The sequence below is a fragment of the Meles meles genome, chromosome X, assembly GCF_922984935.1.
Source record: "Meles meles chromosome X, mMelMel3.1 paternal haplotype, whole genome shotgun sequence".
Classification (NCBI taxonomy): Eukaryota; Metazoa; Chordata; class Mammalia; order Carnivora; family Mustelidae; genus Meles; species Meles meles.
The window spans coordinates 102,531,004-102,588,403 of record NC_060087.1 but is presented as its reverse complement, the minus strand read 5'-3'; the positions used below and the strand labels follow the sequence as shown (position 1 = coordinate 102,588,403).

The 57,400-nt window shown below is 45.8% G+C and overlaps 1 protein-coding gene across 2 annotated transcripts; it reads right to left on the bottom strand.

Annotated features, from left to right (window-relative positions):
* Positions 1–29,152: 29,152 nt before the first annotated feature.
* ATP1B4 (ATPase Na+/K+ transporting family member beta 4) lies at positions 29,153–45,576 on the bottom strand. Of its 2 annotated transcripts, none has more exons than XM_045995856.1 (8): positions 45,514–45,576; positions 41,253–41,532; positions 36,847–36,975; positions 36,479–36,583; positions 33,440–33,636; positions 32,522–32,578; positions 30,065–30,160; positions 29,153–29,314 (listed from the first exon to the last, which is right to left on the bottom strand). In XM_045995856.1, the coding sequence occupies exons 1-8, from the start codon at positions 45,574–45,576 to the stop codon at positions 29,153–29,155; spliced, it is 1,089 nt and encodes a 362-aa protein (XP_045851812.1). The 2 variants fall into 2 exon arrangements, with proteins under 2 accessions (XP_045851812.1, XP_045851814.1); XM_045995858.1 differs by having other exon boundaries at positions 41,265–41,532.
* Between the last annotated feature and the right edge of the window lie 11,824 nt (positions 45,577–57,400).

Here is a 57,400-nt window from a genome sequence, read left to right as displayed (position 1 = left end):
GCTGAGAACCACCAGATAAAAATATCCTATAACATTCCCGAGTCACATCTGTGCCCCATCCTCCCCAAATTCTGGGGAGCTATCAGCACACATAGGAGTATCACAAAACCAGCCCCTAGAAAACCTAGAAAGCCCAGAAAACCTAGCTTTAGGTTGATGTCCCTGATGGTCCTCTCCCTCCCCAGTGCTGCCCTCTAGTAAGCAAGTCCTCTCAGTTACCAGGACTGAGGAGAGAGAGAAAGCTGGTGGGGTAGGGTCAGTTCTCTGCCCCATCCCTGTCCCTACATCAAGCAGGCGGCCAGGTTCCACACCACCCCCCTTTGCCTCAGGGAACATTTGCCTTATTAACAGGCTGTCTAAACCTGGATGTTTTCCAGAATCCTGAGCCCCTTCATGGGATTATGCATAGGAGGGAGTGGACTGTGCATTGCAGGGCAGAAATACAGGAGGGAAATTTCTGCTGGGACCTCTGGGCGACAGGGCCTCAGGTAAATGGCTTCTCGGTGCATATAGGGAGGCTGGACACCAGGCATTCAGGCTCCCGGCCTAGACAGAAGCCCCCTCCCCACCTCACCTCTTGTGCCCCACGGGCCCAAGAGCAGCGGAGATGCCCACCTTCAAGGGACCATGTGGACTCGGACAGTGAGGGGAATAGGGGCATTCGTGATAGATTGAAGGTCCCGTAGAAGCTCCCCCCTCCCCCAGCCTTGGGTAACTCACTGGAAGAGGAGAGGCCATCTAACAGTGAATAAGATCGAAATTTCCTTCGCTTCAGTGGGACGGTAGAAGATGTGGGTTTAAACTGCCGCCCCAGAGCAAACCTGCCCCGAGATGCACACCACACAGAAGACCCAGCAGGCAAGTGCACACTCTTTATTACCAGAACCAGGAAGCCTCTGACAGAGGCTGAGCTTGGTGAGCTGGGACATCATGGGGGAATCTCAAGAACACCTTTCGTTCAGACTGGAGACCATCTAACTTCCCACCCCCTGGGCTCTACCCGCCTCGGGGGAGCAGAGAGCCTGCAGGGAACACACCAAATGGAAGAGAAGGGGCCTGGGGCATTCCCAAAAGTGCTTGCCCCAGTCCCAGTTCTTTTTTAATCCAATCAGTCTTCCAAGAGGAGCACCATTCACAGCAGGATGTCCGCCCTTGGAATCCATTTTGTTCTTCATCCATCTTGACTGGAAAGGAGCTCGGGAAGATGGTGGTCCAAAGCTGAGGGATCGAGTGTGTAGCCAACACTCTCTTTCAAGAGAGCCCAGTGGTCTTTCTCAGACAACCAGGAAACTAGCAGTCCTTTTCAAGGGAGGAAATCAGCAGGAGTCTCAGAAAAGTCCCGCCTATCCTTTGGTGAGGCTGCTTGGCCTGTTTGTCTCTGTGGGGACTGATGTGCTAAGCAGTTGAGTCATTCAAGTCCTTCCAATAAAGTGCCTTTGACATTCCCTCCAGAATCACAGAAATGGATCTTGGTGTCATTTCAGTTGGGTTTACCCAAAAGCCATATTGCATGCTAGGCAAAAAAAAAAACAACAAAAAACCAAACAAAAAAACAACCCCGGTGTACACTGTATCCCAAATAAGGCTCTTCTGTCATCTAACCAGACTCATCCAATTGAACTATAATGTATGCACCAGAGAATAAAATATCACTGTAGCTCCTAACACTTACGGGGCAATCAGTAACCATTCGTTCAATGAATTAATAAGCAAAATTCAACAAGCTTGCTATAACCTCTAACATTTAATACTACCTTCCCATCCACCCTTTGAAATCTGCTGCCAATCCCTTTTCCGTAAGAGAAGGGTCAAATTCTAACAAAATCTGTCTGCTTCCCCCGTTTCAAGATGTGTGCCAGAATGTCTCCTTTTCCCTGATTTCTTCACACTTCTACTAGCTCCAGTCAGTTGAGGTCTCACTGAGGTGAAGCCCGCTGAGAGCCAGAGGGTATTTTGGGAGGATTCATTCACACACTGGGAGCTGGAGATTCTTCGGCTTCACACAAAGTTCCTGGAGCTTAGAGACACAAAGAACAGGCCCTCGGCTATGAATTTTGTAAAAATAAATCAAGAAACAAATAGGAACACTGCTGCAATTTACAGCCCAGTAATCGCATTCTGCAGGAGAAGTGGTGTTCCTAGAATGTAACGGGCATGTGTTCTAAAAGCATGATTATTCTTAGCCAAAGACCTGCTACTGTGGGAGAGAGGAAGTTAATGAGAACACAGAAACGAGAAAAAGAATGTTTCGTCATGTCAGCCTTGCCAGGGGGTCAACCAATTGGTAGCCGCCATCCAGAGTCCACCACCTGTGAACTCAAACACAGTCAGAAAAATTTTCCCTTAAACGACTCATTAACTATTCACTAAAGTCTCATCTTTCTTTAAAGCAATATGCAGTAAACACAGACACAAATACATGTATAATACGCAACTAGGGAAAGAGAGCCACCTGTGGAAACAGCTATATCAGTGTGCTAAAAAAGGTTATTGCTGGATGGTAGGATACTGAAAATTTGGGGCATTTTAAATTTTTCTATAAATATGTAAATAGAAGAGATGTAAACAGAAGATGTACATAGAAGAGTGAGTTTTTGATCAGAAAGGGGCCTGCCAAAATTGTTTTCTCTTTGGAGTCTGTCCCCATTATTTTCTGCACGCCAGGGTTTGGGGAGGGGCTAGTTTGGGGTCAAAGTTAGTATCTAGATTTTCTTGCATTTATAACGAGCCAAGTGTCCAGAAAAATGAATGATGCTCTATACCACAGGCAGCCCCAATCCCTCCTCCCCAAGTCCAAGGCAGGTTTCTCCTTTTGCTGGCATTCAGAGCCTTTCTTACCATTTGGTTGCCTGGGCATCTGTCCCTGTGGCTGTTGCTTCATCGGGTCTCCCTGACTCCAGCTGCGCCCTGTGGGGTTTACGCCAAAGTGGAGCCTGGAAGGACCTTCCTCTTGGCTTTGGCGACTCTGGTCCCACCACATGGCTATCTCCTCCAGAGGCCTGAAAGGAGGCCACGTGCCAGGTGGGTAGATGGCCGCAGCAGGCATCTGTTGTGTGAACGCTGCTCCTGCTGCTGCTTCTGCGACTACTCTGGGTTGGAGAGATGGTGGGTAGGGGAACGCCACCTGGAATGGCATGGGGAATGGTATTGGCAGAGAGGGTTGAACAACCTGGGCCCAGGGACTCGGCGGCGGCAGCGGCGGCGGTCCTGGCGCATAAAGCACACCTGTTGTCGCGGAGGCCACACGGGCCTCCTCTCTCTGGGTCTCCGCATCCCGCTCACGCTGCGACCGGGTGGCGGCCAGCACCTCGTTCCGCTCCTCTGCATTCAGGGGCCACACCTCCGTCACCAGCCGCTGCACTCGAGACCCGACCTGCTGGGGCTGCCTCTGGGCCTGGAGCAGCTGGCCACGCAGCGCCTCGCGCTCATCCAGCACATGCTGCAGGTCGTGCTGCACGCGGCGCAACTGCGACACCACCTGCTCGCGCTCCTGGCGTAGCCGCTGCAGCTGGGAGGCCAGAGCCCAAGTGGTGGTCTCGCGCTCCTCCAGCTGCTCCTGCAGCCGCCGGACGCGGTGCGCCTGCTGCTCCTGCTGCCTCGCGGCCGCGCGCACACTCAAGGCCAGCGCGCTCCATGAGTAGGCCCGCTTGATGGCGCGCGGCACCTGAGGGTCCGCCACGATGGACAGCAGCTCGTCTTCTACCTCGTTCCAGGGCCTCGAGCAGAAGGTCAGGTAGAAGTCGGGACCGCCGCCGTTGCTGAGCACCTCCTCGTTGATGAACACCACCACCTCGTTGTGGCGGAACCCGCTCCTGGGGTCCCCGAAATCTACGGCCATGGCCGCTGCGGCCTAGTCGGCGGACCCGGCCGCGCCCGCTGCTGGGAAACAACGGCGGCCTACAGGTCCACCCCGCACTCCCACCCCCACCCGCCTCGGTCCTTCTTCAGTCCTTGCCTGGTCCTGGCCTTCCCTTCCTCTGGCTTCGTCTCTCACCCACTCGTCCTCCCGAGGAAGCGTAAAGTCGGCCCACCACACCACCCTCTGTAGGGGCGACGGACTAGCGCGTCAGAGATATGGGCTCTGAGTCACTACCGCAAGGCCTGTTGGGAACCGCCCCTCTCGGGAGAGAGCCCCCTGCTTGTCTGGCAGGAGGGCTGCGGCACTCGGCTCTGCCCCTTTCCTTGGCAAGCGCCTCCTACAGGGCGCCTCGGGAGGGCGACTGTGCTGGAAATTGCCGCGGGCCCAGAGGATGCCTGTCGTTCCCAAGAGCTTGGACAGCACCCAGAGGCTCACGGAATGAATTTCTGGCCTGGGGGTCAGGTGAGTGCGTACAGGGGGTGGGGGGGTGGGGTGCTTTTTGGTTCAGCGCCCTCTCCCGTAACTCTCAGGTTCGATCTCAAACTTTCTATAGTCCCAAGCTGTCCGTCCTCTTCCCTCTTCGTTCTAAGCAGGTGACCTTGGAGTTCCTGTCCTTGAGAAAACCAAGTGACTGAGCCGTGAAGTCCCTCAGCTCGCCTTGCTAAACCTTATCTTCCTGCCTCAGACCCTACTCCCTCCTGTTCCTCAGCCGCTTCAATACATCTCATCCCCGCCCCCCCCCCCATATTTCCCAGCATCTCCTGGGCTACTGAATCTTTTTCTCCCATAAAGTCAACCTGTTCAAGTTCCCTCTATGCTTAGAATAATTGCCTCCATCTACCCCATGTCCTTCCCTTTCTGTCTTAGAGAAATTGACTATGTCCCATTAGACATAGTCTACTGGCTGTCCGCTACATCATGCTCCTTTTACCATTCAGTCTGCTGCATATTGGTTACCTCCCAAAACCTCTGTGAAAATTCTCTGTTAAGGTCACCAGCAGTCCCTACCTCAACACAAAAACAAGTGGATGCTTTGAAAATTAGTTAAAAAAAAAAAAAAGATCTTATTTATTTGCAAGAGAGACCACCTGCGCATGCGCGATCGGAGCAGGGGGCGGGGCGGAGGGAGTGGGAGAAGCAGACTCCCCGCTCAGCGGGCAGCGGGAGACGGGGTCCCATCCCAGTACCCTGGGATCATGACCTGAGCTGAAGACAGACGCCTAACCAACAAATTCTACTGATGTTCCTCTCAGCTCTGTCGCTTATCTTTCGTCGAACTGCCTGTTCTTCAGCCCACAGCCCCAGAGTTGGTGTTTTCCCAGTTTTGGCTTCAGACCCCTCCTCTTTGGTTGTGTTTATCCACTCCAGTAACTTTAAACACTACTTCAAATCACAGCTCTGTACTTCCAATTTAGACTTTTCTCTTCATCATCAGATCCATATATTTTTCTTCCTTTGACAGATGTTTGTTAAACACATAGTAAGCTCATTGAACAAAAGGTGGAAAATATGAAAATTTCCCGGCCCTCCTGTTATTTATATCCCACTGGTGGAATAATAAATGAAAAAAGTAAATAAATAAGCAAAATAATTGTAAATTGTGGCATGTGCTATCAAGTTAATATATAAGTTGATGAGAGAGATAGAGACTCTACAGGGGTTTGAAATTGTCCCTTGTGAATAAGGAGTTTAGGGAGGGTCTCTGTGAGAAGGGGACATTTGAACTGAGCCCAGAATTCCAGTGGCAGAAGTCTTGGTGCAGAAAATTTTCAAATCTTTAGGGAGTAGAAAAGATCCAAGTGGGCAGGAGCCTGCTAAGTTAGGGAGGGAGTGGAATAAGATGATGTTAGAAACATAAACAAAAGGGCCATCTTGCAATGGCCTTGGAAGCAATATTAAGAAGATTGAATTTTATTCTAAGTATGAAGGAACAACGTCGTAGTATTTCCTGTGGTAGCGTTGTCAGGTTTTAAAAGTTTCACTCTGGATGTTATAGAATAGACATTGTATGAAATTACATAAACAGGGACAACAGTTTGGAAGTTATTGCAGTGGATTAAGCAAGAAATGATCATGATTTGGCTTAGTCTAAAGTGTTAGTGGATATGGACACAGGGAGAGAGAATGTATTTTGAAAGTAAAATTGGGTGCCTGGGTGTTTCAGTCAGTTGGGCGTGGGCCTTCAGGTCAGGTCCTGATCCCAGGGTCCTGGGATCGAGCCCCGCATCAGGCTCCCTGCTCAGCGGGAAGCCCGCTTCTCCCTCTACCTCTGCCACTCCCCCTGTTTGGATTCTCTTTCTCTCTGTCAAATAAATAAATAAAATCTCTATTTAAAAAAAGTAAAATTGACAAGTATTTTTAGACTGTATGAGGGTTGTAAAGATTGGGAAAAAGAAAGGAGGTAAGGATGACCCCTAGTTTTTAGGCTTGAGCAAGTGGGTGGATGATAGTACCACTTCTAAGATGGAGAAGAACAGGGGAAGAAAGGAAAAAACAGGAGTACTTTTTCAGAGATGTGGTTTGTGATGTCTCTTTGTGATGTCCAGTGAACTACTGGTAGTTCATTGTGACTAGGGTAGAGATTTCAAGCAGACCTTCTGGGATATACAGGTCTGAAGCAGAGGGGAGAAATTGGATTGATATATAAATTTTTGGGGAAAAAACAATGAGTTGATGGTATTTAACAACAATGGATTTGAATGAGATCCCCTAGGAAAAGAGATGAGTAGAAAACAGAGGACTGAGTCCTGGAGCAGTCCAACTTATAGAAGAATTGTTTGAGTGTAGTCAGTTATTAAAAGCACAAAACATGATTCCAGGCTAATTCTTTTTTTAAAAAAGATTTTATTTATTTATTTGACAGACAAAGATCACAAGTAGGCAGAGAGGCAGGCAGAGACAGAGGAGGAAGCAGGCTCTCTGTTGAGCAGAGAGTCCAGTGTGGGGCTGGATCCCAGGACCCTGGGATCATGACCTGAGTTGAAGGCAGAGGCTTTAACGCACTGAGCCACCCAGGTACCCCTCCATGCTATCTTATTTAGCCTTTAAAATCAGATGATTATGACATATGGCATTTCAACCATAGAGAAATATGAAAAGCTCCCTAGATCATTTTGGATAGCCATTATACTATAGTATCCAGCGAGAAATTATATTACCTCAAAAAGAATGCTACTGACCCATTTCATTTATAAGTATAGCTGCAAAGAGATTGTACCAACGTTTCTATGCTACTTTTGGTTAATATCCAAAAACAATTCCCTGTTTTGAGATTCTTGCATTATATATGAAGGAGTATGATGACTCTTAAAGGTATATTATGATAAAGATGTATATTCCACATCATAGAAAAAGATGGATAGCTTCCCAGTTCTTTTGTGAAGTCAATGAAATGTAACCGTCAATCAGAAAAAAAATAGCGTAGAAAATAATATAGTATAAAACATACTGGCCCATCTGTAAAAATTCTACATTAAATATCTGAAAAAGGACTATATCAGCATTCCGGTGGCAGATATTGCTGGTTAATAACCAACAGCAAGCCATCCTCTCTTACCTGCCAGCACAGCCTCTGCGTTGCTTAGACAGTGATGTGTTTAGATATGGGCAGTGTCTCATGATTGGTCTCAGCCATCTTGTTTCCCTTTGTCATTGATTGGTTTAGGGGTGGGTATGTTCCACTGTGCTGGTCAGGGGGACACAGAAAATTTCCTGGTGGTTCCAGTGAGAGATACTCCTTTGTGATAAAGGAGCAATAAAATGAAAACCTTACCACAAGTCCTCATCCTCGAGATGCTGGTGTGAGGACGTGTTGTTGTCAGACCTTGAGACCATGAAGAGATACATGGCAGACATATGTTGTGAATATCATGCAGAAACAAGGTGAATTCCCACCCAGAATCTGACAGTCAGAAAGAGGGTATGAACATGTTTACTACTTGCCTAATGGGACTCTTTGGAGAGAGCAGCCAGGCCTCCACAAATGGCTTAAGACAGTAAGGAAAGGAGACTGGTTTGGGATTTTAATGGTGGTTAGAGTTAGGGCTGGGCTGACAGTTCCTGCATGGGGCAGGGGCTTGAAACCTGCATGGGTGTGGTTTGAAAACTCTGTGGGCACCAAAGGAAAACTTAGGCCTTCTTATTAAACTCGCCCACATGTGGAACTCAGGGAGAGAGTGCAGGTTGAGGCTTAAAAGCTGTCAGCAGTAAAACATCAAAAAATGGAGTCAGGTAGTTCATTATAATTCACCCTAGATATTTGAGTGATGACAAAAATGTACCATGCTTCATTTAATCGAATTGGAACTTGTTTAAATAAGCCATTATGGCACTCTATGAGGCCTGAAGCCTGTAGCCTGTAAGGAAAGTGAAAGTTTCACAGAATATCTTGTTCAGGAGCCCACTATTTTATTTCTGAGAAACAAAATGAGTGCCTTGGTCACTATCAGTGATGTTTGAAACTCCAAAGGGAATAAAGAGTGTCTTGGTAAGGCCTTCTATCGTGGTTTCAGTATACGTACAGGCATATGTGACCCTGATTTTATGTGGGGTGTCTGTGAGGCCAGAGTTCTTTATCCCAAGGGCGAAAAACCCCAGGCAAAGAATTATTATTCCTGTCATTGGCTGGACAGAGCCAGACTACTGGCAACCGTTTACAAGTCCGTAAAATGGTGCAGATGGGGCTGATTCTTGGCCAGGAAAACTAGTTTTGAGATGCAGGCTTGAAATTTGGGCACCTGTGTTGACTCTTCTGTCTTATCCTTCATTAGGAATGTCCTGGTTAAGGGATGAAAACAGTAGCCCTCCAGTGAACTTCTGCCACATGTAATGGACATTATCATCTTTAAAATATGTAAACTCCCGCTGTTCACTCAGCTGATCCCAAGGGGCTCCCCAAGTAGCCAAGGGGTCTAGTAGAGGGGTGGCTTCTTCTAGTACCATGCCATCTGGCAAAGAACTGAGGACAGGGGAGGCCACCCCTCCTGCAGATGGGATATGCCAGGGGACCTAGGTTTGGTCCTCTTTTTTTTAAGTTTTTGTTTTTTTTTTTTTTGACAGACGGAGATCACAAGTAGGCAGAGAAGCAGGCAGAGAGAGAGGAGGAAGCAGGTTCCCTGCTGAGCAGGGAGCCCGATGCGGGGCTCGATCCCAGGACCCTGCGATCATGACCTGAGCTGAAGGCAGAGACTTAACCCACTGAGCCACTCAGGTGCCCTCTTTTTTTTTTTTTAAGATTTTATTTATTTGAGAGAGAGAGAAAGAGAGAATACAGAAGGAGAGTGAGAAGGAGAAGCACACTCCCCACTGAGCAGGATCCAATGTGGGGCTTGACCCCAGGACCCTGAGATCATGACCTGAGCCAAAAGCAGACGTATAACCGACTGAGCCACCCAGGCACCCTCTACGTTTGGTTCTATCCTGTAGCAAAGGAGGCCTTTGTGGTCACGGCAAACTCATGGGTGCTTCTCCCATGACCCAGTGCATAGTGAGTGGCTGGATATGGAGGATCATGTGCTCAGGGCCTGGGGGAAAGCCCAGACTGCGGCCAGCAATTGCCTCTCCTATAGTATACAGCACAGAGCTGCAGAGGACAGTAACTTATGGCCAGTATGGGTGGCCCAGAGACTTCAGGGAGCATACGAGAAGGTTGCTAAAGCTTCTACCATGAAAGAAGTCTGGTGGAGGGGCATTAATGAGAGTGGCTGTTGTAATGCAATTTTGACAGAATCTAGAGCCTCTTGTTGGAAGGGGTTCCGTTCAAGGTGGACTGATTTACAAATAACTGCAGAAATGGGCTTGAAGGAAAATTTGTAAATGAGGAATATGTTGCCTGCAGAACCCAAGAGGCCTAAAAGTTGTTGGGCTTTTTTTTTTTTTAAGATTTTATTAATTTTTATGTTTGCATGTGGGTCCATGCAAGAGAGTGAGAGAGAGGAGTGTGTGTGCTCATGCACTTGAATGCAGTAGGGAAGAGGGGAAGAGGAAGCTGCAGACTCCCCGCTTAACAGGGATTCCCCTCGCGGGACTCAATCCCAGGACCCTGGGATCATGACCTGAGCCGAAGGCAGACGCTTAACCAACTGAGCCTCCCAGGCGCCCAGGTTTGTTTTATTTTTTTTTTTTTTAATTTTTATTTATTTATTTGACAGAGAGAGAGAGATCACAAGTAGGCAGAGAGGCAGGCAGAGAGAGAGGGAGAAACAGGCTCCCCACTGAGCAGAGAGCCCGATGCGGGGCTCGATCCCAGGACCCTGAGATCATGACCTGAGCCGAAGGCAGAGGCTTAAACCACTGAGCCACCCAGGCGCCCCCCAGGTTTGTTTTAATATTGTGGGAGTTGAAAGAGTTGGTAGGTGTTTCTGGACAGTGTTAGGAATGGAGGGGCCCTTGGTTTACCAAATACTTTTCAGGAATTTACAGAGATGGCAGGGCCTTGCACTGTGTGTGAGGCGATGGCCCATCCACTTTGCCGAGCTCCCTTGTGGGTATTCGTATGCCCTGAATAAGTGTTCCGAATGAACGTCCCCTGGGAGGGTGTCATGAATGTAATGCTATACGTGTGCCCCTGGAAAAATCTGGATGTTGTTAAGATCCTGTCTGCAAAGATTGTGTGTGATGGCCAGGCTGTTGTGGTACTCCATAGATAACCAGGTAAAGGTGTATCGTGTCCGTTAGCAGGTAAAGGAAACTACCAGTAGAATAGACACTAAACAGAACATATGAGCCAGGGGCGCCTGGGTGGCTCAGTGGGTTAAAGCCTCTGCCTTTGGCTCCGGTCATGATCGCAGGGTCCTGGGATCGAGCCCTGCATCAGGCTCTCTGCTCAGCGGGAGCCTGCTTCCTCCTCTCTCTCTCTGCCTGCCTCTCTGCCTACTTGTGATCTCTCTCTGTCAAATAAATAAATAAAATCTTTTTAAAAAAAAAAACATATGAGCCAAATCTATTATGGAAAAATATTTACCAGTTGCTGATCAGATAGGAATTTCAATAATTCTGAGTATGGGAGCCTTAATGAATGGGACCACAGCACCAAGGCTGCAATAATCTTCTGGGAGGTAGCATTTGTTCTTTCCAAGTTTAAGGACAGGTCAAATTGAATTGTTAAATGGAGGAGGAGTGGTTAACAATCACTCTTTCTCGAAATATTTCTCTAAATATATAATTATATAATATATATAATATAATGGGTTTCTGTCACTGAAGGCCTTATTTATGTTTACATTGGACCTTGGTAGCTTTTTTTAACAGGTATGTGGAGGGGAGAAGGTGCATGTGGTCTCATTTTTTAAAGCCAATTTCTAAGTGCCAAAGATTTGATTTTAATTTAGTATTCATTGAGTTAGAGCGTCTGTGTCCTTATTATGGGATATTTTAGGGCAGTGGGTGCTACCATCACAGGGAATTTAGCCAAAGCTATTGTCCTGATAATCAAGATGAGGCATAACTGCCCTCTATTTTATGTTATAGTAACTTCCTATGGTTATAGGGCTTGTGTTCAAATTTAGAAGGATCCTCAGGTATCACTATAATTTGAGCCCAAGTATTGATTAAGGCCATCAAGGTTTGCCAGTTGATGCATTTCAGCAGATATTAAAGTTAATTCAGAAGCTATGTTGTAGAGGTGCAAAAGCAAATCAGCACACTTTTATCTTTCTGTTTTATAAATTCTTTTAGTAAACTTTGGATCTTCAGTTGGGTCAAACTGTGGACCTCTGTTTCATTGTTTTGTTTCCTCCCCTGTATCTGATTCCTCCTTCCCTCTCTCCCTTCCTTCCTTCCTGGTTTCCTTCCTTCAGTCCTTCCTTCCTTTTCAATTATATTTCCCAGAACTCTTTTTTTTTTACTTAAAAATTTTTTAAGCAACTAATGAATTGTTGAACACTACATCAAAAACTAATGATGTACTATACGCTGGCTAATTGAACATAATGATAAAAAGAATAAAATAAAAAATTTTAAAAATTATTTAAAGTTCAATTTAATTAACATATAGTGTATTATTAGTTTCAGGGGTAGAGTTTAGTGATTCATCAGTTGCATACAATGCCCAGTGCTCATTACTTCAGGTGCCCTCCTTGATGTCCATCACCCAGTTACCTCATTCCCCTACCCACCTCCCTCAAGCAACCCTCAGTTTGTTTCCTACAGTTAAGAGTCTTTCTGGTTTGTCTCCTTCTCTGATTTTGCCTTATTTTATTTTTCCTTCCCTACCCCTATGATTCTCTGTTTTGTTTCTTAAATTCCACATATGAGTGGAATCATATATTTGTCTTTCTCTAACTGACTTATTTCGCTTAGCATAATATCCCTCTAGTTCCATCTGCATCATTGCAAATGGCAAGATTTCACCCTTTTTGATGGCTGAGTAATACTCCTTGTAGATATACACCACTTCTTCTTTATCCATTCGTCTGTCAATAGACATATGGGCTCTTTCCATATTTTGACTGTTGTGGACGTTGCTGCTATAAACATTGGGGGAACTCGCTTTCCTTTATGTTTCCGGTTAGGGTGGGACACAAGCGAGTTTATTTTAGGAGATTTGGAGGACAAAATGAAGTGGTGGCCACTTCATAGCTTAAACACACTGCGGCTTTTTTTTTGTGGATTCACCTTATTGACACAAGGTGGGAGCTGGGTTTGGAACTGTTCCACTTTTTGCTGGGTCCTCCTTTGGCTCCTCTGACTCCTGGGCCAGGTTGTGTGAATTTAGTTCTGTGATGAAGTGTCTTGGCCTCTACAGAGTACCCATTCTGTCAAGGTCAGAGGAAATAGGAACTGACAAAGGTTTCAGCCTATCCTTGGGGGTGCCAGCTCATGCTTGTGGGTCCCACTTTGGGTTTGTTTTCTGCTGCTTTACATTATGTCCAGCTTGCTGTCCTGATTCCCTACACTGCGGGCCTCAAGTTTCAGCATCAGACGTAAAGATAACAGCTTTATAGAGACTCCTTAACCAATTCCTACAATTGTGTAAGAGAAAATCTCTGTAGCAAATCCCTTATAAATTACATGCATATACCTACAAGCACACACACAGACACACACACAGTTCTACTACTTTGAAGCCTGATTGACACACTTTGAAGTAAAATTTAACAAAAAAAGGAGGTAGATTTCCACTACTGGCCAAGATGATATGATAGGGATATAATAGAGAATAATTTATTCTCCCACCAGAAAAAAAAACTTAAAAATGGACAAAAAATATGAAATAACGGTTTTAAGTTTAAAGTAATTGGCCATTAAGGAATTAAAGACAATGACTCCTGATAAATGAGGTAAACCCCATACTTGTGTAGCATACGGTCTGCAGTGGGTTTCCAGGCCATGGTGTAAGGAGAGGGAACCCAGATGGAACCTGAAAAACTGAGGAGATGGAGTGGAGAGTCTGGGGAGACTATGGCAACTAGAGTTTGGAAGACAGAGTACTAGATAGGAGAGATGTATATAGAGAGGACTCCACGGACCTACAGAAGGTCCCCCCCAGTACTAATGTGCACACACATTTGAGGAAACTACCCAAGGCTAAGGAATTAACCACACAAAAAGATTGGAACACAGAGCTAGAAATAGTACCTGATCCCTTAGTCAGACTGGTAAAGCTTCATAATTCATGGACATTGGCTAGACTCTTGAGGTTCTTTTTTTTTTTTAAGATTTTATTTATGTATTTGTCAGAGAAAAAGCAAAAGCAGGGGGAGCAGCAGGCAGAAGCAGAAACAGGCTCCTCGCTGAGCAAGGAGCCCAATGCAGGACTCAGTTCCAGGACCCTGAGATCGTGACCTGAGCTTAACCGACTGAGTCACCCAGGCATCCTGAGTATTGAGGTCTTGTCTTAGTAGTGGAGGGTATTTAGACTCAGACTGAACACTGCTCTCAATCCACCTAAAGTATCATAAAAGCCAGATCCTAAAGGATCCAACTGTTTCCATGTAATTTAACTATGTCTGAGAAAAATGCCCAGTAATATTTGTGAGTTACAAAAACAACAAATACCCAATAAGTTAAAATTTATAATCTTGGGCATCCAGCAAAAAATTACTAGGTATGAAAGAAGGAGGAAGGGGCACCTGGGTGGCTCAGTGGGTTAAGCCGCTGCCTTCGGCTCAGGTCATGATCTCAGGGTCCTGGGATCGAGTCCCGCATCGGGCTCTCTGCTCAGCGGGGAGCCTGCTCCCCCCCCCGCCTGCCTCTCCATCTACTTGTGATCTCTCTCTGTCAAATAAATAAATAAAATCTTAAAAAAAAAAGAAAGAAGGAGGAAAACACAAATCATAGTGAAATGAAAAAAAAAAATCAAGCAATTGAAAGCAACCCCAAGGTAACACAGATGTTGGAATTAGAAGACAAGGACATTAAAACAGTTATAACTATATTCTGTATGTTCAAAAAGTTTAGTAAAAACATGGATGATATAAAAGACAAAAATCAGATCTCGAGATGAGAACTGTACAATTTGAAATAAAAATATACTGGATGGGATTGACAACAAATTAGACATTGCAAAAGAAAAAAAATAGTAAACTTGAATATGTAGTGATAGAAACCATCCCAAATGACACACTCAAGAAAAGGCATCCAAATAAATGAATAAAGGAAATTCTGTCACATACCACAATATGGATGAATATTGAGGACATTCTGCTAAGTGAAATAAACCAGCCACAAAAAGAAAAATACTATATGATTTCACTTATATGAAGTATCTAAATTCACAGAAACAGAAAGTAGAATGATTATTGCCAGGGACTGGGGGAGCGAGAAAAGGAAGAGTTGTTTAATGGGTATAAAGTTTCAGATTTGCAAGATGAAAAAATTCTGGAGATCCATTTCACAACAATATAAATATATATACTGAACATTACTGAACTATGCACTTAAAAATGGTTAGTATGGGGTTTTTTTCAAAGATTATTTATTTATTGGGCAGAGAGAGAGTGAGAGCACAAGCAGGCAGAGTGGCAGGCAGAGGGAGAGGGAGAAGCAGGCTTCCTGCTGAGCAGATAGCCAGATGCGGGGCTCAATCCCAGGACCCTGGGATCGTGACCTGAGCTGAAGGCAGATGCTTAACTGACTGAGCCACCCTAGTGGCCCCCAAAATGATTTGGATGTTAAATTTTATGTTATGTGCACTTTTTACCACAATAAAAAACTATCGTAGAGAAATAATCAGAAACATGCAGAGATTTTTATGCAAGAATGTTTATTGCTGTATAATTTGTAATATCAACCAAAAAAGGTAACAACTTTAATGCACAGTTTGGAATTGGTTAAATACATTTTGACACATCCATACTCTCAATAGTATATAATACTATTCAGTTATTAAAAGTCATGTTTGCAAAAAAAAAAAGGTAATTGGTTAAGGCAAATAATAGCAATGTAGTGTGATGTTTGTAGTTTATACAGAAGAAAAATATATGATGATAGCACAAAGATGAAAATGGAAGTATATTGTAAATTTCCTATACTATATGAGAAGTGGTAAAATATGACTTCAGGGTAGACAGTGTGATATGTTAACAATACCTGCTATGAACCCTAAAGCAATGTCTAAAAAAAAACCCCAAACAAATAAATCAAACAATATAGCTAATAAATCAATAAAGGGGATAAAATGGAATCATTTTTAAAACCCAATTAATTCAAATAGAAGGCAGAAAAAAGAAGAAAGGGAAACAATGAACCAAGAAGACCAGCAGAAAACAAATAGCAAGATGGTAGATTTAAATACAATTCATATCAATAATCACGTTATTTATAAACAGTCTGAACAACTCAAGTAAATGGTAGAGATTGTCAGCATAAGAAAAAACCCAAGACCCAACTACGTGTGGTCTACAGTAAACCCACCTTAAATATAAAGACACAAATAAGCTTAAGTATAAGAATAGAAAAAAAAATGCATCCTCCTAACACTAATCAAAATGAAGCTGAAATGGTGGCTTTAATTTCAAACAAAGTAGACAGCAGAGCAGCAAACACAAAGAAGCCTTGAGAAGTATGACCAAGCAAAAAATATGATTAACCAACTTGACTTAATTGATATTTATAGAACACTATACCCGCAAACATCAGAATATATATTTCAGGTGATCATTTGCCAAAATAGACAATATTCTGAGTTATAAAATGAGTCAATACATATAAAATCATTTAGATAATATAATGAATGTCATCTTACCACAATGGAAAATTAAATTAGAAATCAGTAACAGAAAGATACCTATGAATCCCCACATATTTGGAAACTAAATAATACTACATCTAAATATTTCATGAGTTAAAGAAGGAATTAAATGGGAAATTAGAAAGTGTTTTGAAGGGAATTAAAATAAAAACACAATATATCAGGGGCGGCTGGGTGGCTCAGTGGGTTAAAGCCTCCACCTTCAGCTCAGGTCATGATCCCAGGGTCCTGGGATTGAGCCCTGCATCGGGCTCTCTGCTCAGCAGGGAGCCTGCCTTCCCATCTCTCTCTACCTGCCTCTCTGCCTACTTGTGATTTCTGTCTGTCAAATAAATAAATAAAATATTTTTAAAAAACCAAAACACAATATATCAGAATGATTGAGGTGTAGCTAAAGCCTAAGCTGACTTAGAGGAAAATTTAAACATGTTTATATATATTGTTTAAATCTAAACATACCTGAAATTTTATAGAACTAAATGTTTACATTATAAAAGAGGAAAGGTCCAGTTCAATGACCTGAGTTTCCACTTTAAGAACCCCCCCAAAAAAGAATTCAAAAATATAAGAACTAATGAAATGCAAAATAATTTTTAAAAATCAGAACAGAAATCAATGAAGTAGAAAACAGTAAAACTACAATAGAGGAAAATCAGTGAAATCTAAAGCTGGTCTTTAAGGAAATCAGTGAAACTGATAAATCTCCAGGCAGACTCACTAGGGGAAAAGAAGTGAAAAGACACCAATTACCAATATAAAGAATGAGAGATGGTACATCACTACAGATTCAGACATTAAAATATTTTAAGGAAATATTATGAACAACTTTATGCTGCAAAAATATTAGTGCAGAGTATATTTTGACATATCAAGATGTATTGTTTCCGCTAAACCTGGATCTGCACATCATCATTGGTGTTCCAGTTTGGGTTCTCCAGAAACAGATGCTGAAATGGAGTTAGGGTGTCAGATGTTTGTCAGGGATCGACACCCACGAAAGGCAGAGGAAGTAGCATTGGGCCAGTGGAGAAGTTGGAATATGATATAGGCCAAACAAAGACTTCGGTGACCCAGCAAAGGGCTTTGGCATGAGTACTGCCAATCAGTGTGGCCCCATGTCATACTCAGTTCCTACATGTGGGCTGCAACAGGAAGGGTGTAACTTGGGCAAAGAGAGACGGCTGCTGAGGCACACCCTGAGAACGCTGACAGCTACCTAGGGTCCGCTGACTGCCCTTCCCAGAGCTGAGCAGCAAATTTTTCCTCGAGAGGCAGCTAGGTAGTATATGTTTTTGTCTACCACAATATACTACTTGTGCTACTGCTTCTTTCTGTATATTTGGGGGGGCAGATTCTACAAGATTCTATAAGATCTTTCCTCCTAAGGGGAAACTTAGAAGAGTGAGGTCAGTATTATAAACACAGGCAACACTGTAGACATTGGTCTTGGGTTCACAATTGATGGTCAATATCTCCTTCCTCTACCTTCCATTTTAAGATCCATTTATCCCCAGTTAACACCTCTGTTGTCTCAGTGGCTTACCTAGAGGTATGACCCGGACCTTAGTCCTTGAGTGGCCTCAATCACCTCACCAGGTCCTTTTCAGTTCAAGGTCGCTGTACCTGTCCATTTAGAGTCATAACCGGGAAAAGTAGTACCTAGAAATATTCAAGTGGATCCCCTGGGTTCCACATACCTACCTGTAGGGAAATGGATCAACCATAGCACACTGGGAACCTTCATGTATCTGTGTAGGCCACATGGGTAAGGCTCAACTGTTTTGACCCAAGTCTTGGCCGAACACTCTGTGATCCTCCCAGGAACATGGCAAGATAGCTATTTTGTGAGGAGCTGTCGCAAGACTGTTTCTCATGAGCTTCCCTATCTTGCAGGAGGATGCCACAAATCAGGTGCTTATCTACCTCCCTGGTTCCAATGAGGCATGGACTGTCTACCTTGGCTTCCTTAGCATATAGATAAAGGCTCTAACATTTCTTAGCTGCAGTTTAGAATTGGTTCCTCCACAACAGAGTGCTCTATCAGTCTGTTACCTGACCCCTGTGCTTCAGGAGTCATTCTGTGAGATTAGGGATGTGGGGAGCTGACACTAAGCTGGTCTTGCTTATGCTATCTGGGTCAGTAACGAAGTGTGTTTATCTAGTTGGGCTTTTCCCCTTGCTGGACAGATTTCTGACAGAGTAGTAACCCAACCTAGCAGCTGCTTCTGCTTAGAGACTTCTTGATCCTCCAATCATTCCTCCCTATTCCCCTTGCACAATATTAGCCCTATCTCCTGATGGTCAGGGTCAACTGACCAAGTTAAAATGGTGACTCTTCTTGCCTGCTGGACTGTGGACACTAGGAGATCAAAATGCCTGGGTGGCAGCCACAAATTATAGTTCAGTGTGAACCTTTTTTTCCTCTAGTGGATAGAGCAGTGATTCTCAGCTTGGGGCAATTCAGTCTCCCAGAGAACATTTGGAAATATCTGGAGACATTTTTGTCCATCACAGCTGGGAAGAGAGTGTGCTACTGGCATCTAGCCAGGGATGCTGTTAGATATCCTATAATGTATAGGACAGCCCCTGCAAACAAAGACTTATCTAGCCCCAAGTGTCATTAGGGGCAAGGTTGAGAAATCCTGGGCTAGAGTGAGCTCCCCTCAGGGCCAGCACCTCTGACCTTAGAAAGTTCAGAATTGCAGGGATGGCAAACATAAAGTCCCCCAAATGTGTCACTAGAAGTGATGATAAGTGTGGCTACTCCTGTTTCCACTTCTTGGATCCTGAACCTGTGTATCCCAATTGAAGATACACACCATGTAAAAATGTTTGATTCGATGAATTTAATGCATTCTGGAGAACAGCATTCTGTCCTCACAAAGTATTTACTTTGAGTTGGTGTTTCAACTGTTCCTTAGCAGGCAATTGCATAACTTTGTAAGGCTGTCAGCTTTCTGGGGGGATGTCATATGTTATGGAACCAGTAGATCTCATCATCATAGGCCCATTCTTATATTTCCTTTGTTGTAAAATGGATCTTCCGGCTTAATGCAATGTTATGTGATATGACATGCTAATTGATCAAATATTCTGTAAGATCTTAGATAGTAGTGTTGACTGGGACTTTGTGATCCAGAAAGGCAAACCCATACCAGGAATATACATCCACTGCCATGAAAACAAACTGGTGGTATGTCCACCACCATATGAAGTGGCTCATTGTAGTCAACTTGTCACCAAATGGTCAGTTGGACACATAAAGTGATGATGCCATACCAGATGCTCCCTACTGGCCTAATTTGTTGATAGATTAGAGATTCAGAGGTAGCAATAGCCAGACCAGTCTTGATAAGTATGAATCCATGCTTTTGGGCCCATCTTTAGTCTCCACCTCTACCCTTAAGGCCGTCTTGTTCCTGTGCTCAACATGCTAGCACTGAAGTGACGGGCTGATGTCAACTGACCAAGTCATTTGTTTACTTGGGTTTTTAGTACCTCTTCCATGGTAGACACTGTCTGGTGAGCATTAACAAGTGATACAAAGATCTTCACACTTTGTAAGCATTGTCATACGTTCATCCACATCCCAGACTCTTTTGCCTGCAATTTTTCAGTCATTTTCCTTTCAGCTTTCTAATCAGAAGGCCAGGTCATGTACCCTCTGCCCATAAATTTGTAACCATCTAATCTTTAAAGAAAAAAATCATTGGGACATCTGGGTGGCTCAGTCGGTTGAACATCCAATGCTTGGTCTCAGCTCAGGTCATGATCTCAGGATCATGAGATCAAGTCCCACGAGGGGCTTTGTGCTCAGCATTGAGTCTACTTGAGATTCTCTCTCTCCCTCTCACTCTGCCCCTCACCCCCCACTCTCTCTCTCAAATAATAAATAAACCGTTAAAAGGGTCATTATAAACGTATTTAACATCCCCAATATAGTACAGAAAGATTGAACATAATAAGTAGAGACATGGGAAATATAAAAAGGATCCAAATCAAACTTGTGGAAATGAAAACTACAGTATCTGAGATGAAATAAGCACTATGTTTTTGACTAATGATAAATTACCAGGTGTGGAGGAAAATATTAGTGTATTTGAAGATAAAACAATAGAAAATCATTGAAATGAAATGCAGATAGAAAATGAATGGAAAAAAAGGTCAGCGTATCAATAAATTATGGGAGACTATAAAGCAACCTAATACATATATGTATTTAGAGTCCCTGAAGGAGAGGACAAGGTGGGAGTGGTAGCTGAAAGAATATTTGAAGAACAAATAATGGCTGAGCTATTTCCAAATTTTAGAAAGCCCACGGTTCCAAGAAGATCAATGAACTCCCAGCACAAGGAGCATGAAAACTGTGTCAAACACATAATATCATTACCTAGAAGTAGTGATAAAGAGAAAATCTTACAAACAGGGTCAGGGTTAGGGTTAGAAGGGATACCTGGGTGGTTCAGTCTGTTAAGCATCTGCTTTTAGCTCAGATCCTGATCCGGGTGTTCCTAGGATCAAGCCCCGCATCATCGGCATCATCGGGATCTCTGCTCAGCGGGGAGCCTGCTTCCTCCTCCCTCTCTGCCTGCTTCTCTGCCTACTTGTGATCGCTCTCTCTGTCAAATAAATAAAATCTTAAAAAAAAAGAATTCTTTTTTTTTTAAAGTAGGTTCCATGCCTAGTGTGGAGCCCAACATGGGGCTTGAACTCACAACACTGAGATTAAGACCTGAACTGAGATGAACAGTTGGATGCTTATCCAACTGAGCCACTCAGGTGCCCCTCCCCATCAAGAATTCTATACTCATCAACATATTTTTCCCCAAAAAAGGCAAAAATAAAGACTTTTGGGGTGCCTGGATGGCTCAGTGGGTTAAAACTCTGCCTTCAGCTCAGGTCATGATCTCAGGGTCCTGGGATCAAGCCCCGAATCAGGCTTTCTGCTCAACGGGGAGCCTGCTTCCCTCTCTCTCTCTGCCTGCCTCTTTGCCTACTTGTGATCTCTCTCTCTCTCTGTCAAATAAATAAATAAAATCTTTAAAAAAATAAAGATTTTTTAAAAAATTAAAAAAAAAAGACTTTCAGGCACACAAAAGCTGAAAAAACCCTCACCAACAGTTCCACACCACTGAACATGTTAAAAGACATACCTGAGCCGAAGGCAGAGGCTTTAACCCACTGAGCCACCCGGGCGCCCCATGTTAAAGGACATTTTTCAAGCAGAATGAAAATGATGCTACTTGGAAACCTGGATCTACACAAAGGAATAAAGAGCCCTGGAAATGGTAACTACATGATTAAATATATACGATTATTTTTCTTGTTATTTAAATTTCTTTGTAAAACAATTATTTAAATAAAAATAATAACAATGTGTTGTGGGACTTATGACATATGAATAAATAAAATGTATAATAGTAGCTAAAAGGTCTGGATGGGGAAAATGGAAGTATACTATGGTAAGGCTCATATACAATACATGAAATGGTATAATATGACTTGAAGGTAGGTTGTGATGTTAAAGATGTAAACTCTAAACCAGTGGTTCTCAGTCAGGGGTAATTTGGGGCCCTGGAGGACATTCAACAGTGTCTGGAGACATGTTTCGTTTCCAAAACTGGTATTTATAGGACAGAGGCCAGGGATGGGGCAAAATGCATGGGACAGTCCCCAAAACAATTACCTGGCCCCAGATGTCAACAATGCTGAGATAAACCTGCTATAAACCCTAAAGCAACCATTGAAATAGAACCTTTCTTGCAGAAATTAACAAGCAGATCCAAAAATTTAAATAGAAGTAAAAAGGATGCATAAAAAGAAGAACAAAGTTAGAAGATTCCTACTTCCCAATCACAACTTGCAACAAAGCTATAGTAATTAAAAGAGTGGTAACTCAAGGGACGCCTGCGTGACCTGCCTTCAGCTCAAGTCATGATCCCAGGGTTCTGAGATTGAGCCCTATGTCTCCCTGCTCAGCGGGAAGTCTGATTCTCCCTCTCCCTCTGCTGCTCCTGCTTGAGCTCTCTTGCTCTCTCTGTCAAATAAATAAATAAAATCTTAAAAAAAATCCATGCAATAACTCAAAATGGTCATAGATCTAAATGTACCAGCAGAAGCTCTAAAACACCTAGAAGAAAACACAGGAGTAAACTTCATGACCTTGAATTAGGAAAGAGTTTCTTAGATATGAGACCAAAAGCACAAGCAACCAAAGAAAAAATACATAAATTGTACTTCACCTAAATTAAAACTTTTTTACTTCAAAGGATTCTATCAAGACTTGAAAAGACAATGCATAAAATGGGAGAAAATTTATGTAAATCTTATACTTGATAAGGGTCTCATATCCAGACCATAAATAGCTCTAACAAAAATAGTAAAAAAGATAACCAAACTAAAAATGAGCACAGAGTCTGAATAGATATCTCTCCAAAGAAAATATACAAATGGTCAATGAGCACATGAAAAAAACTGTTCAACATTTTTTGCAAAATGTAAATCAAAATCACAATGAGATGCCACTGTACACCCAATGGGATGACTATAATTTACAAAATGGATAGTAACAAGTGTAGGCAAGGATATAGAGAAATTGGAACTCTCATATATTGCTGGTGGGACTGTATAATGGTGCAGCTGCCTTGGAAAACAGCCTGGCAGTTCCACTAAAAGCTAAACAAGAAATTGCCATATGACCCATAAGTCTCTGTCCCTCTGTCTTTTTGATGGATAGATAGATAGATAGATAATTAATAGATATTGTTCCCATTAGCAATCAGTCTATTCCACCCCCCCTCCAGCCCCTCCCTGGCAACCACTGATCTGTTTTGTGTCTTTATGGATTTGCCTATTCTGGACATCCCATACATGGATGATATATGTGGCCTTTTTTTCTGGCTTCTTTCACTTAGCATCATGTTTTGAGGTTCATCTGTGCTGTAGTATGAATCTGTAGTTCAGAACTTTTATAGCTGAATAATATTCCATTATATGGATATGCCACACTTTGCTTATTCATTCTTCAGTTGATGGACATTGAGTTATTTCCACTTTTTAGTTATTATGAATAATGCTGCTATGAACATTCTAATACTAGCTTTTGGGTGACTTTTGTTTTCAGTGATCTTTGGTGTGTATCTAGGAGTGGAATTTCTGGGTCATATGGTAAAATCTATGTTTAACTTTTTGAAGAACTGTCGAACTGTTTTTTCCAAAGTGCTTCACCATTTTACATTCACTCCAACAGTTTATGAGTTTTAATTTCTCCATATCCTCAGCAACACTTGTTATTGTCCTTTCTTTTAATAGCTATTGTAGTGGATGTGAAATAGTCTCTTACTGTGGTTTTGATTTGCGCTTCCCTAATGACTAATAATGTTTAACATTTTTTCAAATGCTTATTAGTCATTTGTATAGCTTTTGGGGAGAAATATCTATTTAGACTCTTTGCATACTTTTGTATTTAAGAAACCATTGTTTAATCCAAGATCACCAAGATTGATGTCTCTTTCTTCTAAGAGTTTTATAATTTTAGCTCTTACATTTAGGTCTTTGATCAATTCAGGGTTAATTTTTGCATATGATGTGAGGTAAGGCTCCAAATTAACATTTTTGCATGTGGACTGTCCCAGCGCCATTTGTTGAAGAGACTGTTCTTTGACTGTTGAATGAATGTAGCACTAATTTCAAAAATCAACTGGCCATAGATGTATGGGTTTATTTTTGAACTCTCAGTTCTATTCCATTGTTCTATATGTCTGTCCTTATGACAGTAGCACACTGTTTTAATTTCTCTAGAGTTGTAGTAAGTTTTGAATTTGGGATGTATGAGTCTTCCAGATTTGTTCTTTTCCAAAATTATTTTGGCTTTCCCTGGGTCCCTTACATTTCCAAATTAATTTTGGATTAGCATATCAATTTCTGGGGGAAAAAAGGAAGTTGGTTTTGAAAGGATTGTATTGAATATGTAGATTCATTTGGAAAGTATTGCCATTTTGGCAATATTAATCTTCTAATCTATGAACATGGGTGTCTTTCCATTTATTTAGCTCTTTTATTTCAACAATGCTATGTAGTTTTCAGTGCACAAGTCTTGCATTTCTTTTGTTACTCTTTTCCTAAGTATTTTATCTTTATGCAATTGTAAATGGAACTGTTTTGTTAATTTCTTTTTTTTAATTGTTCACTGCTATTGCGTAGAAAGACAACTGATTTTTGTATATTGATCTTTTATCTTGCAATGTTGATGAATTTATTAGTCTATTAATAACAAGATAAAAGATAAAAAAGATAAAAGACTAAAAGATAGTCTTTTAATAGATTCCTTGGGAATATATTCCTATATACAAGATGATATCATCAGCTAGAGGATTGGAGAGGGAAAAGATATCACCCTTATCCTGATTCTCATTTATGAATATGTTTGTCCTTAGTGGAAGACAAATACTTTTCTGACTCAAGTTAACTGTATTATGAAAGTTGTATCGTTCTGTTCTGGAAAGAAAATGTCTTATGTAAGTCAGACATTTAATACAGAGTTGAGTTATAGCATGTTTTTTGGTAAAGATAAAGCAGAATAAAATCAAGGTGGGTTCATTCTTTCTTCACCCTCCCTCTCTTTCAAGTGAAAGATGTCAACAAAATGCTAGGATAGAGTGAAAGGACTATTCTTTGGAGATCTTAATGTTGAAAAGATTTTAGTTTAAAAGTTCAACTATCACCATAAATGGGTGTGGGATTACCTCCCACACAATCACCTTGGGCTAGGTTAGACCTTCAATAAGGTCACCACTCTTCTCAAGGCAGTCAGTTGTACATGACTCAGTCCTTCTGGATTGGGGGAGCCACTTCCTATACCTGTCCCTTGAACTCTAGGAAGGTAAGAGTTTAGCTTATACTAGCCTGGGTTATTGTGCTATTTTCTGTGGTTCCCTGCATCTACATATTTATAAGTAATCTCTTTGGAAATAACCCCCCTTCCAATTATTCCATTTTGTCAGGTGTGCTATTTATTGTTGGAACCCTGATTGATGTTATGGCCATGCAGGATCTTGCGCAGAAGTACATCCTGGAGACTAAGCTGCCAGACTGAGAGCCTATCACATCCTTCTCAAGCTTTTTATATCTTCCTATCAGTGTTTCTTCCCTTCTAGCCTGCAACTAAAGAACTTTGTGAAGTAAGCAGGGCTATTTAGCCTTTCAGCTCCCTTTTCCTCGCCCTTTGCCTCCATCCATCCTCTCTTTTCTTCCCGCCACCACACACATCCAAACCTCTGTTTTCTGCCTATATAAAATCACAGTGTAAATCACACTCTGCATGACTTGGCTAAATTACTTTATCGTGCTTGAGTATTTTAAGAGGAAATCAGTAAGGAAAATGACTCTAACATAGAACTTAGATAGGGGTAATGTACTGGGATCACAGACTTCACCCCCCAATCAAACTATATAAGCCTTGTAGACCTTGGGCCAGGGCAGCTTCCAAAGAAAGAAGGGATTCCTATAGCAGCTTAGCCTCTGAGCCAAACAAGGGAGTGGAAATATTTCTGTCTTTAATTGCAGTTACCACTAGAGATTTGCTCTGGGAGACCATGTGTGACCAGATGTGCCCTAAAGTCACTTAGCTAGGCTTTCATCAAGCAACTGCAGCTTCTCTTTGGATTTTTGTTCCTTTCCTCCACTTCAGAGTTTCTTTTGGTGTTCTTTTCCTACACAAACAAATGGAACAATTTATACCAGGACTCGATGAAGAAAGGAAGTTTGCTCAGACAAAGTAGTCTTCCGAGAAACCAGAGCATAGAGACTAAAAAGGAGAGATGCTCAGAAATGAAACAACTTTTAGTTTCATCGTCCTGTGGTTAATCCCCAAGAGTCAAAAAAAAAAAAAAAAACTGGGAGGAAGAAGAAGAAAAAAGTTTTAAACTAATAGGCTGTCAATTGTCAAGTTGTCCACCTACATGGCTGCCCAGGATTCCTGTGGGAAAAGTCAGTGATACCGTCTAGAAAGAAGAAACCATACACCTCTTTTTAATTTCAATTTATTATTGTCAACAATTCCTCAATACAATAATAATGTTTTCTACATGAAGATTCTCAGCAAATAGATGCCTAAGAAAAGTTACTTTAGGGTAATGATTTCAGAGGGGTGAGAAATCATAACTCTAGCATGGACAAAACCACAAAGGCATTTGGAAGTAGTAATTCTCATTGACAATCAAGTAAAACCAAGTGCATTGCAACAGATGGCATACAAATCAAATCCCCGTATGAAATGGTATGGGGGAAGATTTAGACTAATCCACCGGAAGTTTATTGAACTGTTAGAATCCCAGTTTAGTGATAATTTCCAGTTCTGTGTGATGAAGTTATTTTTACATGTCCCATCTGACAACCCAAACCATCCTAGTACTATTCAATACTGCTTGGAAACTGTGGATACAATGGATTCCACTGAATGAGAAATACTGTAGGACAAAAGATTCATAATTCCTTGTCTGTGTAATAGTCAACGTATTTAACAGGATAATGTATTATGTATATATAGCACCAGTAGTTGAGTTCCTGTGAAATGTTAACTATTCTAACTCAAATTTGACATATGTTTCAAAATGTTTGGGGTATCATCCATTGATTTTTAAAAAGATGGTACTTCCTGGTAAGCAGCAGCTCAGAGTAGAAAGAGCACTGGACCTGGAGTCAGATGCAATGCAGGTTGTTGTCTCTAAACACTCTAGTATCCTTTCCAGATCTAATGTTCTATTATCTTTTCCTACTGAATTTTGAGAGCTTGATTGTTTGAGGAAATCTTGAAATGGTTTTAAAGTTACCGTCTTCAGGTATTTTGCTTTTTCTTTTGAAAGATTAGTTTTGGAAATGGAATTTGGTAAGGAAGGGTTGGGAGGAGATAGTTTCATTATCTTTTTGTATTTTCCACGGACATGCTGTTGAGTTTCTTTTATCTTGTTAATAGAGGTCGGCTCCCCTCTACTCTGTTGACGAGAGTTGGGAAGCGGGAAGGAGATTCCAAAGAGCAGTGGCAGAGCTTTCTGCCACAAGTTAAAGAGAAAAACACTATCTGAGAGACTAGATCGGTGGGGCGTGTTTACATAACTGGCTCAAGTTCCCGAGATTAAATAGCTTAGAATTTCTTAAGAGTGTTCACTTAAGCAAATGCTGTTTTTGTTCTCAGATTTCCTTCTCCCCAACCCCACTTGTGTTGACATCTCCACATCGGTGTCTGACCAATAGGAATCACAAGCTTTAAGTTGAGAACATCTTGCTCTCCAATCTTGCTTCTCTCTTGGATTCTCAGTCTCGATCAACAATGTCACCATCGCACTGGTTCTAGCCAAGTTCAAAACCTCGGAGGCATTCCTGACTCCTCCTTCTCCGTCAGTGCCCATTCCCCAGTCTTGCCCTCTCCAACCCCCCTTCACCCTAGCTGCCAAAGTGCTCTTTCCAAAGTGCAAATATGATCACATAGCTTCCCTGCTTAAAATACTTGAAGGACTCCTTTTCACCTACTGGATTAAACTCGAAGTCCTCTTTCAGTACCTGTATACCCCTCTAGCCCAATCCCCTGCCACTCCCAGCCACTCCTCTGAGCCCCTTACATTCCAGTCACACGAACTGCTCCCAGTTACCCAAACACACGGTGGTCTTTCGTGATTATAACTTCGCATGTGAAATTTCCTCTGCTACTTTCTCAGCTCAAGTTAGGTACTTTTCCTCATGTTCCTATAGCATTTCCACATACTAGTCGTCGAATTCATCATACTCGTTCAGAGTTACTTCTTTGCTTGTTTGTCTTCACTACCAGATTGCCAGTTCCCCGTTTTGGGAGGAGATTCAGACTCTGGACGCTTTTCTAGGTGGCACCAAAGCTTTCTTTGGACCCCGAGACACCATGCAATTGGCTAATGCTGACTTTTTCTCCTTGTGCCAGCCTTCCCCCTGGTGGAGGTGTTAAGAAGCTGTGGAACGGTCGCGTGGCCGGAGAAGACAAATTGGCAGCCTGGCTGACCCACAACCTGGATAAACCACCTGCCCCGCATCGTTTTCTGGGCACATGAAGCACCAGAAATGGGCCTTGGGTTTGGGGGAAGCCCGGTGGGAGCTTTCTGTCTTACTGTGTATCAGTTGGCAGACTGTGATTTCAATCCCTAGAGCTGTAGCTGGGGCTCATCATGCCCGTCCCGGATGGTCTCAAAGGACATTCTATCACTGCCAAGCTTAGGACCCAAGAATAATTAGCAGGTGGAGATCTTCCTCGTTTTCTCCTTTGCCTGCAGCTGAGACAAACCTGTGTGCAGGAATGTTTGCCTTTGGATGATCACACCACAGAGCAAGGAATCAAATGCCAATCACATCCACATGGTAAGTATTCGCCCCAGTTGCTATGGACCTTACCTCCCCAACAAAAGTCATAGGAAAGGTGTTCATTTCTATTCCAGAACAATATCCAGTTAGCACTGCTTTCTGTCCCAGTTGAAGATAACCTAGTCTTCAAATCAGTATTATTTAGTTGCCCATTTGAGACAGCCAGTTCCTCAAGCACCCTTGGATATAAAGTTCTCTAGGTATGATAGCCCTAGGTGTATTCTGAGTTTGTCTGATTGGTGATTCCCAGGGAAGGAACTTGCCAGATAGGTTAAGAAAAAATTAAAAAAACAAAACAAAACAAAACAGAAACAAAAAAAGCTTATCAGCCTGGCGGGAGGAATCTCACCTCTAAAAACAACAAAATTTTACAAAACACAATGAATTTCAAATTGTTATAGAAATTCTCCTTCATGGCTCTTGTGAATTTTTTCAGATACTACGTTTACACTATGGTGAGACCTCTAGCAGCACGAATGGGTTTTAGTTTTAAGTAGGGGGAAAGGAAATTAAAATCATCTATTTGTTATCAGGAGAGACTACCTTTAAAAAATCAATCCCACAATGTCATTTTATACATATGTCAAAGGCAAGGAAAGATGATCTGCTGTCTTAGGTGTCCATCTGGCTGTGTCCTGAGCAAAGAAAAAGAATTCAGGTCCTACCAGGGGTTACATGAAATAAAACAGAAACAGAACTAGTGGGAGTGCCCCGCAAAGTTCTTAGGTTTCTATGTTCAGAGTAAAGATCACCCTACCCACAAAACGATCATTGATGACATCATTTATGATGCCCTTGCCCTTCAGCTGGCACTGGACAGGCACCGCTTGGTTCTTCACCACATCTGTGAAGTGCATTGCCACCAGCGGGGAGGTGTAGTTAACCTGTGGGCAGAAGAACAATGACTCCTAAATGGGAGGGGCGGAGGCCGTGGGGGTGGGTAACAGGGTGCAAGTGAGCAGATACTCAGAGCAGGATGGGGTAACCCTCACCAGTGAACTGAGCAAATCCCATGATGCCAAGTCACGAATGGCTAAAGCAACTGACACACGCTCTCTCTCTGCCCTGGTTCCGTGGGGGGAAATGACACCTTTCTCCCCTAAGTCCCTGTCGGATGTCTGACTGTCCTCTGGGGAAAACCAGGTCTAGCTCTGTGTGATAGGATTTTCTGGGTATCAGACCACGAATGAAGCCAGAACTAGCGTCTTTGAAATGTCTATGCTAAAGGTGAAGCCCGGCCCTGTGACCCACCACCCCTGCCCCAAGGTTTCACCTGGGACAAACAGGTGGGTTTGATCATCTGGGTGTCGTGGAGTGCAGTGACAGGGATTTGTCTGCTCCTGGCTCTGCCGCTAATTAGCTCTGTGTGTTGGGCAAGTCAATTTCTCTCTCTGAACTTGAATTTCTCCATCTGTAAGCTGAAGGAGTTAGACCAGATCATATGTGAAATACCTTCAGATACGGAAAGGAGCAGTTGTAGTAGGAATTGGGAGAGGGAGCTCCTGGTCTTGGCCAGCCACTACTCACCCCACTGTTACTACATGCTGCTCCCTAATTCTCAGAGATTCTGGGCAGCCCTGCCTCTGTCTCTGAGCCCTTTCTGACAGCAAAGACTGAAAAGGATACAGGCTTACGTGAGTCAGTTTGCCGTAGTAAGGGTAGTAGCGAAGGTCAAAAGAAGCCGACTCTGGGTAGTAATTGATGGATCGGATGTCATTTTCATCGCCTCTCTGGAAGTAAAAGCAGGTAGATGTGAGATGCTGGGACCCCAGGGAATTGAAGCCTGAGCTCGAGGGGCCCCTGGTGAAATCATGATGTGACCCAGAACCAACTGTCCCAGGAAGACCCATGAAAGCAGAATGGGGCATAGCTTACCCCACACCTATCGCCAGAACATTTCCAGGGAGAGACTGTGCCTCTGTTTTCAGTTCAAAGAATACGGAATGGAAAGCCTGGACTGGGGAGACCGAACGTGCTCAATATAGTTCCGTACTGGCTCCTAGGAGACCCAGATAGAAGGGTTCTTGCGGGCGGCCAGTAGTTGGTGCTGCTCTAGCAAGAGGGTCTACCATGCAAGCTCCTCTCGAAAAAAAAAAAAAAATCATTGTGGGCCTGGCAGCTGGTCTTGGACGCTGAGGCAGGCAGAAATTAGAACATGCTGAGTAGATCTCACACCATGACACCTTGCACACCGGGGGCTCAGTTCCGTGGGAAGAGAGACCAGGTGCGCTGGGATCTGCTGCCCAGGGACACAGCCTACAGTTTGGCTCACCAAAACTCATGTGTCTGACCATCTTCTCTGTAGTGCTTACTTACGGGAGGTGAACTCAGGAGAACAAGCAAGAGGGAACCAGTGCTGGAAAGATGAAAGAAGTCAGTCTACCCTCATCATATCACATCAGGTAGGGAACTGACCATTCTGCCTATGCATTAGACTTGCCCTGTTTAGCAGAGATTTGGGGACTAATGAGGGACAAACAGAGCTCACTACCAGCTAATCACTCACTGGGGTCATGTGATTCCTTCTGTCAACGTAGTGTGATCGTTCAGAATATACTCTAAGCTCCCCTTAATTTATCCTCGTGATTACCTTGTCCTGCTTGATTTCCACAAGTGGGTATGGATTTTGACCAATTGATTATTATAGAATGTATAATGACTCTTACTGTTTCTTGTTTTCTTTTTTTTATTTTTCTAAAGATTTTATTTATTTGACAGAGATCAGGCAGAGAGAGAGGAAGGGAAGCAGGCTCTCTGCTGAGCGGAGAGCCCGATGCGGGGCTCCATCCCAGGACTCTGAGATCATGACCTGAGCCAAAGGCAGAGGCTTTAATCCACTGAGCCACCCAGGCGCCCCTCTTGTTTTCTTTTTAAAGGACAGTTCTCAGCAAGGTTTTGTGCAAGCAGAAAGACGAATGGCTCTAGGGATCTGTAAATAGGACTCGAGCCAATTAACATGCTAGTTTAAGACTGAGTCGGTCTTTATGATTTACTTACATATTCTTCTAGAAAGCCATGCAGTTCACGTCTGTGAGTAGTCTGGGGAATCAGTGCCACTAGTCTGTCGTCACGCCGCGTGCGCGTGTGTGTATTTACATGGACTCGTGTCCATGTGAACAGAATGAATGTCCTTCCTACGTTGTTGGCGGGGCAAAGCGTGGCCTGACCTTTCAACACTCATCATCGTCAGTGTCCCCACTGCCCTTTTCATAGCAGCTGGAATACGTGAAGCCCCGACTTCAGAGACAGAGCCATAATTATCTTGGTGCCCCCAGCACCTAGAGTAGAGTACCCGGTAGAGCAAAAGTGACCAATAAATGTGTGCTGGGTAAATGCTACCTCTTGCGGTTTTCTGATCCACCACCATCGAGGCTGGAGTTTCGAGCTGTGTTTCTAGCACGGAGGATGGGATTACCCGGCTTCACGAACAGGAGTGAGAGGGCTGGCCGGGGCTAGGGGCGCAGTGGATGCTGGGAAACTGGAGGGAGCTACTGCTTCCAGTTGGAGAAGCAAACCCAAGACCTGGGGCTTCTTCCTACAAAGGAGCTAATTGGTGCCGATGAGATAGGAGTTAATGGTCCCTCTAAGGACAGTTAATTAGCATATTAATGGACTTCTGTTTATACTTCCTTGTAGTCATTTGTTATCCCAACACTCAGTGCCACCGGTCAGTGCTGCAAAAAGTGAAATTCTGTTTGAAAAGCAGGGACTAATGACTCTAATAAAAGCTGTTTGTTTAGTTCAAAGAAACAAGTAATTAGAGCTAAAAGCAAAAGTGTAAACAGAATCCCAGTTAATGACGGGCCCATTGTCGGTCCTTGCCGTGGCCTTTAGCAGGGTCGTTCTTTGGCTTTCTCAGGTATAAACCGGCGGGGACACACACACCCGCACGACACACACAAACACACACGAACTGAATGCTTTCTGGCAAGAGGGAAGCCAGAAACTACCAAAGGGAGGCATAGTTATGAAAAGCCTAGCCCTTTCCCTAATCCACAGCCAGTCGTCCACGGTGAAAACCTTAGGAGGGATGAACCATCTTTTTGCATAAAACAGATGTGGAGCAGTACTTATTTAAAAAGGCACTTTACCTGAACTTTGCAGGACACCTTCACAGGATCTCCAAGCTCAGGACGAAAGCCTACAATCTATCAAAAGAAAACCAGAATGTTGTTGTTGTTGTTGTTGTTTTTAAACATCAAAAACCAAAATGGATTGAACAGTAAAAATGGGGCTTTTCTAAACTCCCCCTTAAACCACCCCTTCCTTAGGCATAAACAACCCATTAGCCTCTCAGGAATGTTACAAAAGCCAACAACTAGGGGTGCCTGGGTGGCTCAGTGGGTTAAGCCTCTCCCTCTGGCTCAGGTCATGATCTCAGGGTCCTCGGATGGAGCCCTGAGTCGGGTTCCCTGTTCAGTGGGGAGCCTGCTTCTGCTTCTCCCACTGCTGCTCCCCCTGCTTGTACTCTCTCTGTCAAATAAAAAATAATAATTTTTTTAAAAGGCAAAAAATGCAAAATATTTCCAGAGTTGTGCAGCTCAGCTTACCCCTGTATTTGTGCCTGATGCTCATACAAAGGTAACTGCAGCAGGAGAACCCTGAAGATGGAAAGAACTTTCCAGTTTTAAGAGCGATGTGCCTGGTGAGGCTCTACCACACCTAAGACATGGCAGGAGAGGAGGAAAGTGTCTCTCTTATGATAGAAGAATTGTCCCTCCCCCATCATGTCAGTCCCCTGTTCCAAACAGCTCAGGACTTCATTACTGACAGGGGGCATCAAAGGGCAGGTTAGGGGCAGGAGACTAGAGTGGAAATGGGAAGTAATCAGGGAGAAAAGGGGATTATTGTTTGATAGGTTTGTCCACTTGTTCGTATTACTGACGCTGTCAGTAAAAGTGGCCAGACTTGCAGTGTGCCGAGACAGAGCCCAAGAGAAACAGAGGGGCCGGAACCCTCCTACCCAGCTCCTCTACTTATTATCACGGGAGTATCAAGGGCCAATATACCCGGTTCATCTTTAGAAGGATGCAAGGCTGTCCAGTAGAGTAGCCGAAAGTAGGGTCTTCCAAGCCAGAGCAGTTCTTCAGGAAGGAGCGCTTAAATTGGCAGGCCTTCTTGTCTTCCTCCTCATCGCCATCTTGGATGAAGTACTGCCCCGGGGGACAATCTACATTCATCTCCTCTTGAAGACTGTCATTGTAACCTGAAGCATGTGTGGGGGCGGCAGGGGGGGGGGCATGTTAGACAGGTGCTACAGGGGAGGGCCAAATTTTCAGGAGGCCTGCCTCCTCCCTAGTTTCCTTTCTGCAACTTGCTGGTGCTCCTCTGAGAGCCCACTCAGCCTGGCCTAGGCTCTGCGATCCAAGGACCCTTGGGCCTCGGTACCCAAGGTCCCCCACCAGCATCTCTCCCGGAAGCCTTTCGGGCTCGTTCCCTCGGCCCACTTTGATGGCATCTCCTTCTCTACGAACTTTGGAATATCTATCTCTGGGTCATGTGTTGATAACTGTATAGCTTCCATTTTCCATTATTTCTTTTCAGATACAAGAAAATGAGAAGCGTGTGCTGTGGGACAGGAGGGAGGGAGAGGAGGAAGAGAGGGAGGAAAAGAAGATAAACCAGTTTCTCATCCCTGACAGGCAGAAGTTAGCACCACATTGAAAGACAGAAACCAGTGACAAGCTGTAGGGTCTCCCCCGAGAAAGTGAGAGGGGAGATCTCGTCTACCGAGACTTGAGGCACTCAGGGTTTGTGTCCCTTTACATCGGATGGAATGGAGCATGAGTCCAAGGCATACATATCAAGGAGAGAGAGCTGAAAGGGGCTGTCTGTGAGCTCACTCTTTGGACTACCAGACACCACGGACTGGGCTTTGAAAACGACTGCATTATTTCCAGTTTGGCTTTAAATGACGGAGTCCAGTTTGTCCTGTTAGGTCCAGTCCCCATGCACTCATGTTCCCAGTAGCTCAGTTTCTCAGAGGAGACTGTGCACCTATGATCTGTTGGTGGTAAAACTGCGAATGTACTGCTGCGTTGTCATCTGGACAGGTTGTGACTCGGGTTTAGTATTGTCAAGGAGCAACTGGAAATTTTAAATCTATTCCAATTACCGTTAAGCCTTTATTTTTCTTTTGACAAAGCTACATTCGATTCAAGGTTTCTTTTTAATCTTTTTTTTTAGAACAAGAACTATGTTCAAATGATAAGTTTCTAAATAGAAGCTCTAATCACGTGCTCATTGTTTCTCTTGAGGTAGTTCCATTAAAAATAACGTGACATGGGCATGACCCTTATTGCAAAATCGCAGTCCTCATGGGAATGAAATTGATACTCTGAGATGTCTATTTCAGAGATGTGTTCCTTTTAAATAGGGCAGGTTATCTACACTTAGGAACTAAAAACCCCATGCTTTCCCTAATGTTCTCCATCTCCGTCGTCAGGTCAGAATTGGTATTTCTCTATCTACTAGCTTTTCGGAGGGATTTCCTCAGCAGAGAGTCTGACAACACATTTGCAACAGCTCACAAACAGTTTGAAAGAAGAGAAGATACTGTGCTGGCGTTGATGCCCAAAACGTTTTGGGTTTTGTTTGTTTTGAGCTCAAAAAATGTGGACCCAGAAAGGACCCAGCCTCCGTCATTTTACAGATGAGGAATCTGAAACTCAGCCTTCCCCGAAATCACACCGAGCATGACTGATACCAAGCTGAGATTCTAACTCCAGGTCATATGGCAGCAGCAAAGAATTATGAGAAGTAGTATTTCTCAAGCTTTAAAGTTCATACAGATCACCTGCGGATCTTGTTCGAGTGCCGATCCTGATTCAGCAGGTCTGGAATGGGACCTGAGAGCCCGCCCTTCTAACAAACTCCCAGGGGATGCTGATGCTACGGGTCCTGGACCACACTTCCAGTGGCAAGTGTGTCACAACCACGGATGTGGGTTTAAACACTGATTCGGCTGCTGGGAGACTTTTATCACATTACTTCCCCTTTCTGAGCCTCAGTTGCCCCGTTTGTAGAATGGAGATGGTAGATTCTTTATGTAGCCCCAACACGGGGCTTGAACTCACAATCCTAAAATCAAGACCAGACCAGAGATCAGGAGTTGGACACTTGGCCAATGACTGAGCCACGCAGGTGCCCCGCCGGTCGCTTCTATGCAGGGTTAAAGTTAAATGAGAAGATTTATGCATTTACGTAACACTTCCAGTCACATAAAAGATTGTTCTTCTCGTTCAGTGCATATTCTACTGCTCTCTATCCCTCCATTTCAGCCAGGCAGAAACAACCAAAGCAATCATACTGGCTTTTTTCCACAAATAATTTGTGCAACCCACTGGGGCTTTAGAGCCTTTATGCTCTGTGTCAGACCTTAACCAAAGTGCTACCTCCGTTTTCAGTCCGTGGAAGGGCTTCTCAAAAAGCCACTTGTCGGTCCCTGGAAGTGTATCTGATGACACTATAGAGATGGGCGTCTTGCAAACATTTGCTATCAAAATGTTGGAGTGACTGTCACCCAGAGATTCTTCCTCTAACTCCCTGCCGGGATGCTAATTAAATCAAGACCCTTGCTCTCTTAGCTTCAAGATGGCCCATCTCCAAGAAAGGAATTCTCTTACCTTGAGAAAGTGTAGGAGGCAGAACTCTTCCCATTCTGGAGAACATTCTTCTTTTTTCACCACTACCCCCCCCCCCCCCCGCCCCGGAATGATCTTTTATAAATGGTCATTATTGAGCCATCTGGATGTCCCAAGGACATAACTAGGTGCCCTAGAATGTTTAAGAAAACAAGTTCTCTGCCCCAATGAACTTAATATCTTGCTGGAGACTTGTCTTCTATGCTTTCAAGACAACATACAATCACAAACCAGAACAGTCTTGATTGTACATATGGGTGCTGAGGGGGATGCAACGTAAGGAAAGACCGGGATGGGCTGGGGTTAGTAAGAGTGGGACTTCCGGTGAATTGTGAATTTTGAATCCCCCACCCCACCCCACCACTTTTCCACAGAGATTTCCCCCATCCAGAGGAACTTACTTACCCTGGAGAAAGCCATTTAGGCTAATGACATAATGCTGCCAAGTGTCAGGTTCAGAAACGTTGAAGTTGAAGTTAAGGCTATGGGCGAAGGGTCTAATCATAACTCCTGGCAACAAAAACAGGTCTTGGATATATTAACCCGTTCTTGGGATAATTTTTTTGTATTGATTCCCATGAAACCATTACCCCCCCCCAGGCAATCAAAATAAAAAGGACCATAATTTGCCAAGTACCATTTTACTTTTACTCTTAATAATTGAATCCCCAAGTCATTACCGGGAAGAGCCAAAGTTAATTGAGGCTGAACATGCTGTACAAGCAGATTTCTGTCCAGCGAGTTCTGACAGCACAGGGCATCTGGGCACTCACCAGGAGGCTTCACCCTCTCGGTGAAGGTCGGCATGTAAGGACTGATGGTCAGAAATAGCGTGTACATGCAGAGAGTGACCACAGCAGCCAGGGAGGCATAGAAGAAGAAGTAAATGACTAAAATCAGGCCTGCAGAAGGATCAGAGATGAGAGTGGTCAGTGCTTGCCAACAAGCCCTCCTGCCTCCTCTCTTGAACACATGAGCCAGAACCAACCCCAGCAGGTGCGACGTCTCTTATTTATCTCTTTATTTTTTCCACCTTCCCCAGATTCAGTATGTCCTTGCTTATTCAGATCTCACCAATCTGGAGTTCATGAGAATTGTGTCAGAGGTCTGATCGCCGTGCACCTTTACAGCATCTCCGATGGAAGGGCTTGTTGAGCGGATGAGGGCCATGAGCGAGATTACGGGGGAGTGGAGTTGAAAGTACAGCAGAGGGCAAATTGCTTGGGAGTCCTCACTAAAGCAGGTGCCCTGAAGAGTCCTAGCAGCTTGGCTCCAGTAATTCTATGTATTTGCAAGTGATGAAAACAGCGTTTCTTTTCACATAGCCTATAATTCAAACTTTTGATTAATTTCTGCTGGACTTGCTTCTACTCTAATCAAGGCAAAGTGAGGCCTCACCCTACTTATTTCAAATCTTATTCATCTTCAGCAAAAGTTTAAGTGGCTCTGCTTTTCCAAAAGAACACGTGACGGGGAAGGAAGGGGGAAGAGACTGTGCTTCACATCGACACTTGCTCTACCTGGGAGCTAGGGCAAGTTCCAGAATCTCTCCGTGCCCCTAATTCCTCTCAGGGAGAATGGAAACAAGTTTAGCCGCTCACCTCATATACTGATCTACAGCCCTAACAATATCTAAAACTCCGCTTCTCCTCGCATCCTGCTCGCCTCTCTGGGCGTCAATTTCCTCATCAGTCCAGGGAGGTCAATGATGGGACTTCCTTCTTGGCATGGGATGATACATTTAAATAGCAGAGCCCAGAGCCTGGCAGATACCAAGTGCTCTTTACAAACATGGTGGGTCCCCACCATCATCATTATTCATATGTGTGTTGCTGTGGGATCAGAAACACGGTAGTGTGAGTCCCTCGTCCACGGGCTGTTTTGGGATTAGGTTTGCCCCAGGATGAGGCAGCACCGAGTGAGGTGAATGAGCACGAGATGGCTGCTGAGAAGTTCTTTTCAAGTCCTCCTTGGGACCCTCACAGGCAACAGTGTTTGGCTCTGCTCACAGCAGCGACATGATGTCGGAACGACAGATTGGAACTGACTCACGAACCAGAAACCGGAACAAACCGCATAACTCTGCTGTACCCAAAACTGAATCCAAATATTAATTTTTAAATTGAAGCATGAACCAAATAAAATGAACCAGAAAGTGGGGTGGGGGGAGAGGAGCAGAGGAAGGGGGAAGAAAGCTCTGCAGGCATCCCACTGGAAATGGAACCTTAATGTTTTCTAAGGTGAACTGAGGCAGGACTGGAGCAGGAACATAGCAATTCGGCTGGAAGCCCTGGAGAAGGAATAGCAGCACGGGCGTGCCGGTGGTACTTGGTGCATCCTCCCGCTTTCCTCAACCCGCGCTCCCAGCCCCAGAAAGGGAGCAATATCCGGAGCCGTCCTGGCGGACTAGAAGACTCAGTCTCATGGATGAAAGGAAAGCAATGGCATACAGGTACACTCCCTTGGAGATGCCTTCCCCCTTGCTAGGACGTGTGGCTAGGAATTGCAGAGGGGGGAATGGCACTAGTGGCGAGTCCCCTGAGCCTCACCCCTGAGCTACACCCTGAAGTCTGTGATGGGCTAACACAGCTGCCCACCCCCCATCCCCACCAAGAAACACCAAGCACCATACCCATTGGAAGCCCTTGATCCCTCCAACTTTTTCTTCCCTGGATGTCCAGGTTTTCCCTGCGCTACTCCTCTAGGTAATACAGGTGTCTCTTCTGATTGCCTTACCCAAGCCTGGCTAGACCTGGGTATCTTGGATAGACATGGGTAGGGACCCATGATCTAGATTCTTTATTCCTCCCACCAGAACATCCCATCAGGTCCTGAGACGCTACCCGTCAGGGCCTTGCTCATCACTATACTTCATGAGGACAATGTGGTGTTCCAGCAAGAGGGTGAACCCCAGTGTTATCTGACCTGGGCTTGAATCCCAGTGCTGCCGCTTAATAACTGTGTGACTTTAGATAAGTTACTTACCCTCTCTAAGCCTCAGTTTCTGCATCTGTAAAATGGGGATAATAATATTACTACCTCATATGGTTCTTGTCAGTATCCAATAAAATAACAGATAGTTCCTAAAAATAGAAGTTGCCCCGCTACCAAAGGAAAGACCCAGACTATAACCATAGGCTGGGCGAATATGTTGGTCATGTCGATGTGCGGACTGAGAAAGGGTTAGTAACGGGTCAAGGGGGCACCTAGTTTTCAAGCAAGAGGGCAGCAAAACATGTGCTTGGTGGCCTAGGCATTACCATCACCACGTGCCGCCTGCCCAGGCGAAGCCCAACAGCAGAAGCCCGAGTTGCTGGACCCTCCTCACACCTGCCATCAAAGGCCCGGATATGGCCTACCATGGGGTGTCCCCACTGCCGTGTCTTCCCTGGGCACTCGAACCTTTCCCCCGCACCACTCTCTTTTGGCCCATGGATTATTCTCCATGGGAGCAACTTGCCTCAGCTCCTCGGGTCAAGTTCCAGGGACTGGCTGTTTAGGGGTTAAAGTACAGCTCCCTCTCCCAGAAGCGCACTTGCATTTCGCAAGGCCTGTGTTCCCAGTCTTCTTTAGGCAAGGGAGAAACAGCTGTGCCCCCCTTTGGAGCCCCAGTGAGCGTCTAGCATTTGTCTGCAGCTTCCAGAACGTTGGAATGTTCCTTGAATGGTACATTTGTTCCAGTCGAGGGTTTGAGGGATCGGCAGGGGTGGGGCTGGGAACTAAGGCAGGGTGAAGGGAGGTGGGTGTTGCTCAGAGCCCCACACCTGCTGTTCCTAATTCCAGGAAGGAGGGCTGGCCCTTTCACCCTGACGGAGCTGAATGAGAAACCTAAACTGGGGGTGGATGGGCGGGGGGAGAGAATTCTCAGCCAAAGGGGCCTTTAGCAGGCAGAATGGTCAACTTTAGCAGCCGAGACCCTGGACACTGGGGGACTCTGATTTCACCCGTACAGTCATCTATTTTGTTCTGCTGTGGGTTAACTGAGTGCCAAGCCAGCAGCTGCTCTTTTTCTGGGCCGTGTGGAGAGTGTGGCAAGTGTGAATTTTATCACCGGCTAAATCTCTTAAGGAGAAGGCTCAGCGTGAATAGTTCAAGAGGTGAGTAGGACCCTGGGAGAGCGGTGCTGGAGAGGTCGTGAAGCCGGAACGCTGGCTAAGGAATGCCATTCTGCCATCGATAGAGCACGACGGGGCCTCGGCCGTAATCGCCAGAAATGACCTCTTTAAACTGAGTTTCTCGCGGGAGCCTGAAACACCCACAAGCTGGGGCCGAGGGCGCGCCTCCTGGCTTTCCTCTTCTGACATTCCGGGGTGAAACGAGATTTTATCAACCCACGGTCAAGTTAGCAGGGACTGCGGTCCCACAGCCCTGCAGCAGTCTCCTGCATAGTACCATTGACCCTTGAACAGCGTGGGATTGAGGGGCGCCGACTCCCGTGCGGTCAGAAATCTGTGTCTAACTCTTGACTCCCCCCGACGTAACTCCGAACAGCCTACCATCGACCAGAAGTCTCACCGGTGACAGGAAGTGTCAATTCACACGTATTTGGTACATTCCATGTGGGATGTACTGTCTGCTTACCATAAAGTAAGCCACGGAAGAGGCAGCCTTGTGCAAGAGGAAATACATTTAGAGCACGACGCTGCGTTGGTGGGGAAAACACGCAACACCTGTGTGCAGCAGTGCCCTTCGAACCTGTGTTGTTCAAGAGGCAACCGTGCTTTCAAGTTTACAACTGAAGCATCCAAAATGAGCCTCAGGCTGATCCTGTGGGACAGACAAAGTGGGGATTGTTTCCCTCATTTGGCAGGTGAGGAAAACCGAGGTTCAGAGAGCGTAAAGGATGAGCCCAAGGTCACACAGATAGAAAGCGATGGGGCTGGGACTTAAAGAAACAAACAAAATCTGTGCTTTCCCCACTCATTCTTACTGACCCTGTGCATCGCAAATGAAGTTGAGCCCAGCGGCTTTCAGCTCCACCATCCAATGTGTTTACCTACTTGGTTTCTTCCGACTGGATCTGCCCCCAGTGCGGGCATTTCCCTAGGCATCGAGCCCTTCACGTGAGATCTGAGAGAAGTGTGCAGACAAGCCCATCCAACGTATGGTAAAGGGGTCCTGGACACCAAGCCAAAAGCAAAGGACACCCGACTGGGGCATTGGGACAACTGGGACTTACTCCAACTCTGACCTGTTCGGGCCAGAGACATCCTTTTCTCCGGATCCCACAGGTGTTCGTTCACGATCTGCCATCTCTGCCACCAGGCATTGCCTGCTGGCGGACCCTGACCCTTTTCCTCCGCCTTCGCCTCCTCTTCCTCCTCCTCCTCCTCTTCCTCCTCCTCCTCCTCTTCCTCCTCGTCCTCCTCCAGATCGGGTACCACCATCACTCGAGCCTCTTCTTCAGCTTCTTCCTCTTCATCCGCTAAGTAGTTCTGGTTCACTTCATCCTGATCATCCTGGAACGGTGACAAAACACAGTTTTGTTTTGTTTTTTTTGCAAAAAAAAAAAAAAAATTCCCCAGGACGAATCCCACCAGCCAAAAGGAATGGAAGACGACTCAGTGTTTGGAGAAGCCCCCCCGGACACACACCCGTGGTTCCGAGAAGCACATGTTCCCTCTCTCTGCTCTTCTGGAGGAAATATCCTTTCTTTGACCCATTTTGACCCAATATTCTTTCCACAGAGGTGTCAGTTCTTGTCTCAGCTGCAGGCCCCTGGGCTCTTCCCCTCAGGGCTCTGTTTCTGTCTCTCCTCTGTCCTGGGGCCTTGGCCTCACTTTGCCTGGCCTGTCAGGGCGGAGCCGAGCTGGACACCAAGGACCAAGTCATTTTAGACACTTGAGTCCACCACGGCAAATTCTAAGGCCAGGCCAGCTTTATTGTCGGTCCCACATGCTGGCAGGCGCTCAACTTGACCATCCCGCATTGTACCTGAAAGTAGCCTCTGAAAGCAGGGCGAGGCCAGCGGCTGGACCCCTCCTCAAAACTTAGACTCCCACCCGAGCAGAAACAAAACACAGGGGTCCGTTTGCTGCTTCTCTGACTGCTGCGTGAGCTGGCGCCTCTTCCTGCCTTCAGCTGGTCGAACAGACTCCCAGAGGTCTGAACCTCAACTACTACTTCCCTTGTCTCCCTGCTCCCCCCCGCCAACCCCATACCCTAGGCGAGAATCTGGGCACGTCGTGAGTGCTCAGCACATATCTGTTGATTGACTGATTGCAGTCATTGAGATCCAAAACTATAATCTTCTCTGAGTGGTTCTAAGAAAATTAAACAAAAAAAAGAGAGAGAGAGAGAGAGAAACCCAGACTTCACCAACGGGATTTCGAATGCCTCCCGACCACAGGCCGGAGAGTTGGATCTTTGCTCTTTGGGGGTCTGCCAAGGCTCCCTGCAGCAGCAGAAAATGAGGCCACCCTCCCTTCTCTCTGCTGTCCAAATCTGAAGGGTGGCGGGGCCTGTGCACCTGTTGGGGTTGGATGTGTCAAATGATAGAGACCAGGGGCTCCGTGCTGCCCCCTCCCTGCCTGATTCCTCAAAGGCCATTTAGAGGACACTCAGCTAAAAATGCTGCCATTAGTGGGGGGTGGGGGTGCAGGGCCTCTGAAAATTGGATTGTTCAGAATCAGTAAAAATGACCCAGAATGACAAGACTCTGCTCTCAGCATTCAGTCTGCCCTGTGCCATCCGGCTGTGGATCAGAAGAAATCCTGAATGGCTCTCGAGTCTGTTCCAATATAGAGCTTTCTATCACACACCACATTAGAACTGACAGGGACCCTGAAGATTCCCTTGTCCATCAGAGGCCCAGAGAGGGGGCAGAACGCAACTGTAGCCACACAGACAGTTCATGATCAAGTCGACAGAACCTGTGTTTCTCGTTACCTGGGGCAGTGACGTTTCTCCCCTCGCACCCTGAGCTCAAGCACCTAGACATTGCTAATAGACTGGAGCCACCAGTGGGGGGGGGGGGGGTCAGAGTCTGTGTTCCCAAGGGATTGTAGGTGCTCATAATCAAGGATTTCTGACTCTGACACGGGCTCATGGTGCAAGGCTCAGGAGGAGAGCCCCCATCCGCTCAGTGTTGAATGCACTAATAAATGCTCTTAAATCTCTTTCCCTCGTGTGCGAACACGTGTGCGCATTTGACCTCCCCAACTACATTCTGAGCACCCAAGGGGCGGAGTGGGTATTTTTTCCAACTCCTTGCTGTCCCTCCACCCGTGTGGGACCCATGGCTCGGGAGCCAGTGGGGACTGAATGAGTGCCAGTGATAACTACTGGGCTTAAAACCTGAGTCAGACTCTGGGAAAATTGCTCTCCCAGAGCTCATCACCCTAACCCCAGCAGCCTTGTGGACTGTGGTGTGTAGTCCTCATGGCCTGGGAAGAATCCACCGCAACCGGGAATCTCAGAGAATTTAGGTGGAACGGTTCACTGCGGGGGGACTTAGTGTCCCCTTTATATTTTCTGGACGGCTTCCTTTTCTCTCCCTCTCGTGGGAGGGCCTGCCTTCCACCTCTGCTCCACGGAGGAGACAGCTGGCCGGGGCCTCGGCCTGATCTTATTTGTAGATATGAGCTTTCATGATAATCCCATTAAAGATGGCTTGTCATTAAAGCTTTACTCTCCCGGGAAGAATTAACCTTCTCTGAGCTAATTTCCCCACGGCTCTCACACTGCCTGAGTTTCAGGAACCTCAAATATCCTTTGTGCTCTCCTCTGCTCCCCCGTGTAGGAGAACCTCGCATTGCGCAAGGGAGGCACGTTTGGGCAACTATTTAACAGAATCCTGTCAGGACTCTGGGAATCAGAGGGTCTGTGTTTGCCCACTGCCTGAAGTGGCCGTGCCCTCCTGTGGCAGCCTGTGTGAACGTGCTGGACTATAGTAGTGGGTGTGTGCCCGGGCCATCGTGTTGCCCTAAAAGGGGAGAGTCTGAAGGGCAGAGGGTGACTCCATTTTGAGCACTCTAAATACACAAACACATAAACACAGTGTGACCCAAAGGATACATTTGTGCCCTGCATTGAGTAACACCCTGTAAACATTTGAATAGTTGGTTAATTTCAAAGAAAAATCAGCATACGATTAACTACTGCATTAAATAGTTTCTTTTTAGATTTGATCAAGTAGTCCCTCTACAGGGCAAGATCCCCCGGTGCATTTAAAAATCAAGCATTTCCTATAAAGAGCAGGCCCTCGGATGCGCTTGACAACTAATCGAACGGATACATAACGCTTTAGCAACAGTACATAGAGAAGAAGCCAAGGAAGGAAGAGTTGTAGGTGCCCTACAGGCTGTGGCTGCTCCGAAAGCTGGGAGGGACTCTGGAAATGTGAAAAGAAAGATTCTACGTGGTGTGGCTGAGAAGGGAAGCCCTCTGTAGGTTGATACGGGGTTGGAAGGATTCACGTTTTCCTCCGTTGACTCCTTGGTTATATAAGTGGCCATTTCCAAAGAAAAGTGGATTAAGCTTTGTTTCCTCCCGTGGCTCAGATCACAGCCCTCCCTGGCGGAGATTTCAGACTACACACTCCCCACAACCCCCACCCCGGAAAAAAGTACTGTGTGTGGCTTATATTAACGATTTCGAGCAAAGTAAATGCAAGGATACGGTGGGTTCAAAGACCTCTGTGGTGCACCCTGGAGATAAACAGCGACAGCAGAGAGTCGTGTGTGTGCCCATGTGTGAGTGTGTGTGCCCGTGTGTGTCCGTGTGTGTGTGTGTGTGTTGGGCAGGGTAGGGTGGCAGGCGGGCTGGCAGCAGGTCGGGGAGAGAGAGAGGGCTAGGGAGTCACCTACCGCATGTCTAATAGAGCCCGAGATTAGAAGTGAGGAAACTTGCAAGTCACTCCCGTGCTCGGAGCCCCAGCAGCCTCCTTTACATAATGAGGGGTTCTGGAGAGATGATGTCTAAGATTACTCCCGGCTTCTATCTACGGTTCTCTGATTTTAGCAAGAGAGTTTGGAATTTCTGCTTTAGGAAAAGAGCAGCTGGGTTCTTAAGACGCTCCCACCCCAGGGGACTGAGGCAGCTGGGTGGACAGTGTGTTTCGCTTCCTCTTCTCCTTCCTCTCTCTCCTGGCTAAAATTTCCTGCTAACGGACCAAAAGCTCTACTCCCAGACTCCAAAAGTTCTATTTGTTTAAATTCCAGACCCCCCTCCGCCAATTTTAGAAGGTCCCTATTCTTTGGCATCTTCCCCTTCCCTTGTCTTTTGTTCCCCTAGGAAGAGGGACTTCCTCCTTCAATGCAGCAGTTTAGGGCACAATGGGGTGCCAGGAGTCACTGCTCCATCTTGAAATTATAGGCTTCCTTAAACCCCACTGTTCCTGCCCATGCTGAGGAGAAGCAGCTGTAAGCCAAGATCTACGCAACCCCCAGCCCACCCCCCCTCAAAAGGGGCAGCAAAACATTCTGCTCCCCGGGACTCACAAGTCTGGAGCGATAACCATAAGGAGAGGCCGGAGCCCTTCTGGACCGGAGCTGCCTTCTCATGGCTGTTCCGTGGGCAAAGACGAGGCAGAAGCAGGCAAGGGGGTGAGCGTTCTGGAGTTCCCACTGGTCAGGAGACACTGGTTGCTGGGGACACTTGGCGCCTAGTAAAAGTGAACACTCCTGGCATGAGCCCTTCCCCAAAATAATCTAACATGCCCCTCTCTCATTGGTTGGCCCATTCCCTGAATCGAAGGAAAGCCCTTATGGAAAAGCAAGCTCATCATCACAGGGAGGGGGGAGATATTCGGGGTCACGAGGAGGAGCGACTCACCGCCCCCCTCACCTCACGTCTCTACCCGCCCTCTGCCCTTCTCTAGCACCCGAGCTACTATGGGCCCAATGGAAACTTTAAGTCGTGTTCTTCTCAATCGAGAGCTGAGTAGCAGTGTGTGCAGGAGGTGGGGCATGGGTGGGAGTTAGGGGTGAGGGGACGTGGCCGAGAATAACTTTTCTTTTTTCGTAAGACTGATCTCATGCAAAAGGATCTAGGGTGTCAGGAAAGACTCCCTTTGCTCTCCCCACCCCCCCCACACCAAGCCACCTACAATATTCCTTATTTGTGTCAACCCATGAGCCCCTTGAAATGTGGATTATGCATTCTGATTTTAGAAGCCAGATTCCTGCTTTACCCCTCCCCTCCCCAACAAGGGTCTTGGACATAAAGAAGCCTTTTTCTAGCCCACATGTCAGAATGGTCCCATCAGTTGCTGCCCCTCACGCACACAGCCCTTGGAATCCTGGCCACATTTCTGTAGTGGTTGAGATCTATATTTATCCCTTAGCATCAGGGCAGGGAACAGGCCAGAACTTTGCCGTGTCAGTTTCCCAGACATATATAACTCCTGAAGCCAATGTGGGAGCCAACAAAAGAAAAATTAGTAGAAAGAGCCAAAACACTGAATAGCGTTTTGGGTCTGTCCAGTCCACCCCACCAGAGCCTGGGTGGCTAAAAGGTTTCGGTGGAATTTGTGATTCTTCCTTCACAAATCACCCCCCCCCCATTATACCCAGGTGGTGGCTGAGAACATTGCAGATAATGAGATTCTGGGCAGATACATAACCAAGAAAGCCAGCACGATAGCTGAGATAGATTGACTTATTCATAGTCCCAAGCCTAGGCCATTCTGATGAAGACAGCTTCCATAGTGCTTAATTTAAAATAAAGACTCCACTTACTAGAACACTACTAATTAGGACTCTTCCTTAACAGAGTTCCTCCCCCCGCCATACCCTTATTTGATGAGAAAGAGGCCACTGACAAAAAAAGAGACACTCATTCCACTTTCGGGACTTCAATAAAAACAAAATACATTCCAGGGGTTAACCTGATCTCAGTATATACTGGGCTCTCTCACACTTTCTCCAATCAAGCCTTTTGTGTGACTCCCAATGTTAAATATGAGAATCTCGAAGCCCTTGGCAATCCTCAAAAACCAAAGTGTAGGCTAACTGGTCTTGTCTTCCTAAAGCAGAAAAAAGCACAGTCATGTAAGCAAGATTTCAAAAATCAAGAGTTGGGGGGCAGCATTATTCATAATAGACAAGGTACGGAAGCTACCCAAGTGTCTATTAGTGCATGAATGGATACGGAAAGTGATATACACACACACATACACAGGAGTATCGTTTCGCCATGAGAAAGAAGGAAATCCTGCCATTAGCGACAACATGGATGGACCTTGAGGGCATTGTGCGAAGTGAAGTAAGTCAGACAGCAAACGGCAAATACCGGAGGTGCTCTCCTGAATGGAGACTCTAAAAAAGCCAAACTCCTAGAAATAGAGTAGAATGGTGGTCAGCGGGTCTGGGGGGATGAGACTGGGAAGATGTTGATCAAAGGGTGCAAACTTCCAGTTCTAAGGTGAGTAAGTTCTGGGGATCTAGTGTACAGCGTGCTGAGTATAGTTGATAATACCGTATTATTACTTGAAAGTTGCTAAGAGAGTCGATTTTTACTGTCCTCCCCCTAAAAAAGAAATGGCACTTAAGTGACACGGTGAAGGTTTTATTAGCTAACACTATGGTGATCATCATTTTGCAACATACAAGTGAGTCAAATCACCTCGTACACCCACACTTACACAATGTTATATGTCAAGACATCTCCATAAAGCTGGGGGAAAAAACCCAAAAGCAGGAAGACAAAAGGAGACTCGGAGCAATGTGACCTCAGGTAACAAAATATTCCGTTCTCCAGAGTCTCCCATGCCCGAGCCTTCTGGGTAACCTGGGGTTTGCTGTGCACTTAATATATTTGCCACGTATTTTGGCTATAGATCAGGCTGTCTTCTGGAATGCCAGCTGCTGGGTGGGGTAAAATAACAAAATCCCATAGGACCTCAAAGACAGAAATCTGTATGAGTTCACACTCAGAAGACTCTAGCTACAGGAGAACAGGAGAAACCTTTCCTGCCAGTTTTGGCGGGGGGGGGGGGCGTATGGTGGGAAGCAAAGCTGCTGAACAGCACAGCAGGCTGGACCCGGAAGGGAACAGGGGAACTGCAAATGAACGGTGGCTCTGGAGGCAAGAGTGGCGAGGAGAGGCTTTGACAGCAGACTGAATGGCAAGTGACTCCAGTCTCTCAAACTGTATATGCCCAGTCCTTGGGTGCAGATGTTAGCAGCTGCTTCTAGAAGCCTCGTCTCCTGGATGCCTGCTCTGGTCAAACCGCATGGTTGCTGGGTGGCTGATGGGGAACCGAAACCTATGGACTGGGTCCTCCTGTTCCCAGAGAATTCTTCAGAGAATCTTCACCTTCACCACAGGAGGGACTAGTTTCTGACATCTGTTCTTGTGGGTCACTTCCGCAATTGTGTTTGTGTGTGTGTGTGTGTGTGTGTGTGTGTGTGTGTGTGTGTAGGGTGGGGGAAGGGAAGAGTGTGTCTCAGAGCCACCAAAGAGCAGTTGTGTGCTTTCCTTACCTAGGGATTTGCTAAATATTCTCTGGGAGGTCATGTGCAGTGGGGCTTAAGAGGTCTTTGCCACTGGATTCAGCTGGGTAGCACTGGGGACTCTCTAGAACCCCAGACCCTTCCAGCATTAGTGACCTGTGGACTCTGAAGTCATGGGTGCCGAAGGTCCAGGCCAGCCGAGGGCCTGAGACTGCCCGTGAATACTGCCCAGCATAGGGTGTCATCTTCAAAGTGCATGAAGGAGGGGTGTGGATCTTATTTGCAACTGCAGAGATCAGGGAAGGCTTCCCGGAATAGGCGGGGTTTGGGTTGGACCTTGAAGGGCAGTCCTTCAAGCTGGAACAGTTACTGCCCGACTTTGCTGATGCCAGTATGGTCCCTGGTGCCCGAAGCTCCCCCTCCCGCATAGCTAGCCTCTGAGCAGTGGCCAGCAGGCGTAGCCAGCAGGCTCACTGGCTAAGGCCAGAGGGTTTCCTTGACCTGAATGGTCCAGATAATGGCCCCAGATCCCTACTTCGCTGGTTCCAGGAAGAACCCTTAGCGCATCACATTCCTGAGCAGAGTTTCCATCTGTCGAGTACAGTTGTACAGTGAGAGATGCTTTCATTTCGAGGGACTGAGGGCCTTGAGTTTGTGACTGTATAAGTCTAGACCCCTGGGGGTGGAAATGAAGGCTTGGGAAACTGTGAGGTCCTTGTGGAGATTCAAGCCGATTTCCAGTGGCTAAAAGGCACTAATGAGCATAATGCAGGCAAGAGACGTTGGTTCAAACAAACAACTAATTGGAATTAAGAGAAGAAGTGTGCAGAGGCCCCTAATGAATGGATATGCTAATTGGTCTTCTTTGCTAGCCCCTTGGGCTTTGGCTGTGACATAGACTAGCCTATTAGACGCCTGTTCTATAATAACTGCTGAACGCTGGGGCCCTTTATCGCCATGGTAACATTGATGTCTAGAGTCTAGCTGAGCCCCGGATCTCTTAATTTACTACTCAGGCGGCTACAATTCTTTGGGTTTTATTATTCTTCGTGCCCCGGGTGCCAGAGTGGCAGTGAATCATGCTTATTCATCCTCTGCACCGCCCACGGTGTCTTTGAATAAGTCAGGGTGTCTCTTACTGCGTGTGATGAGCAGATTATTAAGTTAGAACCTATTCCTGCCTTAGCTAGACTGCTGCCTCTCAGAAAGCCAGTGCACCTCTGATTGCCTGCTTACCTGCTGCATCGGGTGGCTTTTGGCAAGCCAAGTCACGGCACCGCAGTGGGCCCGCAGAGGCCGCAGTTCCCAGGAGCCTCACGCTCGCTGGGTGGGCAGGGAGGAGTGGGGCCATAGAGGCGGAGCCGCCCCAACCAACACCCCCCAGCCCCACCGGGGAAACGGAGCTCAGGACACAATCCATCAGAGGCAGCAGCCGTCTCAGCTAGGGTTCTGGCTCGGAAACTGTAGTGCTAGAAGTTTCAGTCCCCCTAGGGTTGGGGGTGGGGCCCGGGTACCCAAGGAGACCCCTTGTTCTGAAGAAGGAAGTAGCCCCCAGTGGCTAGCAGGTTCCGGGACGATGGATTGCCCCTTGTTTTAGAAAAGACCTCTCTTGAAAAGAAGCTGGTCACGGACACCAGCTGACTCTGAAAGCCAAGGAGTCCCTTGTCACTGGAGCTGCCCGGACTTTGGTCTCTCGGCCGGGGGGTGACAAGTAGGATGGGAGGCTTTGCCGGATGACCTCTTAGGAGTCCTCCAACTTTGACGTCTCCTGTGTCCCTGTGTGATGCTGTGTAATTTATCAGGACGTACTAAACTTGGATGATACTTTATGTGTACATGCGCTGGCTTCAACGGCACATAGACTAAAACTGGGCTGACATTCTATATGCGTTTGTCTGCGTCTGTCTCCAGCCGCAGCTGAGACTTTGCAACAGGTGCAGAAATGTTTTTTCCGACACCTCCGTCGCTAGAAAATGGGCAACCTGAAACTGAAGATTAAACTGGACAGTAAACCCCCAAATTGCCAGTGGCTTGCTAGTAGGAGATGGTCTTGGGTGTTTTTTTTTGTTGTTGTTGTTGTTTTTTTGCTTTTTGTTTTTGTGGGTTTGTTTGTCCTGTTGTTTTCATTTCACTGCAGGGTCTGACCGGGCGTTCTCACGGAAGAATTGAGTGATCGGGGAAAAGTGTGGGCTACACAAATGGGGGACCCCTCCACCAGGCTCATTTTCTGTTTATTGGGAATGGAGGGAGGGGGTTAGGGAGGTGAGAGGTTTTCTGGAGCTAACGAGAATCTAAGAGGTCGCATTTTTCCCCGTGACAGGCTGGACAGAGAGCCAGAAGCCTAAAGGCAGTCGATCACGTGTGCCAAGCACAGAAGGGACTATTGGGCAACATTGGTCTTTTTTGCCAAAGCCTGCAAACCTGTTTATTATCAAGCAGCAGCATTTCCCTGCACAAAGGACAGTGGCATTAATCCACCCCGAACCCACTCTGGATTCAGCAAGCACCAGTCAGAAATCACAGTGGCTCTCAGCTGCCTCTTAAATCAAAATCAAATTCACAAGCAAGAGCTTACCGTCTCTCCATCAGCGGCCCTGCTCTGCTACTCGCTTGCCAATTGATTTCTGCGTCACACCATCTCCCCACCTTGAAAGAGAATAAGCCCAGGACCCCTGCTTCCTTACTCCCAGGAATGCCAAGGGCCCAGAAGGCTTCAGAAGAAAATGGAGAGAGGGTCTTGAAGTCAGGCAGAGTGAGTGCTCAGGAGGGAGTACAGCATAGCGCTTAGAAGCATGGGCTCTACAGCTGAAACGGGATTCAAATCCAGTTCGCACCCCGAAAAGCTTGGGGAAGTCACTTCACCTCTCTGAACCTCAGTGTTCCCATATGTGCACTCACTGCATTAGCACAAGGATCCTTTTGAAGGGCTCTGCTGTGCAAGGATCCTTTTTAAGCGTTCTGCTTCACAAGGCCGATGGCCTTACTGGTAAAAGGAGATAGCTCTCTCACTTTGGAGGCAATGTCCCCTTCTGGCCTATGAATGATTCCTGTGCTAGCGCTTTGGAGCCAGGCAAGACAGATGGGCCAGTGGGAGGTGGAGCGGGAGGTGAACGGTGCAGACAGACACGCTCATCCCCGGGTGAGTCTGTGTCTGGAGGTGGACGAGGCCTTTCGGACCTTCCTTCACATCACAACATGCAAAACAGCGGTTCAGACTTGAGGGCACTCAAAATTCACTGTAAGAACTTGTTAAGTATGCACATTCCTAATTAATCCACACATCACTTATTAATCTCAAAGAAAAAAATGTACCTTCACAATAAAGAGTTCCAGAAGACACCCCGTATATAAGTGATCGAATTTAGCATCACCAGTAACAGGGCAATAGCACAGGGACATCGCCCCCCACCCCACCCCGCCATGTGACGCAATGGAAAGCAAGCAGTGTTACTACTATAATCTAGATCAAAGGAAACTTAAAAAAAAAAAAAAAAAGACAAGTGAAATCCATGATTCTTGAAGTTTTTTTTTTAATTTGAGAGAAAGAGCACAGGTAGGGGTAGGGCCAGAGGGAGAGAGAGAAGCAGACTCCCCGCTGAGCAGGAAGACCGAAGTGGGGCTCAGGGCTCCATCCCAGGACCCTGAGATCATCGCCTGAGCCAAAAGCAGATGCTTAGTCAACTGAGCCACCCAGGTGCCCCAACATCCATGATTCTTGATTGAATTCTGCATCAATACAAACATCTAGGATGTTTTGGAGATCGTTTGAGAATTTTTAAAAAAGATTTCATTTATTTATTTGACAGAAAGAGAGATCACAAGTAGGCAGAGAGGCAGGCAGAGAGAGAGGGGGAAGCAGGCTCCCCACTGAGCAGAGAGCCCGATGTGGGGCTCGATCCCAGGACCCTGGGATCATGACCTGAGCCAAAGGCAGAGGCTTAACCCACTGAGCCACCCAGACGCCCCAATTCAAGAAATTTTGATATGGATTTGATATTGGATAATATTATTCTATCAACATAACACTTCTTGGATGTGATAATGTTATTATGATGATGCAAGAGAATGAGAGAATGCTCTTCTTATTCTTAGGAGACACATGCTGAAGTAGCAGTTAGGTATAAAGTGGCATGACGCCTGCAATTAAATTTCAAATGTGTCACCAAATACATTCATATGTGTATTACATATGCGTATATGGAGAGAGAATGTATGTGCAAATCCAAATTGTTAGCAATTTCCAGGTGAAGGCTATACTAGGATTCATCATAGTTTACTTCCGAATGATTCCAAATGAAAAGTTGGGGGTAAAACATAAATCCCTTCCTATAGCTCCATGCCAGATGTGTCTTCATCCCCAACGCCTGCCTGTACCCCAATTCTTATATGCTTAATATGTCCTATCCCATAGCAAGGAGAGAGTGGGAGTTAAGGACTCATGAAATCAGGGAAAGCTTCATGAAAGCAGCCACCTCTGAACTGGGCCTCCAGGTATGGGACAGAATTTCACTAAGCGAAGATAGCAGGGAAAGAACTTTCCAGAAAGAGGCCTTAGCTCAAGCAAAGCTCGAAGAGCATGGAGCAGAGGTCCTCAAGTTTCGTGTGCGAAGAGTTATATGAGGAGCTTGTGCAGATTCTCGGATCCCAACTCCAAATTCTGATTCTGTAGGTCTGAAATAGGCCAGAAATCTGAAGGTTTGAAAAGCACTAAGATGAACCTGATGCAGGGGTTGGAGGACCATGACTTGGGAAATGCTGACACAAGCAGTTACCTCTTTCACTTACACAGGGAACTGGGCCCATCTCTCTCCTGAATCGGCTGAATCTGTCACGGGTGCCTTGTCACCAAGGCTGCAGCAGACCTTCAGAGGAAAGCCCTCTGTGCTAGACCCGTTCGTCATGGTGCCTGCCAAGTCCAACACCATGTTCACTGCCTCCTGCTCAGGAAGGAAGGAAGGACACTGTGGCGCAGAGGTGACCGTAACTATACCAGCAATAGGTCCCACAGTTCGGTGACAGATAAGGTAGCCAGGGACAAAGGGCTCTGTCTAACAGGATTGATAGTAATAAGCTAAGGCGATCAGACCAGCACCCTTTGGAACTGTTCCTATAGACTATGGAGCGGATTTTCCAGTTGGTGAGAGGAGAATAGCACAGACTTGGGGTGTTAAGCAGGGACAGTATATAAGAGGAGACCAAGATGCTGGTGGGGGGAGCTGCTTTGGAATCTAGTTGTGCGTATCCTCACAGTAATCTTCTCCCCTTGAGTTTTCCTAAGCGCATTGATGCTCTCTATGATAAATGGGTTAAATGAATGCACCTTCTAGGAGGTTCTCCGTTCGTAGAGAATGCCTCATGGCCGTGCTGAGAAAAAAGCATGTTGCTGCTCACCTGAGGAGCGAGAGGAACAGAAATTAGCTAATCAGTTCCTAGTCTCTTGTCTCTTCGAGCAAACACATGTGCATCAAGAAAAGAAACTGGGAGCCCACTTTCTCAAGACACTTTCTTTTCTTTTCTTTTTAAATATGATTTATTTATTTGACAGAAAGAATGAAAGAGCACAAGCAGGGGGAGCGGCAGAGGGAGAGGGAGAAGCAGACTCCCCGCTGAGCAGGGAGCCTGACCATGACCTGAGCAGAAGGCACCCTTTCTCTCTTATGCATGCCTGGGTCCCAAACACCTCCCTTTCGTATCCCTAGTCCTCCTTGCTTGGTTTAGGATGGTGGCAACCCCAGCTTGTGTTGGCCTTTTATGAACTGGCTTCTTCCCACCACCTCTGGCTCCAGTACAAGTAGAGCTCAGCTTGGTAAATCTATGCCCAGAAGTCAAGAAGTGAAACAATCATCCTCTGTTCTGACGAGAGCAACAGCTGCTGGAGGGGGCGGGGGAGGGGTATAGCTGAAGCCAGTGGGGAGGTTATTTCCACTGCAACTCTGCCAGTGGGGACCGGCCATCTGGCTGGACTCCGGGAAGGAAAAACTAACCATCGCAGGCCTGAGGGCACCTACATGTTGTAGATTTTGGATGCAGGGAGGGGAAGGACAAAGTCATGGGGACCGTCTGTCCCGGCTCTTTGCCGTACACCAGTCCTTCTGCTGCTCTTCCCACCCCGCCAACCCCTGCCTTTATGGAAAGAAGCCTGGTACGGCTTGGCATTGACTTTGGTTTGCCCTTGGTCTCCTGAGGTTCTGTCTTCCAGGCAGGATGACCAGAAGCTGTCAAAAGGAAGAATGCTCATCCTAACATTCCTGCTCTTCTTCCTCCTGGCCCTGGGGGTCTATCCTCTGATCTTGATACGTTTCTCGGCTAGGGAGAGGCATTCTAGCCCCAGACCTGTTAGGAAAGCACAGTATGCTGCTGGAACGGTCACTGAAGACCTCAGCTTTCTCGAAGGGCTATTATGCGGAAAGCTTGTAATCACTTCTGTGGAAAAATCATCAGGCCTTCTGGAACAGCAGTCCTCTGGGGACGTGGTGAGCGGGAACGGCCCCGCTCCTCCATAGCCAGCTTCAGCCACAGAGAGAACGATGGTCTAACATCACGGCAGAGCTGAGGATAAAAAGAGTTCGTAAATAATGAGAACGAAAGACCTATATAAACAGAAGGGATGCTGGAGAGTCCTGAGATGAGAAATCTCTATTGATACCGCTTGATGCAAGATGTGGGGGGTGAAAATACAGAGAGTGTGATGCTGGGAACACGCCATCGTACACCTCCTGAACCAGCAGCTACGAACCTTCGATCTAGAGTTGGCCAGTGTCCCCCAACGAGCTCAGGCTAGCTGGTGATTTGTGAACTATCCAAGGAGCTCCACCTGTCATGCCCTCTGGGAATCCCTGTCCGTCAGTATGAATCTGCCTGGCTGCCAGGTCAGAGAAAAGGGGCTTGACTTCTCACGGCAAGCGTAGTAGCCAGAATATAAAGATTTTCTTGTGTCACTTCCCCTTGTCTCCAGATTTCCCAGGAGCTCCTCGGAAGGGGTCAGGTGAGCCCTAGACCTGGTGTGGATTGTGCAGCAGGAGAGCAACACTGAGCTTCGTGACGCCGAGTCGCTTATGACAGGCAGCGAGTATGCCTTTCCTTTGCTCCAGAGGGAGACACCGCATCTTCCAAAGCTGTTCACTCTACAAATATTGTGGAAAAAAATACTCTGGGCCAGTGTCGGCTCAGAAGATGCACAGAAACACGAGAGACCCATGGGGGACCGGTCTCCCTTTGCCACCGTGACTACTAGAAGGTCCTGCTGTCTCACACGTCCTGCCCTGTTCCTGCAGCTGTCCTGTGGTGGCCAGTGAAGACCCCTGCGTCTTTCTCACCGTCTTTTCTCACTCATCTGCTCGTCTCCATCCACATCCTGTCAGGACTTCAGTCCCACTTAGTTCATTAATTAATTCTTTATTCATCGGACAAATATTTATGGGACACTGCCCATGTATCAGGTACTGTGCTGGGGGCCAGCGATATAGCAGAGAATGAAAAAGATGTGGTCACTACCCTCATACCGTTTGCCCTTTAGTTGGGGAGATGGATGTTAAATAAGCAAATAAAAAAGTATTGGTCATCAGGAGAACATAATGTATGGAAGAGAGGATTATCCCATTTCCCTCTTTTGGTCTGTACTGCCTCACTGAGAGACACTGTCCACATAGGATCGTATCTCTTAACCACTTTTCCTTGATGGAGTCCCACTTCACTTCTGGGCCCTAACTAGGTGAAAGGTCAGTCTAAACTTGTGGACCAGCTAGGATGTAGAACACTGTCCAGGGAGTGGAATCCTATTACTTTCCAAGACGGGCAGAGACACTGGTGAGAGGAAGGAAGGAGGGTCAGGGAAATGAGGCTTCTAGAATCTGCTGAGGACTTTAAAGAACAGATCCTAGTTGACATTCGCGGAGCCATGTTTAAGACAAAAGACAGCTGCCAAAGGAGCATTTGTTAGCTGATCTGTTAGCCTTCACTCTTCAGGAACCTGCAGAGTGCCCTCATTTTTCACAATTAATTAGCTACAAAACTGCCTTCCCTCTCTTCAGAGGTCAGCCTCACCTCTGGCAGGTAAGGAAATGATCACACACTCCAAACCAGTGAAAGATTTCATGGGTTTTCTACCACCCTTCCTCATCTTGACTGAATATTTTTTTTCTATCCAATAGGACTGTAAGAACCTTGAAGGCAGAGGCTGTACCTGACTCTTAGAACTCACTTCCACGCCTTCCCTTCCCAACAGAGCCTGCATCTGTTCAGGGACATAAACAATCTGGTCTATAAATAAATAAATAAATAAATAAATAAATAAATAGCTAATAAAAGGAATGATACTGTGGAATGGAATGGTGTTTACCACAGATTCATGGTTATTTTATTTATAAAAATTCTCAGACTTCTCTGGTCTGTCACTTCCTAGGGTATCAACAAAAATATTTTTCCCCAAGTATTTTGCAAGGCCAAATTGGTCTTCCTCGTTTCACAGAAAGTCAGGTGTTAATTTGAACCAATCTTGTGCTAGTGTGGTACTGCTAGGAATAGAAGCAAGGAAACATTATCCTTAACTCTCATTTTAATCATTAGCTCGGCCTCTTTCTTCATCTAATCCCCTTGATCATGAGTCAGAGACCTTTCCGAGTGGTATGCCAAGTCTTCTGTCACTGCTCCTCCCTAGGGCAGGGGGCAAATGGCGATTAACTTTGCTAGAGGGAAGGAGGGAGGAGGTCATTACCTCTCAGCTATTGCAACGTGGCGGCCTAGGGAACAGAGCAACTCTTTGGAGAGAATGAGATTGGTGGGAACTTTCAAACATGGCAGCCAGGAGACCCACCCAAGAAGGGTCAATAACTCCTAACTAGATTCTAGAGAGGAAGGATGGTGTGATGGGAAAAGCATGGAAATTGGACTTTGACAGTCCGGTGCACTTAAGTAAGGTCTAAAATCAACATAT

Excerpts from the sequence above, each read along its gene's own strand:
- ATP1B4 (XM_045995856.1), bottom strand. The coding sequence starts at position 45,576 with ATGAGAAGGCAGCTCCGGTCCAGAAGGGCTCCGGCCTCTCCTTATGGT. Across the intron at positions 36,976-41,252 it reads CCGAACAGGTCAGAGTTGGA|GCCTGATTTTAGTCATTTAC; the intron begins GTAAGTCCCAGT and ends ATCCTTCTGCAG. Across the intron at positions 29,315-30,064 it reads ACTACGGCAAACTGACTCAC|GTTAACTACACCTCCCCGCT; the intron begins GTAAGCCTGTAT and ends TTCTGCCCACAG.